The 69976-nt window shown below is 43.1% G+C and overlaps 2 protein-coding genes and 1 pseudogene across 2 annotated transcripts; 2 read left to right on the top strand and 1 right to left on the bottom strand.

Moving 5' to 3' along the window:
• The first annotated feature begins 9302 nt into the window (after positions 1-9302).
• LOC136813469 (uncharacterized) lies at positions 9303-16020 on the top strand. Its single transcript, XM_067069990.1, has 5 exons — positions 9303-10046; positions 11632-12556; positions 12888-14141; positions 14390-14644; positions 14898-16020. The coding sequence occupies exons 2-5, from the start codon at positions 12035-12037 to the stop codon at positions 14958-14960; spliced, it is 2094 nt and encodes a 697-aa protein (XP_066926091.1). The 5' UTR covers positions 9303-10046; positions 11632-12034; the 3' UTR covers positions 14961-16020.
• A 1794-nt stretch (positions 16021-17814) lies between these two features.
• LOC136813458 (ATP-dependent DNA helicase Q1-like) lies at positions 17815-20115 on the bottom strand. Its single transcript, XM_067069981.1, has 2 exons — positions 19873-20115; positions 17815-19251 (listed from the first exon to the last, which is right to left on the bottom strand). The coding sequence occupies exon 2, from the start codon at positions 19161-19163 to the stop codon at positions 18120-18122; it is 1044 nt and encodes a 347-aa protein (XP_066926082.1). The 5' UTR covers positions 19164-19251; positions 19873-20115; the 3' UTR covers positions 17815-18119.
• A 7679-nt stretch (positions 20116-27794) lies between these two features.
• On the top strand, positions 27795-56188 carry LOC136813374 (recQ-like DNA helicase Blm; annotated as a pseudogene).
• Positions 56189-69976: the final 13788 nt, after the last annotated feature.

The following is a 69976-nucleotide window of genomic DNA, read 5'->3' as shown; positions in this document are numbered from 1 at the left end:
TAGAAAGAATGACCTTGAATATAGATGGTAAGAAAGTAGACTATAGGCAACCGGAGCCTTTGAACTCCACAAACGGAAAAAACATCTCTGTGTTGTTCAGTTGCTATGAAAAGTCTGGTGAATATCGTTATAACGAAAAAACTAAGTAGTTGAAAGTACCCTTCTGTGATTTGATTTGTGGCGTTCACTTTACTTTGGAAGAAGATGTACTGATCCTTGATGAATCTTCTCGTGACGCTGTGTTAACGTTTGTGAAAACTTATTTCGAAACAAAAAAGAATTTTTTCAAACCTAGATCAGAGAAATCAGAAACTTCAACTTCAACTTCAACCACCATTACGAAGGAATGTGAATCTATTGATGGCAAAGTTGTTGTTGTCTGTGAACCAGTTGTTACCACTACTGGTAATCGCCGCTCAACTAGAAAACGAAAGGTTATTGTTACGGAGGAGTAGTTCAGCACTCCTTTAGACGATACTTAGTCTTCTGAATAATGATTTGATATCACATAACAAAGCTACTTAGAAAATTTGATTTTTTACCTAACTCTATCTTTCCCCTGCCTCTTAATACAGATTACTTACAGTTACTTCTACCCTTTTTTGCCGTTTGTGACATGATCCCATTTTGGTTAGTTCCAACCGGGTCTTCAACTCAGATACTCGGGTTATTAGAGTCATAATTAGACAATTCGTTTCTTATCATTTTTGGCTAGTCATCTGTCTATTAAATTAAAGACAATTAAATCTAGGCCAAGCGCAAAATTAAGTATACGCCAAAATAAATACTCTTAGGTAGTTGAGGTTACTTACATTTTTTCATATTTTTCAAATATTCGTTTGTATTAAACCCCTTTTTCAATTAGCTTATAGATAGAATATGGTTTATCTTATTTTTCGTTAGAATTTCTTTTCTAATGCACGATTGCAATCAAGTTCTATAAAATAATTATTTTTCGTGAGTGGAATATACTGATAGAAAGCAGTAAATATATCATGAAAAGAAAATGTATCATTTTATAGCGCTATACGCTGTGTACCGTTATCTTTTGTTATGTATATCATCATTATTTCGTATGATTTGTACTTCGGAAACCTTATAAAGTAACGTTTTGCAATGATCTTTTTTGAAATAAATGAGCTGTACGTTGTGTTTTGCGTGTTTTATTACGTAATTTCGATGATTTCGATCAAGAATCCACTATTAAACATGTCTGTCAGGATATATTTTATCAGATAAGGTCTCTGTAAGGGTATGAAATTTATATTACAGTCTCTCAAAGTGGGGGGCGTATGAGGGTTGCCAACACCGAGATACCGACAGATTTTTCTTAAATCACCGTAATACCGACAAAATTTTCCTAAAACACCGACACCGACGTCTATTAGAGCAAGCTTAAGATTTTTATTCTTAGTACGAATGCTCAATATCACGAGCATAGTAGTGCACTAAAGTCTGTCTTGAAATAATTTGCAGCTGGAGAAAAAAATGGCTGTAACTTTTGATAGAATTCGAATCAAGTTGCGATTTTGTGCTCGTTAAAAAGATATTCGTGAGTGGAATATTATGAAGTAAAAAATTTGAGAAAAAAAAAAGAAAATGAAAAATGAAGAAGAAAAAATCAACTTTTTGTAGAAATGTGGTATAATTACCATTTTCACAGGAGTGGCTCTTCAATCTTAGATCATCATCACTGTGAAAATTTTTCAAAAATATTCATTCAATCAAAAGATATCAAACAAAGTTTATTGCTGGTTCCGACAAAAGGCTGTTTTTTGTCGTTTTTTAACGTTTTTTACTTCTTTATAGAGTCAACCAGCAATAAACTTTGTTTGATATCTTTTGATTGAATGAATATTTTTGATGAATTTTTTGACAGTGATGATGATCTAAGATTGAAGAATTACTTTGTGAAAATGGTAATTATACCACATTTCTACAAGAAATTGAATTTTTTCTTCTTCATTTTTCATTTTCATTTTCCTTTTTTTGCTCAATTTTTTTACTTGGTAATATTCCACTTACGAATATCTTTTTAACGAGCACAAAATCGCAACTTGATTCGAATTCTATCAAAAGTTACAGCCATTTTTGTCTCCAGCTGCAAATTATTTTGAGACAGACTTTAGTGCACTACTATGCTCGTGATATTGAGCATTCGTACTAAGAATAAAAATCTTAAGCTTGCTCTAATAGACGTCGGTGTCGGTGTTTTAGGAAAATTTTGTCGGTATTACGGTGATTTAAGAAAAATCGATTTAGCACCAAATGTAAAGCCCCTCAAATAAAATACATGAGTGCTGATACTTGAAATTGAAATTTTGTACCTAAGGCGATTTTGTAAGGCGATTTGTTCTACACAACATTTTTGTTTTCTAAAATTTTCTCAGAAAAATTACCTTTTGCGCCGCTGGTTTTAGTTTTTTCTCCATTAATAAAGATCAATGGCTAAAAAGAGGCAGGAATAAGGGGCACGGAAACAAGAAATGGGTTCTTTGAAATTTTGGCGCCGCAGGCAAAAATCTTTGGTGTGAGAAAGGTCAAACCAGCTTAAAGCCACATTGACGCTTTTTAGCGAGGTCTGAATTGCTGTTTTAAAAAATGTTGACATTTTATACATATAGCACTTTTTTAAACCAATCATCAAAACAAAAGAACGCGCGCAACGTCATTTCATTGTTCAATTAAACAATAGAATGTCCTCTTTCTTAAATTACATTTTAACGACCCGAAAGTTTGCAATGTTTTGACTTTTAAGAGATGAATAAGAATTGAAATAAAGTGTCTGTGTTTTTAATGCAGTAGCGTGAATAATGTTATGCTTTTGCAGAATAAGCAAAGAGCCTCATGTATGTATAGAGTGGCTTTAAAAGAGCTCCTAAAAAGGAGAAAGTTAGACAGCATAAGACCACAAAAACCACAGCGAGCATCAACAAGTTTCGATCTTTTTGGTAATCTCTCATTTGGTGATTTATTCACGGCATGACATTATAACGAAGAACCCCTCCCGATCCCAAGAAATGGGTTTTCTAATCATTCACGGGTCGAAACCCCTGAAGCCTTAGCATGTTTCTCATTACATTGTCTTTAAAACGCTTTAACCAGACAGGGTCGCAAACCGATTGAAACAAAGCCACGCAGGTAAAAGAAGGCACAAGGATGGTTTGCGCCGACAGAAAAAATATTTCAGGAAATCTCATTTGGCTAAAAACGCTCTCTTTTTCACAAAACTAGACATTTTACTACGCCATCCAGATAAATAGTTCGTTTGATTTAGGCTGAAACTAAACTGGTATTGAAAGCCTGCAAAGGGAGCTCTGCAAGGGGAGGACCACAGGAAGTATTTTATATTGAAAGGCAAATGAGATATGATTCGAGGGCCAACCATGGTTTGGCCTGAGGAGGCAAAATTTAAGGTGCCAGAAATGCTGAAAAACGCATCCAAATCATAGGTTAATGGATTATTCCGTAAAATGCACTATTATGATTATTTTCATAAAGTGCACTTTTCCCGTAAAGAAGTGGTTAAGAAACATCATTATGCACACAATTTTAAAAAGAGGATGAGACAGGGACCAAAAATAGCTATATTATAGCTACAATTCTTGTATAGATAAGCACAGCGATCTGCTATCGGATTCAAAATAACGATAAATTTTAACTTTTGTAGAAAAATTTATCAATCAACAAAAACTTTTTGCTTTATCCCTATTGTATTTATGATCTGGTTCTACAATCAAAATTTTAGGTCTGTAGCACCGCTACAGTCGGAATTATGTGAATTCCGATTTGCGGGATCTGAGAGGGGATTTCTAGGGATTTTGAGGGATCTGTGAAAACGAAAGTACTCTGTTTCAAGAAACCTTACTATAGTTTTCGGAAATTTTGGATTTTAGTCTATTTCGTACATCAATTGCACTATATACACAAATTTCCATCTCCATTCGACTACTAAAACTCGAGTTATTCAAAAAAAAGAGTCAAAGTTTCCCCGATTTTTCATACTTCCATCACCAGATCACCGTGAAGATATTCAATAGCTGAAATGCAGATTCAAAAACTTATGAGATCCTTTGAAATATGCAGATTCACCGCCAGTATTTCTCGAATCACCGAAATACCGACCCAAAAAATCAATTTTACCGTCACCGCAAGGCTTGTCCAACACCGAAATACCGACACTTTTTACTTAAAACACCGAAACACCGACGCAAAAAAGGGTCAATACCGACACACCGACAAACCCGTACGGCCCCCCTCAAAGGGTCCCTAAAATCACAAATTTAGTCTCTCTAAGGGTCGAGCCCTTAATTTCCGGCTCTGAATTTTTTCCTGTGAAAGGAAAGGTTGAAAAGTCGGCCTAGAGCCCGGTTCGGCGTCCCGTACCCGAGCGGCCGAAGGAGCAGAAATGACACCAAATATATAAAAAAAAATGATGAAAAAAGTAAATCAATATAAAAGGGGTTGTGCGCGTTTCAGAACTCTTCCGTCCCTCCACTCGGTTTGCATAGCAAAGACCTCCTCCTCGAGTTGCAAGTTGCAAACAAAAAATTGAATGACAAACAAACACCATATACTAAGTAAGATGAAAATACTAAACACTCTCAGGGGATCTTGAACTTAAAAAGAGTTGTCACAATAAACAGAATGTTGGCACGACAAATACAGGAAGGCCTTCTGAAGAATATGGGTCATTCCTGGTCAGCAAATCAGGATATAATAAAATTGAATCTTTGAAAATCAAGGATCAGACCCTGGTAAACTAACTCCAGTAAAACTAGGGTATAACCAGAGTTTTCTACATCAGGTTTACCTAAAAAATCCATCGTTGTTGGATGAGTAATTTACTCGAGTATCTCCGGTCAAATGAGAAAGAAGAAAATTCCTGAATACACCATTCCCAAATTGTTATTTAGGCTTTCTGACTTTAAAATTATATCGAGTTTGACTATCCAATCAAGTGCGAGATGTTTGTTTTTGTGTCATTGCTGCTACTTTCACTTTTGCACACTTGCGAAACAAAGATGGCGATTTTTGTAAAGGCAGGATCCTGCTGATTTTTTAAGCTGGAAGGCATCATTTGCTTGTAAAATAACGTTGCTGCTGCTCACACTTATTGTAAATTTTACTCGAGTATCATTCTTGAGGTTTTTTACCACTTCCTCTGGGAGAGGAGAGCTGTCCTACCATCCACTTGCTAATGTGACAATAATGTGTGTGGCTGTTTTTTTTGTTGTCAACTGAAATTTTCGATAAATGGTCTGACAGATGGTTGTTTACCTTGTGGCATCCATACTATGGCACATTTTTGTGACAATTGATTGGAGTAACCATTCCTATTACATCAATTGATCTCATTGAAAACTATTCTTATGGCTTGAGATCAAACCAAATATCTGCAACAGTCCAAGTCAAATTTAAAGCAATATTTGGATTTCGAAATAATTTAACATTTAGACTTTATAATTTTATTGGAAATGTCATGTCATGGTTAAACTTTACATTCAGCCGAACAATGATTATTTGTCATGTTGTCAATACACGGTTCAACGTATTTGAGTATTAAACGCTTTTACGAAAAATATCATAATACGCTATCGAATATTGGGTGATTGTGGTCAGTAACATTTGTTGAGGAGGTATGCTGCGAAGAACAGACACGTTATTTTTTAATGAACCTTATCAGAGTTTTTTACTTTTCTAAAAAAGGGTTGCATTGTGGGATTGTTTCGAGTGTATTACAAATAATATCTCTTAAAAACTCCTCGAGGGAATTCTTTTGTAATACACATCGCTTTTCATAAGAAAGACTGTGTTGTAGTTTGAGATCAAGCAAGCGCAAACATTACCATTTCAAAACTACAGAATCAAAACAATGACGAGAAAGACTACATTATTACTAAAACTACACATAAATGTGTTATTGTTTTTATTACTTCATGATTGAAATAGGGTCTTTTTTTCACAGGATACGTTTGTTGAAAAATTCTAGGAGGATCTTTTAAAACTCATTAAATTATTTTCAGTTTAAAAGCCCTGTATGAAATACTCTGTGTTACCCTTTTAAATACCACTGTAACCCCTTATGTTATTAGTCCATGCTACGATGTTACTCTTTACAGTTTTATTTTTTTATTTTTGTTATTTTACCTTGTGAAAAGTTGTATTGAGCAGATATCTTTATACTTTTTCCAGGAAGATTTTTTGAAACTACTACAAAAGTGTTACAAAATCGAGTATATACAAATGACTTTTTATCTGTCTTTTAGTTTTTCCAACATCCTCTTCTTTGACATTATTATTGTTATGACTCACTGACAATAAATTCTTGGTGAATTGTAAAGTTCTTATTAGTTTGTTTTTTAAATTCTCTATTAATAATGGAGTCGTTGATTTCTTATACATTCTTAAATTTCTTCGCTTTGCGAAAATAGAACGCTCGTTCCGCAAGCCCTTTTATGCCTACAGGTATATAATAATATAATATATTAAATATTCATATTCATATTGAAGTTAATTTTATTAAATTTAATCTTATATTTTATTTAATTATATTTTATTTAATTTTAAAGAAATAATTTGTAGAGCTTTATTTAATTATATATTTAAAAATATAGGATATATAACATCTTCATATATAGCCCCCAAAACGGAGAACATTTTGAAAAAGAATATTCCGGAAATAAAATAGAGATGTTAAAGTTTTTCATGCAGCAAAATTTTGTAAACCTCTTTTGCTCTAGATTTGAAAGAAATTTTAAATTTGATCGATCGTGTTTTTTAAGTGATCCCTTATCGAGTTGTGGACCATTCGTTTTGTTGTTTTCCCGAAATGGGGCCACATACTGTATGTTAAAAATTATAGAACTTCTAAAACCTCATTGATTATCATTTTCATCACCATCACCATCACCATTTGCCATCTTTCGTGTTTTTTAAGTGATCCCTTATCGAGTCGTGGACCATTCGTTTTGTTGTTTTCCCGAAATGGGGCCACATACTGTATGTTAAAAAATTATAGAACTTCTAAAACCTCATTGATTATCATTTTCACTTTCATCGCCATCACCATCACCATTTGCCATCTTTCGTGTTTTTTAAGTGATCCCTTATCGAGTCGTGGACCATTCGTTTTGTTGTTTTCCCGAAATGGGGCCACATACTGTATGTTAAAAAATTATAGAACTTCTAAAACCTCATTGATTATCATTTTCATTTTCATCACCATCACCATCACCATTTGCCATCTTTCGTGTTTTTTAAGTGATCCCTTATCGAGTCGTGGACCATTCGTTTTGTTGTTTTCCCGAAATGGCGACCAATGTCGAGAAGACAAACCTTGGACCCACGATATGGACCCCGATATGGACCACCAATATGGACCCCTAATGGACCCACTCAAAAACGGCAAGAAATACCAAAAACAGCTCTGAACAACTCTAGTTTGAAATAATTTATGTCTATTTGCACTTCCAATATCACATTGAGTACGATAACTCTTTTTAAGATTTATTCCGAGTTATTCCGAGTTATTCGAACTTAACATTCTGCTGAGTTTGATATTTTACTTGAGCTGCTCTGCTCAGTCCAAATAAATATGAATATACTCAAGAACAATGTTTTTTGGCTTAACAAACCATAGTTTGAGACATGAAGAGCCGAGTTACAACTCAAGTAACTCGAACTTTCATAATATTACCCATATCGTTTGCCTCTGAAAAAAGATTTCGTGGATGATACCTACATAAAAAGTCGCTCCTCTGATAATAGACTTTTATTTTCTAGAGGAAGTTATACTAACAACTCGAACACTCCTAAATGTAACTCTTCAATGTAACTCGGGCCTCGTGTGCCATCAATCTAAAACCACTATCTGAGAGAGCTCATTAGCTTCTGACTGACGTAATTTTATATCCGCTTACACTACCAGCATCACACTGGGTATAGTTCTATTATTTTGTGATTTTGTCTTAACAAATGTCATATTTAAAGAATTCAATATTATTTTGATTAGCAAATGTAATTTTGTCATGAAAATAACAATAAACTATCTGGTCAAGCTCATCACTCTAAAACAACCCTCTCTGAGAAGTCACAAGATTCTGATTGGTGTCTTTTTATATCCATTCACACTATCTACATCACTTTTGGTATAATGAATATTTTGTCTTTAGAGACGTCATATTTTATGATTCTGTCAATATTTTTCTCAAATATCAACATTGTGTCAACATTTCAACAATAGAACAAATCACCCTGAACGAACTGAATATATGTCTAAATAACCGAATGTATCACGTAACTCTAACTGTTGTAATATGTTTATATTATATAGGACGAATAATATAACACAAATAGCTACCTTTTTAATGTTGAAAAATACCCAAAATGCTTTTCTCGCCATTTAAAGGGGGTCCATTAGGAGTCCATATTGAGGGTCCATATCAGGGGTCCACGGTTTGTCTTCTCCCGGGTATTAGGGTTGCGAGCTGACGAGGGGGGGGTGCCGCCCTACTTTCGAACTTTGGACCCTTACCGGGACTAACAAGGAGAAAACAAAAGAAAATTTTGGGAATTTTACGACCCTTAGCCGGACAAATTTGACCAATTTCGACCAAATTTCGATCTTTCAGGGGTAGAAAGATTAAATTTTCTTATTTTTCCGACCCTTAGTTGGACTGAAATTTGATTTTCTGATTTTTCCGACCCTTAGCGAGACTTTGGAAATTCAAAAAAAGTACCCTTAAGGGCTGCACATACCCCCCCCCCCCGGGAGATACTTTATGACTTCGAAAAAACATAATCTTCTTTTTAACGCCCATCTCTTGACATAAACTATATAACTAAACGCCCCCTTTTTTAAACAACTCCTTCGGATAAACACCCCTAACAAAAGAAAGTTTTGTGTAACGAAATTCAAATTAGATTAAAGTCAAAATACGCCTTCTTTTAAAGCAATTTAAATAAATATTTTGTACTTAATAGCAGGTTTTTGGGCTAAAAAACCGAGGAAAGTTTTAGGGTAAATTTCTGAAAACCCTTGGTAGCTCCAGCCCTTGGGTCGAAAATTGGGGTTGCTTATAACCCTGTTGCTGTAAGTAAAACAAAATAGCAAATGAAAATATTATTCTCGTAAGACATGAAATCAGATAAAAACTTGACTTGCTGTTAGTCTAGCAAGCTAGACGACTAATTTATACATAGTAGAAATAAAGCAAAAAGTAATGGAGGGAACAAATTTTAGTCGTCTAGAAACCTTTGTGCAAGCCAAAAGCTTCATATTAATATTGGTTTGCTATTGTTAAAGAAAAAAAAAATCTAGGGGGCTTGTTCGGAAAAAAAACGGTTTGTTTTGATTTCATAAATCGATTTGATTGGTTTAGAAAAAACAATCGAGACGCACACCTATTGGTCGAAACACATAAAAGGAGAAATCAGAACACACAACAATTTTCTCTTTCGAAAAATTTTCTTTCTTGTTCGTTTAACTAACTCCAAACAAAAGAAAAGTGTCCCGCTCAAAAAAATAATTTTTTGAAAAAGAAAATGTGTGTTGATTTGTTGTGTGTTAAAAATTTTTCTTTTGAGTTGATTTGGAGTTTTGATCGAAAACATGAAATATGGAATCGAACGAAGAAGCAGATACTCCAAAGAAATATAGTAGATCGCTATCTCCAAGTGCTTTTAACATTTGTATTTTATGTACAGAAGAGATTCCTTCAAATCGACGCCATCGCCTGTTCGATGATAAAAATGTTAAAACAGACGCTTGCAATAAATTGGAGCAGTGTGTATGTATCCAAATCCAACAATCAACAGACTTCCGAATCATATGTGAAAATTGTCTGAGGTCTGTCTCAAATATCACTAAAAAGCAAAACCTAAAAATCGAAGTGTTCCAGGATGGCAGGAAACATGGTGAACAAAAATTTATAAGAACTAAGATAAAGAGACTGTCAAAAGGAAACAAAGAACCAAACAGCAGAAAGAAATTGTCAAGTCAATTCGATGGTTTGAAACTTGGAGCTAAAAATTCCACTATGAAAGTAAGTTACTTTTGCTTTGTTTTGCATTTGATTCGTTTATTTGTTTATTGTAAATGTGACAGTCTAATTTAAACGTTCTTTATAAGTACGGGGTAAATTTTTGCGAGGATCGTTATACTTAGAAAAATTAATTTTTTGGGCCTCAAATTATGCTTTTTATGTAATGTTTGGATATACTAAGCAATAGTAACTGTAATTTGGACCTAGGTGTATTCAAAAGAGAAAAATTCATGCATTAGCTTTGATTGAAAAAATGGACCCTGTCAGATACAGGTTGCTTAAAATGGACCCTGTCAGAGTCAGAATGCTAAAATTTCCACAATTCCTTGTAAAAGAGTGCTAAAATGACAAAAAGTTATTTAAAGTTAACCCAGTCAGTTTGTTTTCGTTGTTTCACTTAAGTTCCAGGATTTTTGTCCCAGTCAGTCAAAGAATACTTCAAGATTCCAACCATGTCAGAGCCATTTCTTGATTTTGGACCGACACCTGTCAGAGATTCGCGAGGGTTGAAAAAGGGACCCTGCCCAGCGGTACGTCATCGTACCCATTTTACCTAAAGTGGTAACCAATCTCCTTCCCGGGGGATTGGTTATCAAAACGGTCTTAAGATTTTTGTAATTGGTCGGTACCCGACTTATTCAATAAAACATTAAATTAAAAAATAATGAGGAAATAAGAAGGAAAATCCTAAGTAAGACCAATGATTAGAAAGTAATTGTGGAGATAGAGATTTTCAAAAGGAGCCAAAAGTAAATGATGTAGTCTTAATATCTTATTCAAATAACCGATTTAGGGAATCTATTATTTAAATTTTAGGATCTTTCCCCAGCACCAACTCTTGGTCAATTTTTTTCAAACTGGGCTCAATTTTAGGAATTACATTTTACCCTTGTTAAATAAAATACCCTTTTATGTCTGGAATAATTTGCTATGTTTCATTAGCCAATTTATCAATTACTTTGAAATTGTGTTCCAATATTGTTCGCTAAAATGTTAATTAACTTAATGAAAATTATTTTAGGGGTCTGTCTGGGAACACGTAGAATTTCGGTCAATTGGTTTATGTCATGCATGTCATACAAATTCTTATAAAGGGTAAAACGAACCCCTAAACTCAGGCTCAGTATTAAAAATTGGACCAAGACTTAGCGTTGGGGACCGATTATTTCTAAAACGAGAAGAGTTAAGGATTCCCAAAATCTATAGTTTATCCTTACTTAGCTAAGATATGAATTGGCTCCCAGACCAAAGACTTTTGTAAATGCAAATATGGTTACAAAAACTTTCTAATTATTGCTAAGATGAAGTCGAAATTACTTTTTCTATGATTAAGTTTAAAGGCTTGGTCATCGCTGAGTAACTGCGAAAATTTGAAAAATACATAGTGGGAATTTATAACATCTTGGTTGGACAACCATTAAAATAGTGTTCAATACTTCGTAGCGGAATTATATCTTTCGAAAATTCACAATGTTGAAAATACATTACTTAAAGTTTCATGCTTATCGCAATCATCAGATGTGTAAAAACATAGTGGGAATTTAAAAAATATATATTTCCAGAATATTTTTTGTTTTTCTTTAAGATGACGGTTACAGACGAAAAAGGCTCTACTGAAGCAGAAATTCACATTCCAAAGCAGCAACAAAAATTGATCAAACTTGCCATGGCTAACAATAAAAAACACCTGTTGAATTATATCCTGACCAGTATAAAACCCGAAGACTGTGAAATTGAGAATATTGTCATGAAATTCGTCCAGAAAAAATATCAAACGTGAGATTAAACAGATTTGCTCAAATAATAACAAAACAACGACGTTTCGTTGCCATGATGTATCACAACTCACAGAACTGTCGTATGATGCTCAGTATCAAGAACTTCAATCGGTTGCACCTTATACATTTAAATCAATTGTTAGTATCGCAAAGAATCCACGTGAAAACAGAAATAAACACAAGAAACTGGAAACATCTATACCGGCCGTCATGAATGCTGTTAATTCGCTACTGATGTGCAGAAATCGAATGCTAAACCGTTGCGCCGTTATGAATAGCATTATTCTTAAGAAGGGAAAGGCTGACAAACAATGCTTCAATAGATTTAACGCACTGCAGACATGCGTATCATACAAAGAAACACTATCAAAACAAACAGAGTTGGGCAAGGGTCATAGAAATACAATCAAGGAATGGGGAAGGGACATAGTCAAATACAGGCAGGCAACGAAGGAAGCAGCCAAAGCTCAAATGATGGATGAAGAAAAAGAGTTGGTTCTAACAAAAGGCGACTGTCCAGTCAATTTGTTCAATGTGGAAAGTAGTTTCCTAGATAAAGCAGCTATCATGAAACCAAAATTTCGTCTACTTGAGGATACAATCGAGGAAGAAATGGAAGTATTTGATACAGAAGAGTCTGACCGAGCAATAGCAGATTTGCTGGATGAAGAGGTGCCAGTTCTCCCAGTCGATGTTTCAACACCTGATACTTCATTCGACTTCGATTTCCAGGTTAGTAAACCAACGTTTATCTAAATATAACTAGCAGTGGATAGAATTTAGATTAGATCACATCACTGATTAGATTACGATTTTGTTTGCGTTGGGAATATACGTGTGAGTGGAATATTATCAGACAAAAATTTTCTGAGACAATTTCGATGAAATCTGTAAAAGAAAGTAGACAGACTTTACTTTTACTGTTAACTACCTGTTTCATAAATATGAAATTTTGGAGATCAATATCCAAGCACAAATAAGCATTATCTTTGCAAACGTGTGTCAAAATAGACCAGAAGTAAAAAGTAGGTAAAAGATAATTATTTCGTTTTATCATCAATAGCTTCAACGAGTCGTCACATCGACACCACCATCAAAACAATCCAAATCTATCATGAACGTCATCCAATCGTCCACTCAGCAACCTAACTTCAATTACAGTCCTTCTTCGTATGACGTCGTCCAATCGTTCACTCAGGAACCTAACGTCAATCACAGTCCCTCGTCTGACTGCATCCAATCGTTCACTCAGGAACCTAACGTAAATCACAGTCCTTCTTCGTCTGACGTCATCCAATCGTCCACTCAGCAACCTAACGTCAATTACAGTCCTTCTTCGTATGACGTCATCCAATCGTTCACTCAGGAACCTAACGTCAATCACAGTCCTTCGTCTGACGTCATCCAATCGTTCACTCAGCAACCTAACGTCAATCACATTTCTTCGCCTGGCGTCATCCAATCGTCCACTCAGGAACCTAACGTCAATCACAGTCCTTCGTCTGATGTCATCCAATCGTTCACGCATGAACCTAACGTCAATAACAGTCCTTCTTCGTCTGACGTCATCCAATCGTTCACTCAGCAACCTAACGTCAATCACAGTCCTTCGTCTGACGTCATCCAATCGTTCACTCAGCAACCTAGCGTCAATCACATTTCTTCGTCTGACGTCATCCAATCGTCCACTCAGGAACCTAACGTCAATCACAGTCCTTCGTCTGATGTCATCCAATCGTTCACACAGGAACCTAACGTCAATAATAGTCCTTCTTCGTCTGACGTCATCCAATCGTTCACTCAGCAACCTAACGTCAATCACAGTCCTTCGTCTGACGTCATCCAATCGTCCACTCAGCAACCTAACGTCAATCACAGTACTTCGTCTGACGTCATCCAATCGTCCACTCAGGAACCTAACATCAATCACAGTCCTTCGTCTGGTAACATTCCACGCCCTCCGAAATTTGTCCTAGTTGGAGATAATCTAGAGTACAAAGTCGTGAGGAGACACATAACGACGACAAAGCAAAATATTGACCACCATATGTTCAACATTATGGGAGTTAAGAACAGAGTCAATGCTTCAGTTGAATTGGAAGGTATCAAGCAACCACCGATTGAAAGTAAGCTGGACATTGACCTATCCAATTACTTTCCGAACAGAGATGATGAATGTAATCTCATATCTGAATTTTCTACACTCGTGTTTCGAGATTTAACGCAATATAGAGAGGACATGTCTTGCATGAAGAATCATTTGCAAAGCGTGATACCCCATGACCATATGGAAGAAACCAAACAAAAATCGGAAATAGTAAGAAATGTTTCTATTTTGGGAAGCTTTTGGCATTTTGTTTTAGATTCACGCTTTGTAATGGAAGCCAGGTTTATAAAGACAAATTCCCTGTTTAATATCTGTTTTGAGGCCTTTTCCAGGGGAGGGATAGTTAAGTAGGAAAAATAGGTGTTGTGTATGTGCGAGCCATAATGGTCCCTTTTTCACACCCTTTATCAGTATTGGGTAAATTGAAATGATGACTATAACTTTCTCCCTTTTTTAAGACATCACTTGGTATACTGAACAAAAACGAAAATAAAACCGAAGATATAATTGAAATCATGAAAGACCTGCACACGATGGTTCCCTGTCTCGAAGATGGAGAGTTGGTCAAAACGTTTTCAGTTGGAGATTTGCTGACTGTGGAAAGAGAGACTAATGGCCAAGAGAATTTGAGATGTTCGACCACCGTAGCCAAAAGATTGGAGGGTTTAATTCCAGCCTTAGCGGATTTTCATACTTATGGAAATTTTATGGAGGTATTTCTCAATTTATGTTGAAAGATATTATGAAATTCAATAATATAAAGTTGTTTTTTTAATCGAGTATTTCTGTGGAGTGAGTAAGAAAGGGGTCAAATTTATTCGGTGCAATTTTGAAAAGCTGGGCCTTTAGAAATGTGTTCTTTGTAGTAAAGATTTTTTCTTTGTGATATTATTTTTAAAATCTTTAGACGGAATGTTCCAACTTTTTGCAAGATATTCTATTATTCATTTGTAACTTTATTTTAAGGTTGTATGGCACTTCCTGTATGACGCATCATCCTCCAGCGACGTTGAAACGCTCGAAATGTGACGAAAGAGCCCATGCAGTGTGTTAATGCTTGTGAAGAGTTACTTAGCAAGTATACCGAAGCCATGCTGCTAACGGCTTTTCATCAGTTTATTCAAAGCAAAGAAATCGACTTATCGACCTTGAAAGAACCAACTGACCAAAACAAGGAAATACTGGGAACTTCGATCAAGCAGTTCGTTCAAAGTTATGTCATTGCTGAAACGCCAGATATAGCTGCCAGTGCCATAATCTATGATTGTAAATTTTGCAACAAATCATACAAACGAAAGTCCAGTTTGATTGCCCACCTTAAAAAGGAGCACAAAGGTGAAACAAAAGATGAAAGTGCAGATCCCGGAGAAGACCATGTTGTAAATTACAGCAAGAATGCTTTGATGCTGGGCTATTTGGTCAAAAATTTTGCAGATGCTCGAAGATATGGTGATGGTGAGCGAATCCTAAGGTTGTACAAGTTTTTCGTGGTTTTATTCAAAATTGACCACAGGTCCAAATATGGATTTTATTCATTGCAGCTACTTGCTCAAATAAACAACCTTTTACCACCTGATCTTGCTTTTGAGTTGAAGTGGAACAGGACAGTTAACAATACTGGCAGATACGATGGCAATGTCGAGCTCGATCGTGAGCTCGAACATCGTAATAAATACGCAAAAGAGGAGCTCAAACATTTTCAAGGAAAGCTAACCGACCAGTCTAAAGAAAGGGTTAGCAGATCTTATGATAAAATGAGAGAGATTGTTGGAAAATTCGATACGGAAGCCAATGTTTCAAATCCATCTGGGAAACACACATCTCCTGATTGGAAAGCTGATGTTCTGGAGCTTGCAGAACAATTCCAAAGTTAAAACCTTTTTCAATGTGATCCAAATGGAAGAGCTGACAAAAGGTTCCCTGCTTTTCCCAAGAACGTTTTCAATGGCATTGATGCAACATCTTGCAAAGAATGGGCATTAGACACAGTAATGAATGAATTTAACAACCTTAATATTTACAAACATACATTTTTTAAAGTTTAGATTTATTCAAAGTTTTTTTTCTTCTAGTTTCTATTAAGAAAGGGCCCAAATAATGCAGTCTCTCAATTCTCTAAAAAGTTATTCTAGCTTCCTAAAAGCTTTATTGCATGTAATTGATTATTCTAATAATGAAAGCATGGCGTTTCTAGACAACGCCCAGATCACCTTAATGGCGTTGTTTGGGGCTTATCCCTAATTTTTTCTCCTTCCTTGGAAAAAATAATCTTAGGTCATGGTATATGTACTCATAAAAAGTCATGTAAAAGCTGGTCACAGAATTATAGTCAGCCTCGGCGATAGAACCCTCCATTGTAAATTTTTTGCCAAAAAACCACTTCATAAAATACCGACCACACCCCTCTGGACCTGACATTGAATCTTAAAATCGAAAATTCAAATAAATATCAACAATATGATAAGTGCCTTCCTTTTAAGAAATTCAAACAAATATTGAAATAAAATGCAGGGGTTTAATTTAGTAAGTCAAATACCTTAAGAGAAGAAATCTTGCCTAAAAATTCACCAAATTCGCCAAAATATCTTCCCGCCAAATTTAAAATCTTTATCAAATGGTCAAAATAAATTCCGCCAAAATTTCTTCTCTGAAGGTATCATAATATGAACAGCTCAATTTTAGTCTTTCAAAGTTTTATATTTGACATTTTCGATGTTACCTCTCCCCCTCTTGATGTCAGCCACCCCTGATAACTATATTTTATAGAAAACCACACATTTCCATTTATTAATACTCCTCCCGTTTATGTTTTTTTCGAAGAGACAGGCCCTCCCCCTCTCCCCTCCCCCCACAATTAGCTGCCGAAGAGTAAGATTTTGGAAGTTTACAGATTGAATGTAACACCATTTAATTTGTTTTGATGAAACTGATAGATAGCCTTCAGTGTATTGACAGTGTTAAAATTGAATATAGCAGGAGGGGGTCAAGCAGTTAACCCAAAAAAACCATGACACTTGTTAGAGGGGTGGTCCCTTCATCAAATTTGCAAAAATGCAGTTTTGGTTGGTAAAAAAAAATTGAAAATTTTTAAAAGAACAAAATTTAAGAAATGTTCGATTTCGAAAAAAAAATTACCAAAAATCAGTTAATACAAAAAGTGTACCGGAATAACTGCTAGACCCCTTGAAAAAAGGGATGCACACTTTTGTTTGGAGTTCTTTAAGAAACGAAAACATGATTTTAAAGTTGGCAAACAGTTATCATTGCAGATGATCAAAAATAGGTTATAATCTTTTATGTTATACACAATCAAAAAAACTATTAAATTTCAATAAACAATACATACTTTTTTTTATAAGAATACCTTCTATAAGAATATCAGGGTGAAAACTGGACAAATCGTAAGAACACCCTCCATGGTGAATTTCATAGATTTTAATAAGAATATTGTCGTTTTCTATTTGGTAACAAAAATAACTAGGTTTTTTTGTTAGAATTAAGTTAAAATTTTACAGCAGAAATATAATTTTAGCTCCAAATATGCACAAAAAAGTACCAAACTCTCAAAAAGGTCATTTCTCATGGTTGTATGAAGATCAAGTCTGAAAATTTAAGACTACATTAAGAAAATTTCACCCTCAATTTTAGCAATTTATTTGGCAATACTTGACCCTCAGCCGAAGTACACTATTCTTATAAAAAAAGCGTGTACTGTTCACAAAAAAAGCAATGATAGAGGCCTTTCAAATAGTAGGTTCTTCTATATAAATTTTACAATAAGATTTTGTGTTTAGTAACATGTTCTGCTCTTTTCGTAACTATTAATATTATTAAAAGGGTACAGGATGAATTGGTTGGGAAGACAAACCAGAAAGGAAGGTTACAAAAAAAACTATTTGTGTACCACCTTATTTAGGTAATTGAACTTATTACGGATCAAGTTTTTTGTGAAACTTCTATCTACACATGGATAAGTATTAGTGACCAATCAGAAATCAGAAATAAAAAATATTCAAATAAAAAAGAAAATAAAGCAGTATAATGCTATAGTCAATTGGGATAAAAAAGTATTTTAATCACTGTCACTCTCAGTAAGAGAACTATTGCCGAATCGATAGCGTCTATTTTCGTTTTCAGAATCTGATTCATTATCATCACTTGAAAAATAGTATTCATCGTCGTAGTTTTTCATTTCAAAGAGTTCACAGCTCGTGTCAAAATTTCCAAAACTCTAGGAATCATTTCTTGATTCATTAGTGTAGTCTTTGTGTATAGATCCTCCTCAGTGACAGTTTTTGAAGCTATACTCACAATTTCATCAACAGCTTCAAGAGGGAATCCTGAGGAAATACTTGGTGAAATGACATTGCTGACAACTAGTAACGACTTTCTCAATTTAGATAGTTCATTTGTAATCTGAATGCCATCAGAATTCAAAGAACATTCTTTGGGTACCAGGAGAGTCTCTTCATTTACTTCAAAGGTGGTCAATCTGTAAGACTGGCAGTCTTTTTGGCCACATTCACAGTTTTTTTCACATACATCACAACAGAGGTGGAGTGGTGTGATATTGAACGAATCAGTGCTGTATTGTCCCATCAAAATTTGTCTTCTGCATTTTTCTGTATTTTTACAATATTCTTTCATGGCTTTTGATATATTGGGTGATATTAGACAGCGAGGGAATGTCAACAAAATGGCTTGACTTTGGGCTCCATCCCGACCAACTCTTCCTGATTCTTGGAAATAATCATCAATATCACTAGGGGCTCCAAAATGGATTACGGTGTAAAGTCCTTTACAATCAACCCCCATACCAATTGCGATTGATGCCATCAAGAAGCGAACTTTTCCATAAGGCTGTGCCAACGAATCGTTAATCATAGCTTTAACTTCATCGTCGGTATGGGCATGGTAGCGTGCATATGGTCTTACCAGGAGGTCAGGATAATTTGACGAGAACTTGCCATCAAATAAAGCAAATAGTTTCCTTAGAAGGTGGGACGTCCGACAAAAAACAATTACACGTTCAGCCTCAAAGCCATTGTTCTGAATGTCCTTGACATAAGGCAAAAAAATCTGTTCAACATTTCTTGTTGAATTGCAGTGTAGGAAATACTTGACATTTGGCTTAAATGGAACAGCCACAGAAATATAGGGTTGATACAGCTCCAGACTATCGATTATATCTTGACGTACACTTGAGGTTGCTGTGGCTGTCATAGCTATCATGGGTGTTTCTGCTGATAAAAATGATCGAATTTCTGACAATCTTCCGTACCATTTACGAAAAGCATTAGAATCTTTATCACCTTCTCCTCTGAAAAAAATAGAAATTAATAGAATTTAGAAAAAATCTTTGGTATTTATTCATCATTCAATAGTGTTCTTCTGAAAATAAACGTTTTTAAAATTTGTTGTCAATTTTCTGGGTGGTGAAATTTTGCTGATTATCTTTCGTATTGTTTTAAACAAAGGTATTCAAAGCTTTCCAATAGATTTAAGGATATGATGTAAAGATGATTTCTTTTTCTTTGCTTGGTCAATAGACCTTTTTTCAAAGAGGCCACCCTGTTGAATAATTATGTCGTCCAGCAGAAAAACAATGATAAAACCATGCATATAATTATTACAATATGCATGATACATTAATTATGCATGGCTCTATCATTGTTTTTATGGCTGGACTACATAATTATTCAATAGGACGTCCTTTTTGAAAAAAAGTCTATCATGTTAGTCAAAGCTATATACCAAGAAAAATACTATTTTCAATATACACCTATTGTAGTAAAATTAACTACACAAGTTCCTTCCTATCCTTTAAAAAGTTGTGAATAATCACCTTAAAGATAATGCAAATCTTACATTTTTACGACTTTCACAATAGGGTAAAGTCATCAAAATAAAAAACAGTCTGAAATAGTACCAATCATCATACCATTTCTTAACACAGTGACTTTCATCAACAGCAATACCGACAATACGTTTGGTGAATTGATTTTGTTTCAGAATATTCCGATTCTTCTCCAAAATTGTTTCCGGGGATGTAAAAACAATGCTGTACAATTCATAATCGATTGCCTAAAATAAAAAGATAGCTTTCATTATTTTGGGAAAAGAAAGAAGCTGACATAACAATATCAAATTTTCAAATCTGATTAAGAAAGTTAAGTCTCTCATCACAATTTGGTGAATTAAAGATTTGTTCGCCTGTTTTGTTTACATTTAGTAATACACCAACGTTGAGTATAAAAAAAAAACAAGACCCAGACAAATTTTTGAAAATTCTCTTTTTAAGTATTTAAAATTTGATGCATGATTGAACTTTGTTTGGCTTGGCAGGCGTAAACGCGGCGAAAGCATAGCAAAAATAGGTGGTTAGGGGGTGTTCTAAGGCTTCAATAATGGCCAAAAGTAATGGAATTTCTTTAATTTTCTATGACAATTGCCACTCTCCCCCCTTCTCCCCCCTCTACAATGTTGAATTTGAGCATGAGAGACCTCAAACTGACTCAGCAACATTGTAGGGAGGGGGAAGGGGAGGGCAACAGGAAAACACCAGTAGAATGGGTAAAATTCCATTTACTTTTGGCCGATATTGTCTGTTTTTTCAAATCGAAAGAAATTCTTGAGAAAAGGACCAAAATTTCCAAAAAAATGCAAAAAAACGCTCTGAGACTGCAGTAGCATGCTTCCGTACACTATTCTGGCTACCATTTTGTTTGTTTACATTTTGAAAAACGGGAAATGAGGTCGCAGCCTCGTTTTCGTGCAGCGGGAAAAATTCGAATTTTTTTCAAAACAAATCGTGCAAAAGGACTCGAAAATGGGTGTTTCAGCAGGTCCAGGACAAAAAAACATAAGAGACAAAAACAAAAACAACAATACTATGGTAAAATACTACTTAAATGAAAATAAACTCGTAAATATACTATATGTACAAGGCTTTAAAAATCTCAATATAGGTACTAAATAAACTTTCTTATATTTACAGTGCTAATAAAAGTAAAAATGGCTAGCAAAAACAAAAAAGATAAAAGGAGGAGCAGTGAAGGGGAATCGTCCCAGCAGAGGAGGCAGACTTATTTAATCACTTACAGTCAGGCTGACATTGAGGTTGTTCCCACCCGCGAGCATTTTGCAAAGATCTGGGTTGAGGCGTTTGGTGGAGAGAGCGCTGTCAAACATTGGTCTGCGTGCAAGGAATCCCACCGAGATGGCAACCCGCACTATCATTTAGCCATTAAATTGGAAAATAGAACGCGCTTTGTGGACATTAAAAATAAATTTGACTTGAAGTACCCAAAGGTTAAATGCCATTTTAGAGAATTCCACACCAGTTACGAGGACGCTTTTGATTACATCAGGAAGGAGGATGAAGATTATATAGAGTCCGAGAACCACCCGTACCTTTTGAATAGACCGAGAACTGCTGCTGCGACCGCTTCCAAAATGAACAAGTCAAGAATGGATGATGGTAGTGATGATGAGGATAGTGAGCAAGATGAACCAAGAAAGAGAGGAAGGTATGATGGGGGTAGGAGAGGGAAAGAAAAATTAGACGAGATCGCAGTTTATGAACTAATAACAAGACAGAACGTGAGAACCAATGATGAGCTTCTTTTACAGGCAAGATTGCAATATGATGAAGGAAAGGAGGACTTACTGAGATTAGTCATGAGGATGCCTGGAGCTAAGAAGAAAGAAATGATCAAGACAGCTTGGGGTGTTAAGGATTCAAAGAAAAAGGCAGAGAGAAAGAAGATGTCCAGGATGGAAATATTAAGAGAGGCAAGGAACATGGAGTGTGTTTGTAATGACAGATTTAAGTTGTGCGCTGTAGAGGTGTTAGAAAGAAACGACATTAACGTTCAGAATTTTAAAGCGGTAGTTTTGAAGGCTTTGGAATTTGGGCGCGACAAAATGAACAATGTCTGTTTGTACGGCCTGTCGAATTGTGGTAAAACGTTTCTTTTGCAGCCACTCCTAAAAATTTATGATACCTTTTCTTCACCCGCAACGGGTACTTTTGCATGGGTTGGGGCGGAAAAAAAAGAAGTCGTTCTCCTTAACGACTTCCGTTGGTCTGAAAAAGTCATCCCATGGTCAGACTTGCTAAATTTGCTAGAGGGGTGGCCTATCCACATTCCCATGCCCAAAACCTCAAACCCGAAGACGTTGTCTGGGAGGCTAAGACGCCCATATTCGCGACCATGGATGCAATGTTAGTCAAAACGGATGGTAAGACAATCGACAAGAGCAATACCAAGATGATGGATAATCGTTGGAACTATTTTGAATTTTATCGACCCTTGCGAGTGATTCAGAAAATGGAACCCTGTGGTAGATGTTTCGCAAGATTTATGCTTTCCTAGGTTGATTGCTATATATATAATGTTGTTTATATTATAATGCTTTCAGAGTTTGAATTATTTTTCAAATTTTTCATGTGAGAACAGGCACTTTTAACGGTGTCCGGACCGGACACCGTTCAATATAAAAAATAAATTTAAATTTTTATTTTTATTATGAACGGTGTCCGGTCCGGACACCGTTGGAAAACACTTGAAACCAGTGAAACCTTTGCTGAAATTTTTTGGGAGCTCTCTCAAAATGAAAAATTTGGAAAATGAAAACAATTCTGAACTTGATATTTATACATAACAGATCTATCATTCTCACCATTTTCATGCCATCAATACTTGGTTCTTATTCCTTTCTTTTCGATAACCAAATCAATGCGTTTAGGCATAGAGTCAATAGTGCGGTCGATGACTTCTGGGCTGTATTCTAAGATTGTCTTGCGAACTCGTCTACAGAACTGCTCAAAGGTTTCATGTTCAATCTTTCCCTCCAAAGCGTCTTCGTTAAGCTTCCTGCGTATGTTGTGAAACGCGTTCTCTATGGGGTTGAGATCCGGACTGCGTGCCGGTATCTTGAAGAGACGGCATCCTACAGCATCCATGGCCAACTGTGCAGCTGCAGAGTTTTGGCTAGGGTCTCCATCTTGTAAAAATAACTTTCCTTTTGGATTGGCCGACACTTGAAACATTTCTGGAAACCGCTCCCTGATATAGTCCTCACAGAACTGTCCGTTCAGTCTCTCCGTGTAATGATGACATTCCATAAAACCTCTGCCGTACGCTATGGCGCAAAAGAATTTTGCAGTGCGGGAACCGACTCCTTCTTTCTTCCCCTTTGCAGTGTTATACAAATCCAATTCTTCCCCTTTTCTCATGTAGGTTCTCGTTCGACAAGTTTTTGCGTAATCGCAAGGGTTGGTTTTGTGGACAAAGGAAACCCCGTCAAGGTAAAATGCAATCCCCTCTTTCCAAAAGTTTGCTGGGAGCTTTTTACACCTTTTTGCAAATTTGAGTCTTTTCTTGAGGTCTCCCTTTAATAAAATTCCTTTCCTTCGGCATTGTTTATATTTGTAGCCTGCGTCGTTTAAAATTCTGCGCACGGTCCTCGGGGCAAGGTGGTAGAGTTCAGCTCGGCGACGTATGTGTGTAGCATTGAAAGTACCGTACTCCTCCTTCAATTTGCGCATTGCGCCAAGTACACGTCTGCGATCTCTGTCTGAAACTTTGGGGGGCCTTCCGGTGCGCTTCTTTGCCTCTGTCCCAGTATCATTAATCTTCTTTTTCATGTGGCGATAAATAGTCGTGCGCTTGTATTGCGGATAAAGTTCTAATAATCTTCCCAACGTCTCACCCTTCTCTTGATGTAGATAACGGAGGACCATAGATACTTGTAGTGGTATTTTCATTTTGTTTACTTTATAATATTATTGTGCTATTGTTTTTTTCTAGAAATAGAAGGGTATAATATATATTATATGCATAATCATATTATCGTTGCGTTACTTATTAAAAAAATTCAACATGGTAAAGCACGGGCGGGCGCAACACAATTTTCTTTTCTTCCGCTCTTCTTTTCCTTACAAAACTTATAACCTTTCCGGCAAGGAGCTAAGGTATTCCGCCGGGATGCTAACCCCTATTTCAAGCCCTGGGCGGTGATTTCCTTTCAGTTTGTTCTTCTCTTGTAAAAAAATATTAAGTAGATCAACCCTAAAGCTCTGAATATACTACACCCATTAGTTACTTCTTATAAAAAGTAAGGAAAAATACTGTCTGCCAAATTTTAACGTCAAATTACCGTGAAGACCTGGTCCACTGAATATAACGCCCTGCTTTACCAGTTGTTTACAGGCCTTGTTTATTGTTGTTGTATACATGAGCTTCTATAATATACTGATATATGTTGTACTTAGAGACAAAGAGGAAAAAGAAAACAAACACATACGGTCCCTTATGTGGGACATAAATTCTTCAAAAACTCCTAAGTCCAGACCTGCTATCACCCACAGACAATAATGGCCAAAAGTAATGGAATTTCTTTAATTTTCTATGACAATTGCCACTCTCCCCCCTTCTCCCCCCTCTACAATGTTGAATTTGAGCATGAGAGACCTCAAACTGACTCAGCAACATTGTAGGGAGGGGGGAAGGGGAGGGCAACAGGAAACACCAGTAGAATGGGTAAAATTCCATTTACTTTTGGCCGATATTGTCTGTTTTTTCAAATCGAAAGAAATTCTTGAGAAAAGGACCAAAATTTCCAAAAAAATGCAAAAAAACGCTCTGAGACTGCAGTAGCATGCTTCCGTACACTATTCTGGCTACCATTTTGTTTGTTTACATTTTGAAAAACGGGAAATGAGGTCGCAGCCTCGTTTTCGTGCAGCGGGAAAAATTCGAATTTTTTTCAAAACAAATCGTGCAAAAGGACTCGAAAATGGGTGTTTCAGCAGGTCCAGGACAAAAAAACATAAGAGACAAAAACAAAAACAACAATACTATGGTAAAATACTACTTAAATGAAAATAAACTCGTAAATATACTATATGTACAAGGCTTTAAAAATCTCAATATAGGTACTAAATAAACTTTCTTATATTTACAGTGCTAATAAAAGTAAAAATGGCTAGCAAAAACAAAAAAGATAAAAGGAGGAGCAGTGAAGGGGAATCGTCCCAGCAGAGGAGGCAGACTTATTTAATCACTTACAGTCAGGCTGACATTGAGGTTGTTCCCACCCGCGAGCATTTTGCAAAGATCTGGGTTGAGGCGTTTGGTGGAGAGAGCGCTGTCAAACATTGGTCTGCGTGCAAGGAATCCCACCGAGATGGCAACCCGCACTATCATTTAGCCATTAAATTGGAAAATAGAACGCGCTTTGTGGACATTAAAAATAGATTTGACTTGAAGTACCCAAAGGTTAAATGCCATTTTAGAGAATTTCCACACCAGTTACGAGGACGCTTTTGATTACATCAGGAAGGAGGATGAAGATTATATAGAGTCCGAGAACCACCCGTACCTTTTGAATAGACCGAGAACTGCTGCTGCGACCGCTTCCAAAATGAACAAGTCAAGAATGGATGATGGTAGTGATGATGAGGATAGTGAGGAAGATGAACCAAGAAAGAGAGGAAGGTATGATGGGGGTAGGAGAGGGAAAGAAAAATTAGACGAGATCGCAGTTTATGAACTAATAACAAGACAGAACGTGAGAACCAATGATGAGCTTCTTTTACAGGCAAGATTGCAATATGATGAAGGAAAGGAGGACTTACTGAGATTAGTCATGAGGATGCCTGGAGCTAAGAAGAAAGAAATGATCAAGACAGCTTGGGGTGTTAAGGATTCAAAGAAAAAGGCAGAGAGAAAGAAGATGTCCAGGATGGAAATATTAAGAGAGGCAAGGAACATGGAGTGTGTTTGTAATGACAGATTTAAGTTGTGCGCTGTAGAGGTGTTAGAAAGAAACGACATTAACGTTCAGAATTTTAAAGCGGTAGTTTTGAAGGCTTTGGAATTTGGGCGCGACAAAATGAACAATGTCTGTTTGTACGGCCTGTCGAATTGTGGTAAAACGTTTCTTTTGCAGCCACTCCTAAAAATTTATGATACCTTTTCTTCACCCGCAACGGGTACTTTTGCATGGGTTGGGGCGGAAAAAAAAGAAGTCGTTCTCCTTAACGACTTCCGTTGGTCTGAAAAAGTCATCCCATGGTCAGACTTGCTAAATTTGCTAGAGGGGTGGCCTATCCACATTCCCATGCCCAAAACGTCAAACCCCGAAGACGTTGTCTGGGAGGCTAAGACGCCCATATTCGCGACCATGGATGCAATGTTAGTCAAAACGGATGGTAAGACAATCGACAAGAGCAATACCAAGATGATGGATAATCGTTGGAACTATTTTGAATTTTATCGACCCTTGCGAGTGATTCAGAAAATGGAACCCTGTGGTAGATGTTTCGCAAGATTTATGCTTTCCTAGGTTGATTGCTATATATATAATGTTGTTTATATTATAATGCTTTCAGAGTTTGAATTATTTTTCAAATTTTTCATGTGAGAACAGGCACTTTTAACGGTGTCCGGACCGGACACCGTTCAATATAAAAAATAAATTTAAATTTTTATTTTTATTATGAACGGTGTCCGGTCCGGACACCGTTGGAAAACACTTGAAACCAGTGAAACCTTTGCTGAAATTTTTTGGGAGCTCTCTCAAAATGAAAAATTTGGAAAATGAAAACAATTCTGAACTTGATATTTATACATAACAGATCTATCATTCTCACCATTTTCATGCCATCAATACTTGGTTCTTATTCCTTTCTTTTCGATAACCAAATCAATGCGTTTAGGCATAGAGTCAATAGTGCGGTCGATGACTTCTGGGCTGTATTCTAAGATTGTCTTGCGAACTCGTCTACAGAACTGCTCAAAGGTTTCATGTTCAATCTTTCCCTCCAAAGCGTCTTCGTTAAGCTTCCTGCGTATGTTGTGAAACGCGTTCTCTATGGGGTTGAGATCCGGACTGCGTGCCGGTATCTTGAAGAGACGGCATCCTACAGCATCCATTGCCAACTGTGCAGCTGCAGAGTTTTGGCTAGGGTCTCCATCTTGTAAAAATAACTTTCCTTTTGGATTGGCCGACACTTGAAACATTTCTGGAAACCGCTCCCTGATATAGTCCTCACAGAACTGTCCGTTCAGTCTCTCCGTGTAATGATGACATTCCATAAAACCTCTGCCGTACGCTATGGCGCAAAAGAATTTTGCAGTGCGGGAACCGACTCCTTCTTTCTTCCCCTTTGCAGTGTTATACAAATCCAATTCTTCCCCTTTTCTCATGTAGGTTCTCGTTCGACAAGTTTTTGCGTAATCGCAAGGGTTGGTTTTGTGGACAAAGGAAACCCCGTCAAGGTAAAATGCAATCCCCTCTTTCCAAAAGTTTGCTGGGAGCTTTTTACACCTTTTTGCAAATTTGAGTCTTTTCTTGAGGTCTCCCTTTAATAAAATTCCTTTCCTTCGGCATTGTTTATATTTGTAGCCTGCGTCGTTTAAAATTCTGCGCACGGTCCTCGGGGCAAGGTGGTAGAGTTCAGCTCGGCGACGTATGTGTGTAGCATTGAAAGTACCGTACTCCTCCTTCAATTTGCGCATTGCGCCAAGTACACGTCTGCGATCTCTGTCTGAAACTTTGGGGGGCCTTCCGGTGCGCTTCTTTGCCTCTGTCCCAGTATCATTAATCTTCTTTTTCATGTGGCGATAAATAGTCGTGCGCTTGTATTGCGGATAAAGTTCTAATAATCTTCCCAACGTCTCACCCTTCTCTTGATGTAGATAACGGAGGACCATAGATACTTGTAGTGGTATTTTCATTTTGTTTAATTTATAATATTATTGTGCTATTGTTTTTTTCTAGAAATAGAAGGGTATGATATATATTATATGCATAATCATATTATCGTTGCATTACTTATTAAAAAATTTCAACATGGTAAAGCACGGGCGGGCGCAACAAAAATTTCTTTTCTTCCGCTCTTCTTTTCCTTACAAAACTTATAACCTTTCCGGCAAGGAGCTAAGGTATTCCGCCGGGATGCTAACCCCTATTTCAAGCCCTGGGCGGTGATTTCCTTTCAGTTTGTTCTTCTCTTGTAAAAAAATATTAAGTAGATCAACCCTAAAGCTCTGAATATACTACACCCATTAGTTACTTCTTATAAAAAGTAAGGAAAAATACTGTCTGCCAGATTTTAACGTCAAATTACCGTGAAGACCTGGTCCACTGAATATAACGCCCTGCTTTACCAGTTGTTTACAGGCCTTGTTTATTGTTGTTGTATACATGAGCTTCTATAATATACTGATATATGTTGTACTTAGAGACAAAGAGGAAAAAGAAAACAAACACATATGGTCCCTTATGTGGGACATAAATTCTTCAAAAACTCCTAAGTCCAGACCTGCTATCACCCACAGACAATAATGGCCAAAAGTAATGGAATTTCTTTAATTTTCTATGACAATTGCCACTCTCCCCCCTTCTCCCCCCTCTACAATGTTGAATTTGAGCATGAGAGACCTCAAACTGACTCAGCAACATTGTAGGGAGGGGGGAAGGGGAGGGCAACAGGAAACACCAGTAGAATGGGTAAAATTCCATTTACTTTTGGCCGATATTGTTGGCTGGGGTTCAGAAGGCCAGGAAAGAAAGTTTGAGTCACCGCGTTTGGCTTGGCAGGGTAAACGCGGCGAAAGCATAGCAAAAATAGGTGGTTAGGGGGTGTTCTAAGGCTTGGCTGGGGTTCAGAAGGCCAGGAAAGAAAGTTTGAGTCACCGCGTTTGGCTTGGCAGGGTAAACGCGGCGAAAGCATAGCAAAAATAGGTGGTTAGGGGGTTCTAAGGCTTGGCTGGGGTTCAGAAGGCCAGGAAAGAAAGTTTGAGTCACCGCGTTTGGCTTGGCAGGGTAAACGCGGCGAAAGCATAGCAAAAATAGGTGGTTAGGGGGTGTTCTAAGGCTTGGCTGGGGTTCAGAAGGCCAGGAAAGAAAGTTTGAGTCACCGCGTTTGGCTTGGCAGGGTAAACGCGGCGAAAGCATAGCAAAAATAGGTGGTTAGGGGGTGTTCTAAGGCTTGGCTGGGGTTCAGAAGGCCAGGAAAGAAAGTTTGAGTCACCGCGTTTGGCTTGGCAGGGTAAACGCGGCGAAAGCATAGCAAAAATAGGTGGTTAGGGGGTGTTCTAAGGCTTGGCTGGGGTTCAGAAGGCCAGGAAAGAAAGTTTGAGTCACCGCGTTTGGCTTGGCAGGGTAAACGCGGCGAAAGCATAGCACAAATTGGTGGTTAGGGGGTGTTCTAAGGCTTGGCTGGGGTTCAGAAGGCCAGGAAAGAAAGTTTGAGTCACCGCGTTTGGCTTGGCAGGGTAAACGCGGCGAAAGCATAGCAAAAATAGGTGGTTAGGGGGTTTCTAAGGCTTGGCTGGGGTTCAGAAGGCCAGGAAAGAAAGTTTGAGTCACCGCGTTTGGCTTGGCAGGGTAAACGCGGCGAAAGCATAGCAAAAATAGGTGGTTAGGGGGTGTTCTAAGGCTTGGCTGGGGTTCAGAAGGCCAGGAAAGAAAGTTTGAGTCACCGCGTTTGGCTTGGCAGGGTAAACGCGGCGAAAGCATAGCAAAAATAGGTGGTTAGGGGGTGTTCTAAGGCTTGGCTGGGGTTCAGAAGGCCAGGAAAGAAAGTTTGAGTCACCGCGTTTGGCTTGGCAGGGTAAACGCGGCGAAAGCATAGCAAAAATAGGTGGTTAGGGGGTGTTCTAAGGCTTGGCTGGGGTTCAGAAGGCCAGGAAAGAAAGTTTGAGTCACCGCGTTTGGCTTGGCAGGGTAAACGCGGCGAAAGCATAGCAAAAATAGGTGGTTAGGGGGTGTTCTAAGGCTTGGCTGGGGTTCAGAAGGCCAGGAAAGAAAGTTTGAGTCACCGCGTTTGGCTTGGCAGGGTAAACGCGGCGAAAGCATAGCAAAAATAGGTGGTTAGGGGGTGTTCTAAGGCTTGGCTGGGGTTCAGAAGGCCAGGAAAGAAAGTTTGAGTCACCGCGTTTGGCTTGGCAGGGTAAACGCGGCGAAAGCATAGCAAAAATAGGTGGTTAGGGGGTGTTCTAAGGCTTGGCTGGGGTTCAGAAGGCCAGGAAAGAAAGTTTGAGTCACCGCGTTTGGCTTGGCAGGGTAAACGCGGCGAAAGCATAGCAAAAATAGGTGGTTAGGGGGTGTTCTAAGGCTTGGCTGGGGTTCAGAAGGCCAGGAAAGAAAGTTTGAGTCACCGCGTTTGGCTTGGCAGGGTAAACGCGGCGAAAGCATAGCAAAAATAGGTGGTTAGGGGGTGTTCTAAGGCTTGGCTGGGGTTCAGAAGGCCAGGAAAGAAAGTTTGAGTCACCGCGTTTGGCTTGGCAGGGTAAACGCGGCGAAAGCATAGCAAAAATAGGTGGTTAGGGGGTGTTCTAAGGCTTGGCTGGGGTTCAGAAGGCCAGGAAAGAAAGTTTGAGTCACCGCGTTTGGCTTGGCAGGGTAAACGCGGCGAAAGCATAGCAAAAATAGGTGGTTAGGGGGTGTTCTAAGGCTTGGCTGGGGTTCAGAAGGCCAGGAAAGAAAGTTTGAGTCACCGCGTTTGGCTTGGCAGGGTAAACGCGGCGAAAGCATAGCAAAAATAGGTGGTTAGGGGGTGTTCTAAGGCTTGGCTGGGGTTCAGAAGGCCAGGAAAGAAAGTTTGAGTCACCGCGTTTGGCTTGGCAGGGTAAACGCGGCGAAAGCATAGCAAAAATAGGTGGTTAGGGGGTGTTCTAAGGCTTGGCTGGGGTTCAGAAGGCCAGGAAAGAAAGTTTGAGTCACCGCGTTTGGCTTGGCAGGGTAAACGCGGCGAAAGCATAGCAAAAATAGGTGGTTAGGGGGTGTTCTAAGGCTTGGCTGGGGTTCAGAAGGCCAGGAAAGAAAGTTTGAGTGGCTTTTGGCTTGGCGGGAAATTTGGCAAAAGGTTTAGCTAATAGTGTCATAAGGAGGGTTTGGTTAAAGGTTTTTAGCGGCAAAAGTAGGAAAATTTTTTTTGAGTCATCAAACTGTTTCACCAGTTATTGGAACTTTCTTTTCGAAGAATAGGCTATCCCGGTGTCATCCCGTTGAGTTCTAAGGAATCAAAAATTCCGGTTGGAAGTGCTAGAGACTTGAAATTTTTAAGTACTTATTTGGCTCTAAAGGTAAAAGAAAGAAAGCATTTCTTCACGGTTTGGTTAAATTGTGCTAAGGCTTTGGCTGGGGTTCAGAAGGCCAGGAAAGAAAGTTTGAGTCACCGCGTTTGGCTTGGCAGGGTAAACGCGGCGAAAGCATAGCAAAAATAGGTGGTTAGGGGGTGTTCTAAGGCTTGGCTGGGGTTCAGAAGGCCAGGAAAGAAAGTTTGAGTCACCGCGTTTGGCTTGGCAGGGTAAACGCGGCGAAAGCATAGCAAAAATAGGTGGTTAGGGGGTGTTCTAAGGCTTGGCTGGGGTTCAGAAGGCCAGGAAAGAAAGTTTGAGTCACCGCGTTTGGCTTGGCAGGGTAAACGCGGCGAAAGCATAGCAAAAATAGGTGGTTAGGGGGTGTTCTAAGGCTTGGCTGGGGTTCAGAAGGCCAGGAAAGAAAGTTTGAGTCACCGCGTTTGGCTTGGCAGGGTAAACGCGGCGAAAGCATAGCAAAAATAGGTGGTTAGGGGGTGTTCTAAGGCTTGGCTGGGGTTCAGAAGGCCAGGAAAGAAAGTTTGAGTCACCGCGTTTGGCTTGGCAGGGTAAACGCGGCGAAAGCATAGCAAAAATAGGTGGTTAGGGGGTGTTCTAAGGCTTGGCTGGGGTTCAGAAGGCCAGGAAAGAAAGTTTGAGTCACCGCGTTTGGCTTGGCAGGGTAAACGCGGCGAAAGCATAGCAAAAATAGGTGGTTAGGGGGTGTTCTAAGGCTTGGCTGGGGTTCAGAAGGCCAGGAAAGAAAGTTTGAGTCACCGCGTTTGGCTTGGCAGGGTAAACGCGGCGAAAGCATAGCAAAAATAGGTGGTTAGGGGGTGTTCTAAGGCTTGGCTGGGGTTCAGAAGGCCAGGAAAGAAAGTTTGAGTCACCGCGTTTGGCTTGGCAGGGTAAACGCGGCGAAAGCATAGCAAAAATAGGTGGTTAGGGGGTGTTCTAAGGCTTGGCTGGGGTTCAGAAGGCCAGGAAAGAAAGTTTGAGTCACCGCGTTTGGCTTGGCAGGGTAAACGCGGCGAAAGCATAGCAAAAATAGGTGGTTAGGGGGTGTTCTAAGGCTTGGCTGGGGTTCAGAAGGCCAGGAAAGAAAGTTTGAGTCACCGCGTTTGGCTTGGCAGGGTAAACGCGGCGAAAGCATAGCAAAAATAGGTGGTTAGGGGGTGTTCTAAGGCTTGGCTGGGGTTCAGAAGGCCAGGAAAGAAAGTTTGAGTCACCGCGTTTGGCTTGGCAGGGTAAACGCGGCGAAAGCATAGCAAAAATAGGTGGTTAGGGGGTGTTCTAAGGCTTGGCTGGGGTTCAGAAGGCCAGGAAAGAAAGTTTGAGTCACCGCGTTTGGCTTGGCAGGGTAAACGCGGCGAAAGCATAGCAAAAATAGGTGGTTAGGGGGTGTTCTAAGGCTTGGCTGGGGTTCAGAAGGCCAGGAAAGAAAGTTTGAGTCACCGCGTTTGGCTTGGCAGGGTAAACGCGGCGAAAGCATAGCAAAAATAGGTGGTTAGGGGGTGTTCTAAGGCTTGGCTGGGGTTCAGAAGGCCAGGAAAGAAAGTTTGAGTCACCGCGTTTGGCTTGGCAGGGTAAACGCGGCGAAAGCATAGCAAAAATAGGTGGTTAGGGGGTGTTCTAAGGCTTGGCTGGGGTTCAGAAGGCCAGGAAAGAAAGTTTGAGTCACCGCGTTTGGCTTGGCAGGGTAAACGCGGCGAAAGCATAGCAAAAATAGGTGGTTAGGGGGTGTTCTAAGGCTTGGCTGGGGTTCAGAAGGCCAGGAAAGAAAGTTTGAGTCACCGCGTTTGGCTTGGCAGGGTAAACGCGGCGAAAGCATAGCAAAAATAGGTGGTTAGGGGGTGTTCTAAGGCTTGGCTGGGGTTCAGAAGGCCAGGAAAGAAAGTTTGAGTCACCGCGTTTGGCTTGGCAGGGTAAACGCGGCGAAAGCATAGCAAAAATAGGTGGTTAGGGGGTGTTCTAAGGCTTGGCTGGGTTCAGAAGGCCAGGAAAGAAAGTTTGAGTCACCGCGTTTGGCTTGGCAGGGTAAACGCGGCGAAAGCATAGCAAAAATAGGTGGTTAGGGGGTGTTCTAAGGCTTGGCTGGGGTTCAGAAGGCCAGGAAAGAAAGTTTGAGTCACCGCGTTTGGCTTGGCAGGGTAAACGCGGCGAAAGCATAGCAAAAATAGGTGGTTAGGGGGTGTTCTAAGGCTTGGCTGGGGTTCAGAAGGCCAGGAAAGAAAGTTTGAGTCACCGCGTTTGGCTTGGCAGGGTAAACGCGGCGAAAGCATAGCAAAAATAGGTGGTTAGGGGGTGTTCTAAGGCTTGGCTGGGGTTCAGAAGGCCAGGAAAGAAAGTTTGAGTCACCGCGTTTGGCTTGGCAGGGTAAACGCGGCGAAAGCATAGCAAAAATAGGTGGTTAGGGGGTGTTCTAAGGCTTGGCTGGGGTTCAGAAGGCCAGGAAAGAAAGTTTGAGTCACCGCGTTTGGCTTGGCAGGGTAAACGCGGCGAAAGCATAGCAAAAATAGGTGGTTAGGGGGTGTTCTAAGGCTTGGCTGGGGTTCAGAAGGCCAGGAAAGAAAGTTTGAGTCACCGCGTTTGGCTTGGCAGGGTAAACGCGGCGAAAGCATAGCAAAAATAGGTGGTTAGGGGGTGTTCTAAGGCTTGGCTGGGGTTCAGAAGGCCAGGAAAGAAAGTTTGAGTCACCGCGTTTGGCTTGGCAGGGTAAACGCGGCGAAAGCATAGCAAAAATAGGTGGTTAGGGGGTGTTCTAAGGCTTGGCTGGGGTTCAGAAGGCCAGGAAAGAAAGTTTGAGTCACCGCGTTTGGCTTGGCAGGGTAAACGCGGCGAAAGCATAGCAAAAATAGGTGGTTAGGGGGTGTTCTAAGGCTTGGCTGGGGTTCAGAAGGCCAGGAAAGAAAGTTTGAGTCACCGCGTTTGGCTTGGCAGGGTAAACGCGGCGAAAGCATAGCAAAAATAGGTGGTTAGGGGGTGTTCTAAGGCTTGGCTGGGGTTCAGAAGGCCAGGAAAGAAAGTTTGAGTCACCGCGTTTGGCTTGGCAGGGTAAACGCGGCGAAAGCATAGCAAAAATAGGTGGTTAGGGGGTGTTCTAAGGCTTGGCTGGGGTTCAGAAGGCCAGGAAAGAAAGTTTGAGTCACCGCGTTTGGCTTGGCAGGGTAAACGCGGCGAAAGCATAGCAAAAATAGGTGGTTAGGGGGTGTTCTAAGGCTTGGCTGGGGTTCAGAAGGCCAGGAAAGAAAGTTTGAGTCACCGCGTTTGGCTTGGCAGGGTAAACGCGGCGAAAGCATAGCAAAAATAGGTGGTTAGGGGGTGTTCTAAGGCTTGGCTGGGGTTCAGAAGGCCAGGAAAGAAAGTTTGAGTCACCGCGTTTGGCTTGGCAGGGTAAACGCGGCGAAAGCATAGCAAAAATAGGTGGTTAGGGGGTGTTCTAAGGCTTGGCTGGGGTTCAGAAGGCCAGGAAAGAAAGTTTGAGTCACCGCGTTTGGCTTGGCAGGGTAAACGCGGCGAAAGCATAGCAAAAATAGGTGGTTAGGGGGTGTTCTAAGGCTTGGCTGGGGTTCAGAAGGCCAGGAAAGAAAGTTTGAGTCACCGCGTTTGGCTTGGCAGGGTAAACGCGGCGAAAGCATAGCAAAAATAGGTGGTTAGGGGGTGTTCTAAGGCTTGGCTGGGGTTCAGAAGGCCAGGAAAGAAAGTTTGAGTCACCGCGTTTGGCTTGGCAGGGTAAACGCGGCGAAAGCATAGCAAAAATAGGTGGTTAGGGGGTGTTCTAAGGCTTGGCTGGGGTTCAGAAGGCCAGGAAAGAAAGTTTGAGTCACCGCGTTTGGCTTGGCAGGGTAAACGCGGCGAAAGCATAGCAAAAATAGGTGGTTAGGGGGTGTTCTAAGGCTTGGCTGGGGTTCAGAAGGCCAGGAAAGAAAGTTTGAGTCACCGCGTTTGGCTTGGCAGGGTAAACGCGGCGAAAGCATAGCAAAAATAGGTGGTTAGGGGGTGTTCTAAGGCTTGGCTGGGGTTCAGAAGGCCAGGAAAGAAAGTTTGAGTCACCGCGTTTGGCTTGGCAGGGTAAACGCGGCGAAAGCATAGCAAAAATAGGTGGTTAGGGGGTGTTCTAAGGCTTGGCTGGGGTTCAGAAGGCCAGGAAAGAAAGTTTGAGTCACCGCGTTTGGCTTGGCAGGGTAAACGCGGCGAAAGCATAGCAAAAATAGGTGGTTAGGGGGTGTTCTAAGGCTTGGCTGGGGTTCAGAAGGCCAGGAAAGAAAGTTTGAGTCACCGCGTTTGGCTTGGCAGGGTAAACGCGGCGAAAGCATAGCAAAAATAGGTGGTTAGGGGGTGTTCTAAGGCTTGGCTGGGGTTCAGAAGGCCAGGAAAGAAAGTTTGAGTCACCGCGTTTGGCTTGGCAGGGTAAACGCGGCGAAAGCATAGCAAAAATAGGTGGTTAGGGGGTGTTCTAAGGCTTGGCTGGGGTTCAGAAGGCCAGGAAAGAAAGTTTGAGTCACCGCGTTTGGCTTGGCAGGGTAAACGCGGCGAAAGCATAGCAAAAATAGGTGGTTAGGGGGTGTTCTAAGGCTTGGCTGGGGTTCAGAAGGCCAGGAAAGAAAGTTTGAGTCACCGCGTTTGGCTTGGCAGGGTAAACGCGGCGAAAGCATAGCAAAAATAGGTGGTTAGGGGGTGTTCTAAGGCTTGGCTGGGGTTCAGAAGGCCAGGAAAGAAAGTTTGAGTCACCGCGTTTGGCTTGGCAGGGTAAACGCGGCGAAAGCATAGCAAAAATAGGTGGTTAGGGGGTGTTCTAAGGCTTGGCTGGGGTTCAGAAGGCCAGGAAAGAAAGTTTGAGTCACCGCGTTTGGCTTGGCAGGGTAAACGCGGCGAAAGCATAGCAAAAATAGGTGGTTAGGGGGTGTTCTAAGGCTTGGCTGGGGTTCAGAAGGCCAGGAAAGAAAGTTTGAGTCACCGCGTTTGGCTTGGCAGGGTAAACGCGGCGAAAGCATAGCAAAAATAGGTGGTTAGGGGGTGTTCTAAGGCTTGGCTGGGGTTCAGAAGGCCAGGAAAGAAAGTTTGAGTCACCGCGTTTGGCTTGGCAGGGTAAACGCGGCGAAAGCATAGCAAAAATAGGTGGTTAGGGGGTGTTCTAAGGCTTGGCTGGGGTTCAGAAGGCCAGGAAAGAAAGTTTGAGTCACCGCGTTTGGCTTGGCAGGGTAAACGCGGCGAAAGCATAGCAAAAATAGGTGGTTAGGGGGTGTTCTAAGGCTTGGCTGGGGTTCAGAAGGCCAGGAAAGAAAGTTTGAGTCACCGCGTTTGGCTTGGCAGGGTAAACGCGGCGAAAGCATAGCAAAAATAGGTGGTTAGGGGGTGTTCTAAGGCTTGGCTGGGGTTCAGAAGGCCAGGAAAGAAAGTTTGAGTCACCGCGTTTGGCTTGGCAGGGTAAACGCGGCGAAAGCATAGCAAAAATAGGTGGTTAGGGGGTGTTCTAAGGCTTGGCTGGGGTTCAGAAGGCCAGGAAAGAAAGTTTGAGTCACCGCGTTTGGCTTGGCAGGGTAAACGCGGCGAAAGCATAGCAAAAATAGGTGGTTAGGGGGTGTTCTAAGGCTTGGCTGGGGTTCAGAAGGCCAGGAAAGAAAGTTTGAGTCACCGCGTTTGGCTTGGCAGGGTAAACGCGGCGAAAGCATAGCAAAAATAGGTGGTTAGGGGGTGTTCTAAGGCTTGGCTGGGGTTCAGAAGGCCAGGAAAGAAAGTTTGAGTCACCGCGTTTGGCTTGGCAGGGTAAACGCGGCGAAAGCATAGCAAAAATAGGTGGTTAGGGGGTGTTCTAAGGCTTGGCTGGGGTTCAGAAGGCCAGGAAAGAAAGTTTGAGTCACCGCGTTTGGCTTGGCAGGGTAAACGCGGCGAAAGCATAGCAAAAATAGGTGGTTAGGGGGTGTTCTAAGGCTTGGCTGGGGTTCAGAAGGCCAGGAAAGAAAGTTTGAGTCACCGCGTTTGGCTTGGCAGGGTAAACGCGGCGAAAGCATAGCAAAAATAGGTGGTTAGGGGGTGTTCTAAGGCTTGGCTGGGGTTCAGAAGGCCAGGAAAGAAAGTTTGAGTCACCGCGTTTGGCTTGGCAGGGTAAACGCGGCGAAAGCATAGCAAAAATAGGTGGTTAGGGGGTGTTCTAAGGCTTGGCTGGGGTTCAGAAGGCCAGGAAAGAAAGTTTGAGTCACCGCGTTTGGCTTGGCAGGGTAAACGCGGCGAAAGCATAGCAAAAATAGGTGGTTAGGGGGTGTTCTAAGGCTTGGCTGGGGTTCAGAAGGCCAGGAAAGAAAGTTTGAGTCACCGCGTTTGGCTTGGCAGGGTAAACGCGGCGAAAGCATAGCAAAAATAGGTGGTTAGGGGGTGTTCTAAGGCTTGGCTGGGGTTCAGAAGGCCAGGAAAGAAAGTTTGAGTCACCGCGTTTGGCTTGGCAGGGTAAACGCGGCGAAAGCATAGCAAAAATAGGTGGTTAGGGGGTGTTCTAAGGCTTGGCTGGGGTTCAGAAGGCCAGGAAAGAAAGTTTGAGTCACCGCGTTTGGCTTGGCAGGGTAAACGCGGCGAAAGCATAGCAAAAATAGGTGGTTAGGGGGTGTTCTAAGGCTTGGCTGGGGTTCAGAAGGCCAGGAAAGAAAGTTTGAGTCACCGCGTTTGGCTTGGCAGGGTAAACGCGGCGAAAGCATAGCAAAAATAGGTGGTTAGGGGGTGTTCTAAGGCTTGGCTGGGGTTCAGAAGGCCAGGAAAGAAAGTTTGAGTCACCGCGTTTGGCTTGGCAGGGTAAACGCGGCGAAAGCATAGCAAAAATAGGTGGTTAGGGGGTGTTCTAAGGCTTGGCTGGGGTTCAGAAGGCCAGGAAAGAAAGTTTGAGTCACCGCGTTTGGCTTGGCAGGGTAAACGCGGCGAAAGCATAGCAAAAATAGGTGGTTAGGGGGTGTTCTAAGGCTTGGCTGGGGTTCAGAAGGCCAGGAAAGAAAGTTTGAGTCACCGCGTTTGGCTTGGCAGGGTAAACGCGGCGAAAGCATAGCAAAAATAGGTGGTTAGGGGGTGTTCTAAGGCTTGGCTGGGGTTCAGAAGGCCAGGAAAGAAAGTTTGAGTCACCGCGTTTGGCTTGGCAGGGTAAACGCGGCGAAAGCATAGCAAAAATAGGTGGTTAGGGGGTGTTCTAAGGCTTGGCTGGGGTTCAGAAGGCCAGGAAAGAAAGTTTGAGTCACCGCGTTTGGCTTGGCAGGGTAAACGCGGCGAAAGCATAGCAAAAATAGGTGGTTAGGGGGTGTTCTAAGGCTTGGCTGGGGTTCAGAAGGCCAGGAAAGAAAGTTTGAGTCACCGCGTTTGGCTTGGCAGGGTAAACGCGGCGAAAGCATAGCAAAAATAGGTGGTTAGGGGGTGTTCTAAGGCTTGGCTGGGGTTCAGAAGGCCAGGAAAGAAAGTTTGAGTCACCGCGTTTGGCTTGGCAGGGTAAACGCGGCGAAAGCATAGCAAAAATAGGTGGTTAGGGGGTGTTCTAAGGCTTGGCTGGGGTTCAGAAGGCCAGGAAAGAAAGTTTGAGTCACCGCGTTTGGCTTGGCAGGGTAAACGCGGCGAAAGCATAGCAAAAATAGGTGGTTAGGGGGTGTTCTAAGGCTTGGCTGGGGTTCAGAAGGCCAGGAAAGAAAGTTTGAGTCACCGCGTTTGGCTTGGCAGGGTAAACGCGGCGAAAGCATAGCAAAAATAGGTGGTTAGGGGGTGTTCTAAGGCTTGGCTGGGGTTCAGAAGGCCAGGAAAGAAAGTTTGAGTCACCGCGTTTGGCTTGGCAGGGTAAACGCGGCGAAAGCATAGCAAAAATAGGTGGTTAGGGGGTGTTCTAAGGCTTGGCTGGGGTTCAGAAGGCCAGGAAAGAAAGTTTGAGTCACCGCGTTTGGCTTGGCAGGGTAAACGCGGCGAAAGCATAGCAAAAATAGGTGGTTAGGGGGTGTTCTAAGGCTTGGCTGGGGTTCAGAAGGCCAGGAAAGAAAGTTTGAGTCACCGCGTTTGGCTTGGCAGGGTAAACGCGGCGAAAGCATAGCAAAAATAGGTGGTTAGGGGGTGTTCTAAGGCTTGGCTGGGGTTCAGAAGGCCAGGAAAGAAAGTTTGAGTCACCGCGTTTGGCTTGGCAGGGTAAACGCGGCGAAAGCATAGCAAAAATAGGTGGTTAGGGGGTGTTCTAAGGCTTGGCTGGGGTTCAGAAGGCCAGGAAAGAAAGTTTGAGTCACCGCGTTTGGCTTGGCAGGGTAAACGCGGCGAAAGCATAGCAAAAATAGGTGGTTAGGGGGTGTTCTAAGGCTTGGCTGGGGTTCAGAAGGCCAGGAAAGAAAGTTTGAGTCACCGCGTTTGGCTTGGCAGGGTAAACGCGGCGAAAGCATAGCAAAAATAGGTGGTTAGGGGGTGTTCTAAGGCTTGGCTGGGGTTCAGAAGGCCAGGAAAGAAAGTTTGAGTCACCGCGTTTGGCTTGGCAGGGTAAACGCGGCGAAAGCATAGCAAAAATAGGTGGTTAGGGGGTGTTCTAAGGCTTGGCTGGGGTTCAGAAGGCCAGGAAAGAAAGTTTGAGTCACCGCGTTTGGCTTGGCAGGGTAAACGCGGCGAAAGCATAGCAAAAATAGGTGGTTAGGGGGTGTTCTAAGGCTTGGCTGGGGTTCAGAAGGCCAGGAAAGAAAGTTTGAGTCACCGCGTTTGGCTTGGCAGGGTAAACGCGGCGAAAGCATAGCAAAAATAGGTGGTTAGGGGGTGTTCTAAGGCTTGGCTGGGGTTCAGAAGGCCAGGAAAGAAAGTTTGAGTCACCGCGTTTGGCTTGGCAGGGTAAACGCGGCGAAAGCATAGCAAAAATAGGTGGTTAGGGGGTGTTCTAAGGCTTGGCTGGGGTTCAGAAGGCCAGGAAAGAAAGTTTGAGTCACCGCGTTTGGCTTGGCAGGGTAAACGCGGCGAAAGCATAGCAAAAATAGGTGGTTAGGGGGTGTTCTAAGGCTTGGCTGGGGTTCAGAAGGCCAGGAAAGAAAGTTTGAGTCACCGCGTTTGGCTTGGCAGGGTAAACGCGGCGAAAGCATAGCAAAAATAGGTGGTTAGGGGGTGTTCTAAGGCTTGGCTGGGGTTCAGAAGGCCAGGAAAGAAAGTTTGAGTCACCGCGTTTGGCTTGGCAGGGTAAACGCGGCGAAAGCATAGCAAAAATAGGTGGTTAGGGGGTGTTCTAAGGCTTGGCTGGGGTTCAGAAGGCCAGGAAAGAAAGTTTGAGTCACCGCGTTTGGCTTGGCAGGGTAAACGCGGCGAAAGCATAGCAAAAATAGGTGGTTAGGGGGTGTTCTAAGGCTTGGCTGGGGTTCAGAAGGCCAGGAAAGAAAGTTTGAGTCACCGCGTTTGGCTTGGCAGGGTAAACGCGGCGAAAGCATAGCAAAAATAGGTGGTTAGGGGGTGTTCTAAGGCTTGGCTGGGGTTCAGAAGGCCAGGAAAGAAAGTTTGAGTCACCGCGTTTGGCTTGGCAGGGTAAACGCGGCGAAAGCATAGCAAAAATAGGTGGTTAGGGGGTGTTCTAAGGCTTGGCTGGGGTTCAGAAGGCCAGGAAAGAAAGTTTGAGTCACCGCGTTTGGCTTGGCAGGGTAAACGCGGCGAAAGCATAGCAAAAATAGGTGGTTAGGGGGTGTTCTAAGGCTTGGCTGGGGTTCAGAAGGCCAGGAAAGAAAGTTTGAGTCACCGCGTTTGGCTTGGCAGGGTAAACGCGGCGAAAGCATAGCAAAAATAGGTGGTTAGGGGGTGTTCTAAGGCTTGGCTGGGGTTCAGAAGGCCAGGAAAGAAAGTTTGAGTCACCGCGTTTGGCTTGGCAGGGTAAACGCGGCGAAAGCATAGCAAAAATAGGTGGTTAGGGGGTGTTCTAAGGCTTGGCTGGGGTTCAGAAGGCCAGGAAAGAAAGTTTGAGTCACCGCGTTTGGCTTGGCAGGGTAAACGCGGCGAAAGCATAGCAAAAATAGGTGGTTAGGGGGTGTTCTAAGGCTTGGCTGGGGTTCAGAAGGCCAGGAAAGAAAGTTTGAGTCACCGCGTTTGGCTTGGCAGGGTAAACGCGGCGAAAGCATAGCAAAAATAGGTGGTTAGGGGGTGTTCTAAGGCTTGGCTGGGGTTCAGAAGGCCAGGAAAGAAAGTTTGAGTCACCGCGTTTGGCTTGGCAGGGTAAACGCGGCGAAAGCATAGCAAAAATAGGTGGTTAGGGGGTGTTCTAAGGCTTGGCTGGGGTTCAGAAGGCCAGGAAAGAAAGTTTGAGTCACCGCGTTTGGCTTGGCAGGGTAAACGCGGCGAAAGCATAGCAAAAATAGGTGGTTAGGGGGTGTTCTAAGGCTTGGCTGGGGTTCAGAAGGCCAGGAAAGAAAGTTTGAGTCACCGCGTTTGGCTTGGCAGGGTAAACGCGGCGAAAGCATAGCAAAAATAGGTGGTTAGGGGGTGTTCTAAGGCTTGGCTGGGGTTCAGAAGGCCAGGAAAGAAAGTTTGAGTCACCGCGTTTGGCTTGGCAGGGTAAACGCGGCGAAAGCATAGCAAAAATAGGTGGTTAGGGGGTGTTCTAAGGCTTGGCTGGGGTTCAGAAGGCCAGGAAAGAAAGTTTGAGTCACCGCGTTTGGCTTGGCAGGGTAAACGCGGCGAAAGCATAGCAAAAATAGGTGGTTAGGGGGTGTTCTAAGGCTTGGCTGGGGTTCAGAAGGCCAGGAAAGAAAGTTTGAGTCACCGCGTTTGGCTTGGCAGGGTAAACGCGGCGAAAGCATAGCAAAAATAGGTGGTTAGGGGGTGTTCTAAGGCTTGGCTGGGGTTCAGAAGGCCAGGAAAGAAAGTTTGAGTCACCGCGTTTGGCTTGGCAGGGTAAACGCGGCGAAAGCATAGCAAAAATAGGTGGTTAGGGGGTGTTCTAAGGCTTGGCTGGGGTTCAGAAGGCCAGGAAAGAAAGTTTGAGTCACCGCGTTTGGCTTGGCAGGGTAAACGCGGCGAAAGCATAGCAAAAATAGGTGGTTAGGGGGTGTTCTAAGGCTTGGCTGGGGTTCAGAAGGCCAGGAAAGAAAGTTTGAGTCACCGCGTTTGGCTTGGCAGGGTAAACGCGGCGAAAGCATAGCAAAAATAGGTGGTTAGGGGGTGTTCTAAGGCTTGGCTGGGGTTCAGAAGGCCAGGAAAGAAAGTTTGAGTCACCGCGTTTGGCTTGGCAGGGTAAACGCGGCGAAAGCATAGCAAAAATAGGTGGTTAGGGGGTGTTCTAAGGCTTGGCTGGGGTTCAGAAGGCCAGGAAAGAAAGTTTGAGTCACCGCGTTTGGCTTGGCAGGGTAAACGCGGCGAAAGCATAGCAAAAATAGGTGGTTAGGGGGTGTTCTAAGGCTTGGCTGGGGTTCAGAAGGCCAGGAAAGAAAGTTTGAGTCACCGCGTTTGGCTTGGCAGGGTAAACGCGGCGAAAGCATAGCAAAAATAGGTGGTTAGGGGGTGTTCTAAGGCTTGGCTGGGGTTCAGAAGGCCAGGAAAGAAAGTTTGAGTCACCGCGTTTGGCTTGGCAGGGTAAACGCGGCGAAAGCATAGCAAAAATAGGTGGTTAGGGGGTGTTCTAAGGCTTGGCTGGGGTTCAGAAGGCCAGGAAAGAAAGTTTGAGTCACCGCGTTTGGCTTGGCAGGGTAAACGCGGCGAAAGCATAGCAAAAATAGGTGGTTAGGGGGTGTTCTAAGGCTTGGCTGGGGTTCAGAAGGCCAGGAAAGAAAGTTTGAGTCACCGCGTTTGGCTTGGCAGGGTAAACGCGGCGAAAGCATAGCAAAAATAGGTGGTTAGGGGGTGTTCTAAGGCTTGGCTGGGGTTCAGAAGGCCAGGAAAGAAAGTTTGAGTCACCGCGTTTGGCTTGGCAGGGTAAACGCGGCGAAAGCATAGCAAAAATAGGTGGTTAGGGGGTGTTCTAAGGCTTGGCTGGGGTTCAGAAGGCCAGGAAAGAAAGTTTGAGTCACCGCGTTTGGCTTGGCAGGGTAAACGCGGCGAAAGCATAGCAAAAATAGGTGGTTAGGGGGTGTTCTAAGGCTTGGCTGGGGTTCAGAAGGCCAGGAAAGAAAGTTTGAGTCACCGCGTTTGGCTTGGCAGGGTAAACGCGGCGAAAGCATAGCAAAAATAGGTGGTTAGGGGGTGTTCTAAGGCTTGGCTGGGGTTCAGAAGGCCAGGAAAGAAAGTTTGAGTCACCGCGTTTGGCTTGGCAGGGTAAACGCGGCGAAAGCATAGCAAAAATAGGTGGTTAGGGGGTGTTCTAAGGCTTGGCTGGGGTTCAGAAGGCCAGGAAAGAAAGTTTGAGTCACCGCGTTTGGCTTGGCAGGGTAAACGCGGCGAAAGCATAGCAAAAATAGGTGGTTAGGGGGTGTTCTAAGGCTTGGCTGGGGTTCAGAAGGCCAGGAAAGAAAGTTTGAGTCACCGCGTTTGGCTTGGCAGGGTAAACGCGGCGAAAGCATAGCAAAAATAGGTGGTTAGGGGGTGTTCTAAGGCTTGGCTGGGGTTCAGAAGGCCAGGAAAGAAAGTTTGAGTCACCGCGTTTGGCTTGGCAGGGTAAACGCGGCGAAAGCATAGCAAAAATAGGTGGTTAGGGGGTGTTCTAAGGCTTGGCTGGGGTTCAGAAGGCCAGGAAAGAAAGTTTGAGTCACCGCGTTTGGCTTGGCAGGGTAAACGCGGCGAAAGCATAGCAAAAATAGGTGGTTAGGGGGTGTTCTAAGGCTTGGCTGGGGTTCAGAAGGCCAGGAAAGAAAGTTTGAGTCACCGCGTTTGGCTTGGCAGGGTAAACGCGGCGAAAGCATAGCAAAAATAGGTGGTTAGGGGGTGTTCTAAGGCTTGGCTGGGGTTCAGAAGGCCAGGAAAGAAAGTTTGAGTCACCGCGTTTGGCTTGGCAGGGTAAACGCGGCGAAAGCATAGCAAAAATAGGTGGTTAGGGGGTGTTCTAAGGCTTGGCTGGGGTTCAGAAGGCCAGGAAAGAAAGTTTGAGTCACCGCGTTTGGCTTGGCAGGGTAAACGCGGCGAAAGCATAGCAAAAATAGGTGGTTAGGGGGTGTTCTAAGGCTTGGCTGGGGTTCAGAAGGCCAGGAAAGAAAGTTTGAGTCACCGCGTTTGGCTTGGCAGGGTAAACGCGGCGAAAGCATAGCAAAAATAGGTGGTTAGGGGGTGTTCTAAGGCTTGGCTGGGGTTCAGAAGGCCAGGAAAGAAAGTTTGAGTCACCGCGTTTGGCTTGGCAGGGTAAACGCGGCGAAAGCATAGCAAAAATAGGTGGTTAGGGGGTGTTCTAAGGCTTGGCTGGGGTTCAGAAGGCCAGGAAAGAAAGTTTGAGTCACCGCGTTTGGCTTGGCAGGGTAAACGCGGCGAAAGCATAGCAAAAATAGGTGGTTAGGGGGTGTTCTAAGGCTTGGCTGGGGTTCAGAAGGCCAGGAAAGAAAGTTTGAGTCACCGCGTTTGGCTTGGCAGGGTAAACGCGGCGAAAGCATAGCAAAAATAGGTGGTTAGGGGGTGTTCTAAGGCTTGGCTGGGGTTCAGAAGGCCAGGAAAGAAAGTTTGAGTCACCGCGTTTGGCTTGGCAGGGTAAACGCGGCGAAAGCATAGCAAAAATAGGTGGTTAGGGGGTGTTCTAAGGCTTGGCTGGGGTTCAGAAGGCCAGGAAAGAAAGTTTGAGTCACCGCGTTTGGCTTGGCAGGGTAAACGCGGCGAAAGCATAGCAAAAATAGGTGGTTAGGGGGTGTTCTAAGGCTTGGCTGGGGTTCAGAAGGCCAGGAAAGAAAGTTTGAGTCACCGCGTTTGGCTTGGCAGGGTAAACGCGGCGAAAGCATAGCAAAAATAGGTGGTTAGGGGGTGTTCTAAGGCTTGGCTGGGGTTCAGAAGGCCAGGAAAGAAAGTTTGAGTCACCGCGTTTGGCTTGGCAGGGTAAACGCGGCGAAAGCATAGCAAAAATAGGTGGTTAGGGGGTGTTCTAAGGCTTGGCTGGGGTTCAGAAGGCCAGGAAAGAAAGTTTGAGTCACCGCGTTTGGCTTGGCAGGGTAAACGCGGCGAAAGCATAGCAAAAATAGGTGGTTAGGGGGTGTTCTAAGGCTTGGCTGGGGTTCAGAAGGCCAGGAAAGAAAGTTTGAGTCACCGCGTTTGGCTTGGCAGGGTAAACGCGGCGAAAGCATAGCAAAAATAGGTGGTTAGGGGGTGTTCTAAGGCTTGGCTGGGGTTCAGAAGGCCAGGAAAGAAAGTTTGAGTCACCGCGTTTGGCTTGGCAGGGTAAACGCGGCGAAAGCATAGCAAAAATAGGTGGTTAGGGGGTGTTCTAAGGCTTGGCTGGGGTTCAGAAGGCCAGGAAAGAAAGTTTGAGTCACCGCGTTTGGCTTGGCAGGGTAAACGCGGCGAAAGCATAGCAAAAATAGGTGGTTAGGGGGTGTTCTAAGGCTTGGCTGGGGTTCAGAAGGCCAGGAAAGAAAGTTTGAGTCACCGCGTTTGGCTTGGCAGGGTAAACGCGGCGAAAGCATAGCAAAAATAGGTGGTTAGGGGGTGTTCTAAGGCTTGGCTGGGGTTCAGAAGGCCAGGAAAGAAAGTTTGAGTCACCGCGTTTGGCTTGGCAGGGTAAACGCGGCGAAAGCATAGCAAAAATAGGTGGTTAGGGGGTGTTCTAAGGCTTGGCTGGGGTTCAGAAGGCCAGGAAAGAAAGTTTGAGTCACCGCGTTTGGCTTGGCAGGGTAAACGCGGCGAAAGCATAGCAAAAATAGGTGGTTAGGGGGTGTTCTAAGGCTTGGCTGGGGTTCAGAAGGCCAGGAAAGAAAGTTTGAGTCACCGCGTTTGGCTTGGCAGGGTAAACGCGGCGAAAGCATAGCAAAAATAGGTGGTTAGGGGGTGTTCTAAGGCTTGGCTGGGGTTCAGAAGGCCAGGAAAGAAAGTTTGAGTCACCGCGTTTGGCTTGGCAGGGTAAACGCGGCGAAAGCATAGCAAAAATAGGTGGTTAGGGGGTGTTCTAAGGCTTGGCTGGGGTTCAGAAGGCCAGGAAAGAAAGTTTGAGTCACCGCGTTTGGCTTGGCAGGGTAAACGCGGCGAAAGCATAGCAAAAATAGGTGGTTAGGGGGTGTTCTAAGGCTTGGCTGGGGTTCAGAAGGCCAGGAAAGAAAGTTTGAGTCACCGCGTTTGGCTTGGCAGGGTAAACGCGGCGAAAGCATAGCAAAAATAGGTGGTTAGGGGGTGTTCTAAGGCTTGGCTGGGGTTCAGAAGGCCAGGAAAGAAAGTTTGAGTCACCGCGTTTGGCTTGGCAGGGTAAACGCGGCGAAAGCATAGCAAAAATAGGTGGTTAGGGGGTGTTCTAAGGCTTGGCTGGGGTTCAGAAGGCCAGGAAAGAAAGTTTGAGTCACCGCGTTTGGCTTGGCAGGGTAAACGCGGCGAAAGCATAGCAAAAATAGGTGGTTAGGGGGTGTTCTAAGGCTTGGCTGGGGTTCAGAAGGCCAGGAAAGAAAGTTTGAGTCACCGCGTTTGGCTTGGCAGGGTAAACGCGGCGAAAGCATAGCAAAAATAGGTGGTTAGGGGGTGTTCTAAGGCTTGGCTGGGGTTCAGAAGGCCAGGAAAGAAAGTTTGAGTCACCGCGTTTGGCTTGGCAGGGTAAACGCGGCGAAAGCATAGCAAAAATAGGTGGTTAGGGGGTGTTCTAAGGCTTGGCTGGGGTTCAGAAGGCCAGGAAAGAAAGTTTGAGTCACCGCGTTTGGCTTGGCAGGGTAAACGCGGCGAAAGCATAGCAAAAATAGGTGGTTAGGGGGTGTTCTAAGGCTTGGCTGGGGTTCAGAAGGCCAGGAAAGAAAGTTTGAGTCACCGCGTTTGGCTTGGCAGGGTAAACGCGGCGAAAGCATAGCAAAAATAGGTGGTTAGGGGGTGTTCTAAGGCTTGGCTGGGGTTCAGAAGGCCAGGAAAGAAAGTTTGAGTCACCGCGTTTGGCTTGGCAGGGTAAACGCGGCGAAAGCATAGCAAAAATAGGTGGTTAGGGGGTGTTCTAAGGCTTGGCTGGGGTTCAGAAGGCCAGGAAAGAAAGTTTGAGTCACCGCGTTTGGCTTGGCAGGGTAAACGCGGCGAAAGCATAGCAAAAATAGGTGGTTAGGGGGTGTTCTAAGGCTTGGCTGGGGTTCAGAAGGCCAGGAAAGAAAGTTTGAGTCACCGCGTTTGGCTTGGCAGGGTAAACGCGGCGAAAGCATAGCAAAAATAGGTGGTTAGGGGGTGTTCTAAGGCTTGGCTGGGGTTCAGAAGGCCAGGAAAGAAAGTTTGAGTCACCGCGTTTGGCTTGGCAGGGTAAACGCGGCGAAAGCATAGCAAAAATAGGTGGTTAGGGGGTGTTCTAAGGCTTGGCTGGGGTTCAGAAGGCCAGGAAAGAAAGTTTGAGTCACCGCGTTTGGCTTGGCAGGGTAAACGCGGCGAAAGCATAGCAAAAATAGGTGGTTAGGGGGTGTTCTAAGGCTTGGCTGGGGTTCAGAAGGCCAGGAAAGAAAGTTTGAGTCACCGCGTTTGGCTTGGCAGGGTAAACGCGGCGAAAGCATAGCAAAAATAGGTGGTTAGGGGGTGTTCTAAGGCTTGGCTGGGGTTCAGAAGGCCAGGAAAGAAAGTTTGAGTCACCGCGTTTGGCTTGGCAGGGTAAACGCGGCGAAAGCATAGCAAAAATAGGTGGTTAGGGGGTGTTCTAAGGCTTGGCTGGGGTTCAGAAGGCCAGGAAAGAAAGTTTGAGTCACCGCGTTTGGCTTGGCAGGGTAAACGCGGCGAAAGCATAGCAAAAATAGGTGGTTAGGGGGTGTTCTAAGGCTTGGCTGGGGTTCAGAAGGCCAGGAAAGAAAGTTTGAGTCACCGCGTTTGGCTTGGCAGGGTAAACGCGGCGAAAGCATAGCAAAAATAGGTGGTTAGGGGGTGTTCTAAGGCTTGGCTGGGGTTCAGAAGGCCAGGAAAGAAAGTTTGAGTCACCGCGTTTGGCTTGGCAGGGTAAACGCGGCGAAAGCATAGCAAAAATAGGTGGTTAGGGGGTGTTCTAAGGCTTGGCTGGGGTTCAGAAGGCCAGGAAAGAAAGTTTGAGTCACCGCGTTTGGCTTGGCAGGGTAAACGCGGCGAAAGCATAGCAAAAATAGGTGGTTAGGGGGTGTTCTAAGGCTTGGCTGGGGTTCAGAAGGCCAGGAAAGAAAGTTTGAGTCACCGCGTTTGGCTTGGCAGGGTAAACGCGGCGAAAGCATAGCAAAAATAGGTGGTTAGGGGGTGTTCTAAGGCTTGGCTGGGGTTCAGAAGGCCAGGAAAGAAAGTTTGAGTCACCGCGTTTGGCTTGGCAGGGTAAACGCGGCGAAAGCATAGCAAAAATAGGTGGTTAGGGGGTGTTCTAAGGCTTGGCTGGGGTTCAGAAGGCCAGGAAAGAAAGTTTGAGTCACCGCGTTTGGCTTGGCAGGGTAAACGCGGCGAAAGCATAGCAAAAATAGGTGGTTAGGGGGTGTTCTAAGGCTTGGCTGGGGTTCAGAAGGCCAGGAAAGAAAGTTTGAGTCACCGCGTTTGGCTTGGCAGGGTAAACGCGGCGAAAGCATAGCAAAAATAGGTGGTTAGGGGGTGTTCTAAGGCTTGGCTGGGGTTCAGAAGGCCAGGAAAGAAAGTTTGAGTCACCGCGTTTGGCTTGGCAGGGTAAACGCGGCGAAAGCATAGCAAAAATAGGTGGTTAGGGGGTGTTCTAAGGCTTGGCTGGGGTTCAGAAGGCCAGGAAAGAAAGTTTGAGTCACCGCGTTTGGCTTGGCAGGGTAAACGCGGCGAAAGCATAGCAAAAATAGGTGGTTAGGGGGTGTTCTAAGGCTTGGCTGGGGTTCAGAAGGCCAGGAAAGAAAGTTTGAGTCACCGCGTTTGGCTTGGCAGGGTAAACGCGGCGAAAGCATAGCAAAAATAGGTGGTTAGGGGGTGTTCTAAGGCTTGGCTGGGGTTCAGAAGGCCAGGAAAGAAAGTTTGAGTCACCGCGTTTGGCTTGGCAGGGTAAACGCGGCGAAAGCATAGCAAAAATAGGTGGTTAGGGGGTGTTCTAAGGCTTGGCTGGGGTTCAGAAGGCCAGGAAAGAAAGTTTGAGTCACCGCGTTTGGCTTGGCAGGGTAAACGCGGCGAAAGCATAGCAAAAATAGGTGGTTAGGGGGTGTTCTAAGGCTTGGCTGGGGTTCAGAAGGCCAGGAAAGAAAGTTTGAGTCACCGCGTTTGGCTTGGCAGGGTAAACGCGGCGAAAGCATAGCAAAAATAGGTGGTTAGGGGGTGTTCTAAGGCTTGGCTGGGGTTCAGAAGGCCAGGAAAGAAAGTTTGAGTCACCGCGTTTGGCTTGGCAGGGTAAACGCGGCGAAAGCATAGCAAAAATAGGTGGTTAGGGGGTGTTCTAAGGCTTGGCTGGGGTTCAGAAGGCCAGGAAAGAAAGTTTGAGTCACCGCGTTTGGCTTGGCAGGGTAAACGCGGCGAAAGCATAGCAAAAATAGGTGGTTAGGGGGTGTTCTAAGGCTTGGCTGGGGTTCAGAAGGCCAGGAAAGAAAGTTTGAGTCACCGCGTTTGGCTTGGCAGGGTAAACGCGGCGAAAGCATAGCAAAAATAGGTGGTTAGGGGGTGTTCTAAGGCTTGGCTGGGGTTCAGAAGGCCAGGAAAGAAAGTTTGAGTCACCGCGTTTGGCTTGGCAGGGTAAACGCGGCGAAAGCATAGCAAAAATAGGTGGTTAGGGGGTGTTCTAAGGCTTGGCTGGGGTTCAGAAGGCCAGGAAAGAAAGTTTGAGTCACCGCGTTTGGCTTGGCAGGGTAAACGCGGCGAAAGCATAGCAAAAATAGGTGGTTAGGGGGTGTTCTAAGGCTTGGCTGGGGTTCAGAAGGCCAGGAAAGAAAGTTTGAGTCACCGCGTTTGGCTTGGCAGGGTAAACGCGGCGAAAGCATAGCAAAAATAGGTGGTTAGGGGGTGTTCTAAGGCTTGGCTGGGGTTCAGAAGGCCAGGAAAGAAAGTTTGAGTCACCGCGTTTGGCTTGGCAGGGTAAACGCGGCGAAAGCATAGCAAAAATAGGTGGTTAGGGGGTGTTCTAAGGCTTGGCTGGGGTTCAGAAGGCCAGGAAAGAAAGTTTGAGTCACCGCGTTTGGCTTGGCAGGGTAAACGCGGCGAAAGCATAGCAAAAATAGGTGGTTAGGGGGTGTTCTAAGGCTTGGCTGGGGTTCAGAAGGCCAGGAAAGAAAGTTTGAGTCACCGCGTTTGGCTTGGCAGGGTAAACGCGGCGAAAGCATAGCAAAAATAGGTGGTTAGGGGGTGTTCTAAGGCTTGGCTGGGGTTCAGAAGGCCAGGAAAGAAAGTTTGAGTCACCGCGTTTGGCTTGGCAGGGTAAACGCGGCGAAAGCATAGCAAAAATAGGTGGTTAGGGGGTGTTCTAAGGCTTGGCTGGGGTTCAGAAGGCCAGGAAAGAAAGTTTGAGTCACCGCGTTTGGCTTGGCAGGGTAAACGCGGCGAAAGCATAGCAAAAATAGGTGGTTAGGGGGTGTTCTAAGGCTTGGCTGGGGTTCAGAAGGCCAGGAAAGAAAGTTTGAGTCACCGCGTTTGGCTTGGCAGGGTAAACGCGGCGAAAGCATAGCAAAAATAGGTGGTTAGGGGGTGTTCTAAGGCTTGGCTGGGGTTCAGAAGGCCAGGAAAGAAAGTTTGAGTCACCGCGTTTGGCTTGGCAGGGTAAACGCGGCGAAAGCATAGCAAAAATAGGTGGTTAGGGGGTGTTCTAAGGCTTGGCTGGGGTTCAGAAGGCCAGGAAAGAAAGTTTGAGTCACCGCGTTTGGCTTGGCAGGGTAAACGCGGCGAAAGCATAGCAAAAATAGGTGGTTAGGGGGTGTTCTAAGGCTTGGCTGGGGTTCAGAAGGCCAGGAAAGAAAGTTTGAGTCACCGCGTTTGGCTTGGCAGGGTAAACGCGGCGAAAGCATAGCAAAAATAGGTGGTTAGGGGGTGTTCTAAGGCTTGGCTGGGGTTCAGAAGGCCAGGAAAGAAAGTTTGAGTCACCGCGTTTGGCTTGGCAGGGTAAACGCGGCGAAAGCATAGCAAAAATAGGTGGTTAGGGGGTGTTCTAAGGCTTGGCTGGGGTTCAGAAGGCCAGGAAAGAAAGTTTGAGTCACCGCGTTTGGCTTGGCAGGGTAAACGCGGCGAAAGCATAGCAAAAATAGGTGGTTAGGGGGTGTTCTAAGGCTTGGCTGGGGTTCAGAAGGCCAGGAAAGAAAGTTTGAGTCACCGCGTTTGGCTTGGCAGGGTAAACGCGGCGAAAGCATAGCAAAAATAGGTGGTTAGGGGGTGTTCTAAGGCTTGGCTGGGGTTCAGAAGGCCAGGAAAGAAAGTTTGAGTCACCGCGTTTGGCTTGGCAGGGTAAACGCGGCGAAAGCATAGCAAAAATAGGTGGTTAGGGGGTGTTCTAAGGCTTGGCTGGGGTTCAGAAGGCCAGGAAAGAAAGTTTGAGTCACCGCGTTTGGCTTGGCAGGGTAAACGCGGCGAAAGCATAGCAAAAATAGGTGGTTAGGGGGTGTTCTAAGGCTTGGCTGGGGTTCAGAAGGCCAGGAAAGAAAGTTTGAGTCACCGCGTTTGGCTTGGCAGGGTAAACGCGGCGAAAGCATAGCAAAAATAGGTGGTTAGGGGGTGTTCTAAGGCTTGGCTGGGGTTCAGAAGGCCAGGAAAGAAAGTTTGAGTCACCGCGTTTGGCTTGGCAGGGTAAACGCGGCGAAAGCATAGCAAAAATAGGTGGTTAGGGGGTGTTCTAAGGCTTGGCTGGGGTTCAGAAGGCCAGGAAAGAAAGTTTGAGTCACCGCGTTTGGCTTGGCAGGGTAAACGCGGCGAAAGCATAGCAAAAATAGGTGGTTAGGGGGTGTTCTAAGGCTTGGCTGGGGTTCAGAAGGCCAGGAAAGAAAGTTTGAGTCACCGCGTTTGGCTTGGCAGGGTAAACGCGGCGAAAGCATAGCAAAAATAGGTGGTTAGGGGGTGTTCTAAGGCTTGGCTGGGGTTCAGAAGGCCAGGAAAGAAAGTTTGAGTCACCGCGTTTGGCTTGGCAGGGTAAACGCGGCGAAAGCATAGCAAAAATAGGTGGTTAGGGGGTGTTCTAAGGCTTGGCTGGGGTTCAGAAGGCCAGGAAAGAAAGTTTGAGTCACCGCGTTTGGCTTGGCAGGGTAAACGCGGCGAAAGCATAGCAAAAATAGGTGGTTAGGGGGTGTTCTAAGGCTTGGCTGGGGTTCAGAAGGCCAGGAAAGAAAGTTTGAGTCACCGCGTTTGGCTTGGCAGGGTAAACGCGGCGAAAGCATAGCAAAAAATAGGTGGTTAAGGGGTGTTCTAAGGCTTGGCTGGGGTTCAGAAGGCCAGGAAAGAAAGTTTGAGTCACCGCGTTTGGCTTGGCAGGGTAAACGCGGCGAAAGCATAGCAAAAATAGGTGGTTAGGGGGTGTTCTAAGGCTTGGCTAGGCTTCAGAAGGCCAGGAAAGAAAGTTTGAGTCACCGCGTTTGGCTTGGCAGGGTAAACGCGGCGAAAGCATAGCAAAAATAGGTGGTTAGGGGGTGTTCTAAGGCTTGGCTGGGGTTCAGAAGGCCAGGAAAGAAAGTTTGAGTCACCGCGTTTGGCTTGGCAGGGTAAACGCGGCGAAAGCATAGCAAAAATAGGTGGTTAGGGGGTGTTCTAAGGCTTGGCTGGGGTTCAGAAGGCCAGGAAAGAAAGTTTGAGTCACCGCGTTTGGCTTGGCAGGGTAAACGCGGCGAAAGCATAGCAAAAATAGGTGGTTAGGGGGTGTTCTAAGGCTTGGCTGGGGTTCAGAAGGCCAGGAAAGAAAGTTTGAGTCACCGCGTTTGGCTTGGCAGGGTAAACGCGGCGAAAGCATAGCAAAAATAGGTGGTTAGGGGGTGTTCTAAGGCTTGGCTAGGGTTCAGAAGGCCAGGAAAGAAAGTTTGAGTCACCGCGTTTGGCTTGGCAGGGTAAACGCGGCGAAAGCATAGCAAAAATAGGTGGTTAGGGGGTGTTCTAAGGCTTGGCTGGGGTTCAGAAGGCCAGGAAAGAAAGTTTGAGTCACCGCGTTTGGCTTGGCAGGGTAAACGCGGCGAAAGCATAGCAAAAATAGGTGGTTAGGGGGTGTTCTAAGGCTTGGCTGGGGTTCAGAAGGCCAGGAAAGAAAGTTTGAGTCACCGCGTTTGGCTTGGCAGGGTAAACGCGGCGAAAGCATAGCAAAAATAGGTGGTTAGGGGGTGTTCTAAGGCTTGGCTGGGGTTCAGAAGGCCAGGAAAGAAAGTTTGAGTCACCGCGTTTGGCTTGGCAGGGTAAACGCGGCGAAAGCATAGCAAAAATAGGTGGTTAGGGGGTGTTCTAAGGCTTGGCTGGGGTTCAGAAGGCCAGGAAAGAAAGTTTGAGTCACCGCGTTTGGCTTGGCAGGGTAAACGCGGCGAAAGCATAGCAAAATAGGTGGTTAGGGGGTGTTCTAAGGCTTGGCTGGGGTTCAGAAGGCCAGGAAAGAAAGTTTGAGTCACCGCGTTTGGCTTGGCAGGGTAAACGCGGCGAAAGCATAGCAAAAATAGGTGGTTAGGGGGTGTTCTAAGGCTTGGCTAGGCTTCAGAAGGCCAGGAAAGAAAGTTTGAGTCACCGCGTTTGGCTTGGCAGGGTAAACGCGGCGAAAGCATAGCAAAAATAGGTGGTTAGGGGGTGTTCTAAGGCTTGGCTAGGCTTCAGAAGGCCAGGAAAGAAAGTTTGAGTCACCGCGTTTGGCTTGGCAGGGTAAACGCGGCGAAAGCATAGCAAAAAAGTGGGTTAGGGGGTTGTTCTCAAGGCTTGGCTGGTTCAGAAGGCCAGGAAAGAAAGTTTGAGTCACCGCGTTTGGCTTGGCAGGGTAAACGCGGCGAAAGCATAGCAAAAATAGGTGGTTAGGGGGTGTTCTAAGGCTTGGCTAGGCTTCAGAAGGCCAGGAAAGAAAGTTTGAGTCACCGCGTTTGGCTTGGCAGGGTAACGCGGCGAAAGCATAGCAAAAATAGGTGGTTAGGGGGTGTTCTAAGGCTTGGCTAGGGTTCAGAAGGCCAGGAAAGAAAGTTTGAGTCACCGCGTTTGGGCTTGGCGGGTAAAGCGGGAAAGCTAGCAAAAATAGGTGGTTAGGGGGTTGATTCTAGCTGGCTGGGACAAAGGCCAGGAATATGAAAGTTGAGTCATATATCATATTAATCTATAAGAAACAATTATGAATAGCAAAGCTGATCATATTGCAATTTTAAACATATTGGTAGGGCACTGGAAGATTTTCCTTTATTTCATAATGTATGCTTTAAACCAAAACAAGTGCAGTGTTTGGAGTCACATTTGAATGGTTTCAATGTATTTGCTGTTTTGCCAACAGGTATGGCAAATCCCTGATATTCCAAATGTTGCCATTTGTGCTATCTGAAAAGACTCCTGGAAAAAAAAATTGTGTTGGTTATCCCCCTTGGCGGGTCAATTGTCAAAGATCAATTAGCTTTCCTAAATGAGAAAGGAGTCAAAGCTGCTGCTTTGCCAAACAATCTTCATACAAACTTCGGTGTTGACAATGCCCCTAAGCTGTTTCCAGTTGAAGGTGAAAATCAAGTCATCAAACTATCCATTGAATTTACTGAACCCTCATTCTCAATCCTTTTTGCTCATCCTGAGCCTTTGTTAAGTCAAAAAGGTAGAGAACTTCTCAAGTCAAAGTCATACCAAGAAAGAATAGTTGCCTGTTGTATAGATGAGGCACACATTGTGGAAATGTGGTAAGTCTATACCGTAACTTGGTCTAATGTCGACATCCCTCCTCTAAATTTGACACCCTTTTACTAGAGCTGAAAAATTAAGAAAAGGTCAAAGCTATTTTATTTGCTTAGTGGTAAGGGAGGATAAATCTTTTTCAATCACCAATTCCGACTTTTAAATTATTCCTATCTCTAAAGAAGGGTGTTCGAGATTAGAAGACGGGTCGAGATTAGACCAAATTACGGTAGGTGGGAATCATTTTATATATATAAGGCAATAAATAGAATAGGACTACAACTTGAATAGGTTTTACAAAGTATAGTTTTTACTTACTCTTAGGTGCCAAATAAACGGGGGGGGGGGGTTGAATAAATAGGGGGGTTGGAAAAAATTTTCAAATTAATAAACAGGGGGAACCTAATTACCGAGGGGGGGTTGGAAAATGGACCTCTAAAAACCCTAAAAAGGTCCAAATAGACTAAATTTAGGCTTTTAGAGTAAAACAAGGGATTTTCCTTTTGTAGCTGGGAATTTTTTTCAAGAATTAATAAACGGGGGGGTCCTAATAAGGTCCGGGGGTTAGAAAAAAAATCGAAAAATTAACAAGCGGGTGGGGGGGGGGCGTTTATTTGGCACCTAAAAATAGAGCTTTGAAAAGGGTTTTTTTGTGAAGTGTTGAAGCGTGTTTGTATGTCTTATTTACATAATAATAGTAATGAAATTATTGTTTTAAAAAAAAACATGATAACACTTAGTCTCTGTATTACATTCCATCAACTTCTTACACAAATCAGGGGGCAGAGATTTCAGAACAGAATTTTTAGAATTAGCTGTCATAAAGACATTGATTCCTGACATACCATTGTGGCTGTGACAGCAACTTGCACAAAATCCAATGTCAAAAAGCTCAGCAATGATCTTGCATGAGTCCTAACTTAAAAACGGTCTATGAAAATCCAAACAGAAGCAACATTTACCTTTCATTGAAAACAAGGAGACCAACAAAGGAGGGATTTCAAGGACTTTGTGGCAATCTTAGACCCAATTGCTAAGAGCTCTTGAAAAAACACAGAACAATACCCCAATCACCGTTATACATGCAACTTCAATTTTGTGGAAAAGCATATTCCCATTTTGAAAAAGTAATGGTGAGAAACAATAGGTGAGTCATATCACCTGAAAGCCGTTTGTTCAATCAGTTCCATTCTCCATCTACAGGGCTTATGAAGGAGGGGATTTTGGAAGAGATAAAGTCTAATTCTTCACGAATCAGGGTCTTGTTTGCCACGACTGCGTTAGGGATGGGTGTAGATGCTCGTGACATTGTCCATGTCATCCCATATCGGTCCACCTTCATCAAATGAGTCATATGTTCAAGAATTTGGTAGGGCAGGACGTTCGAAGGGCAACTCATGGGCAACCCTTTCTTTAACAAGTCTGACATCGCTGCCAATACTCATTTAATGATGACATGATGGCCTATTGTACTGAAAGGGTTGTCTTCGTACTAGACTTATGAACTATTTTTCAGAAAATATTTCAAAACAAAGCAGGTGCTGTTGCTTTGTCATCCTGAAAATGACTCAAATTTTGAACAACTAACTTGGTAAAAACGTAAATCGATCGACTCTGCACAGGTAGAGGAGCTCAAGCAAAAAGTAAATAGTTTGATTAAGGAATGGCTAGATAAATTGATCGTACTGACTTTGGGAGACGAACGAAATCACAGTTGATGCAGACAAAGTTATTGCACACATTGATAAACGTCAGTGAACCTAACGACTTTTGGATTTGCACATTTCTGATAAACAATGCGATTTAAAATATACAATCTAGTGGAAAATATGCACCTAAACTTTGATCTCTTGATTAAAAACAGTTTTTTAATCCTGAAAATGGATTGTTCTAGTATATAATATTGGTGTAAAAAAGACTTTGCGATCATATGATTTTTTTTTTTAGTCGAAATCGAACTTTCTTACTTTGTAACTTTTAAAGTATTTCAGGAATGTTATAAAACTCATTTTATTGATCAGTTTTTTGAGCTTTAGGCTAAAAATGACTAAAAATGACATAAAAATTCGGTCTATCAGAATTGAGAGACTATTTTTGTTCAATTTCAGAAACAGCAGCAAAATGTTTTGATATTAAAATCACAAGTCAGAAAACCTTTATAGTCAACAGCATAGTTTGCAGAGGGGTATGAACCCCCCTAGGTTTATTTCATCCCCCCCTATATACCCATCCCCCCCTTTTGTAATGAAATCTTATCCCCCCCTTTTTTTTTACAGAAAATCCGTTTCGAAGGAAACTCGCTTTCCCACCTACCAGCAAAATTATCAACAAGAAAGAGTATGAAGTATTATAGTCACGAGCCAACAATGACAGAATATAACTAGCGTTTTCATTTAATCTTGATCATTTTAAAATCTAATCTAAAATGTGTGTGTTCTGTTGAAAGTTCTTCAGGTTCCCCCTTTTTTATTTGATCCCCCCCTACATTCCCTTCCCCCCTAGTTTTTTCGGCAGATCTCGGTACCCCCCCTAAAAAGGCCCTCCAGAAAGTTGGCATCCCCCCCTATTAAAAAGGGGGGGGTGCAAACTATGCAACAGGTCTAGACAAAATTTTTTTAACAGTTTGGATTATGCAGTAGAAGCTTTAATTCTTCTTGCAAAAGTTGCGAGATTTTTCTTCATTTGAAAACTTGCTAGTAAAAACTTTAATTTAGAAATTTGGATCTTGAATTTGTTTCAGTATGACGTAACTGCTGAATTTAATTTTTTCCTACTATACGTATTATTGTGTTTTATGTACTAAATGCTTTTGTTTTTTCTTTGTTACTTTCATAGATGAGAGGCAACTGTTTTCACCTCCAGAATTGGCCCTTTAATATAATTTAAGTTAAAAGTCATGACGTTTGATTACATAATTCTAGTGGAATTTTTTGATTTGCAGACTGCTTTTTTGTGGTTATAGAAATATTTCTTATTCACGGTGAAACATTTCGCTTATTTTTAACTAAAGGTACCAGAGAGCTTTTTGGAAGACATGCTTGGGTCAGCCTTGCGTGGATGGTTTCACACCCATATCTCTCTTCAGTTAATTTTATAGTAAATGTTTCATCATTTTTTAAATGCAAACTTCGGTCTGGGTCTGGTTGAACATGTTCCTACTTGGAGAATTTGAGAAAGTTCAATTCTTTTATTAATCAATCCCTTTACTTCCTCAGCAATGGAAATCAAGAAGTTAGATCCAACCAATTCTACTCTACATTTTACAATCCTACCATCCCTAGTTGCAGTGGAGGGGAGGGGAGGGGAGGTTTTAGCCTTTTCTTTTAGAAATTATGTAATATAATATTTTATAAGTTACCATAATCTTAGCTCTGTAGTCTCAGGGTATTTTTCAAGCACTTTTTTACCACCGTTATTTGGTGGCAAAAACTCAATTTCAAATTGAGTATTGTTGCATTAAACAGACTGTACCTTTATAATCATAAAGGTTGGCGAGTCCAGTCAAAACACAGATTTGATCTGCAGCGTCACGCTTCACCTTGCCTCAATAGTTAACTCAAATTGAAACAAACCATTGCCAAACAAACTCTGGTAGTTTTTTATTATTTCAGAGAAGTAAATGCTATATTATGGCACACAAATTGTTGTGTGTTTTTTCCCAAACGAATTCCAATTCGAAAAAAAAAAAAAAAGAGAAAAGCTTTATTTCGATTGGGATAAAAAATGTGATCTAAAATATATTAAAAAACTGGCTGACACTATGTAGCTAGTTTATTACCATCTTCAATTCCAAAGAGTTTTTATTTCTATTGACCAATTCATATACAAATTTGTTAAAAATTCATACATGAAGAGATAATAGATTTGCAAACTAAAAGAAATTGAAGTGAATAAAATGAAATGGAAAATTGATAAAGAGCAATGATTGAATATCGAACTTCAGACTAATTTCACTATATGGAAAACAATAAAATCTGTACTGTTTTTATATCATTTTGACGAGTAATAATGGACTATACAATACATTATATACTATATTGTACAACTTAGCAGATAAAGCACAATGTATACAATAAAATATACTACTACCACTGTTTGATAAAGCACATAAAGCAGATAGCAGATAAAGCACAATGTATACAATAAAATATACTACTACCACTGTTTGAACCCTCAATGAAGGACACAAATTGAACTTAATTAAATTGAACTAAATTAAATTGAAGAGATTTGAATCAAGAAAGAATTAAAGTTTCTATGCAGTTAAAACTGTAGTCCAAAAATAATTTGACAAATAACTTTTGACATTGAAAAAAAGGACACACAGTGAAGTGATAATATCAAAAAAACCTCAATAAGATTTTCAAAAAACCAATTCTTAGGTACAAACATCAGAGAAACAAAAATATCAGTACAAACACTTACTCCTCAAAATCTACTGAATCATATGCATGCGACCAATTCAGTTTATTTCTTTCTAACCATGAATGAAACTGTAAAACGTTCAAATACTTATGAGGCATCCTTTTCATGTCAGGAAAACTGTTGAAGTGTCGTTTACGATAGGTAAAAGGTGTTAATTTGATTAAATCTGATAAGATTTCTTTTTCATCGTCAAGTGAATCTCTGACTGTGTGTGATGAGGAACCGTGTTTCAGGCCAATAGAAATATCATAATGCTCTTTCATTTCCCTGATACCATTGGTAGCTTTTGAAATTTTCTGAATCGTGTGTATTGACTTATTTGCTCCCATGCGTTTGACGATCTTTTTACTCAAACCATTGCAGATCTCTTGGGCGAGATCATCTTCAATGTTATTTCCTTTTCCACCACGCCAATTAACTGTGAATCCCCATTTGAATTCTTCAGACAAACGTGGTGTTAGAGTACACTCTATTTGTGCGATTGATGTGAACATCTCCATTGCATATTTTGATTTTGAATTGAACGCCTGGAATACAACAAGAAGCATTTTTTGGTTTATTAAATTCATATCACCATTGCCTTCTTTGACAGAGTCTTTCATCTGAAGGATAAGTATGGTGAGAAAAATCGTCATCAGCCCATAGTTTTGAACAAAATCATCTGCATGGTCGTTGTCATAATTTCTCTGTAAGACAAAGGTTTTTACAAACTCATCCAATTTGGGGAGTAGATATGCTCGTTTGTCTTCATCTGTTGCCTTGTCAAGGTTTTCAGGAAAATCAGCAGGAGTGTCATTGGTGTCTGTCATGCCAAAGAATTCCATAGCTGCAACAACCAAGTAACACTTTCCCACACTTATGAACAATTCTTCAGATCCTTCGTAGCTATCTACAACCTTTGCTGCTGTTACGTTTTTTCGGTTGAGCTTTTCCCTGAAATATTTCAAGGTACCAGGTTCGTTTACTGATGCTGCGTCATAAAGGTGGTTGTATGAATATTGCAAGAGGGACGCTTTGGTATGCCACATGACAGGTTTAAATGGTGAGCAATGTTCCAGCCTGTCGGTTGGGGTATGACTACCTTTCAGCAGATCTTTTGCCCCAGAAAAACGCACTCTTGTAAGTTGGTCTCCAGAGAAAACAATCTTGTGGTCTTTCATTGGGTCGTCCTTTGAGAAGACCACTTGCGCATGTGGTTGACCAGGGCCAGCTTTGTTGGAATGTAGCTGCTCTTGAGTGTCAATATCTGGTATTTCATCGACGAGACCAGCTTTTTGGTTTAGCTCCCAAATCCACTTCTCATAAGTACGTAAGATTTTAACACAATCTTGGTACTTCCTTTCATCACCATCAATTATGGGAAGTGAAGCAATCATGGACTTTTTGCTCATTTCTTCTGAATACTTGTGTGAGATGTGTTCATCGCATATACTTTTGAAGACTGAAAACTTGGGGAGAAATTCAATGAGAATGCGAAGAACCAGGATCTGACTGGTTTCATTGTATCTGTCATATTCGTCCTTGTTAACCAATAACTTCTTGATATCCAAATCCTCAATTTTACCAATAGGCTTGTCATTGGGTAGATGCTTAAAGGAGACACGACTTTCGATCAAATTTGATGCAAACAAGTGTAAATCTTTATTTTGAGCATTTTTCCTCATGTGAGATAAGAGAATCTTCATGTCCCAGTTGTCACCAGTACCACGTAGAGTGGCCTCTTTGAGAAGTGCTGCCACACAACGGTCCATGAAGTGGTCCCCCAAAAGCTTAAAGATTTTGTCGCGGCTTGAGTAAGATAAGCATATACCAAGCTTCTCAAGGCGGCCTTGAAACTAAGATAAATAAGTATGATTTGAGATTTTTCTAAGTCACACTTTTCATAAAGACTGAAAAACTAGACATAAAAAAGGAAATAGAAAATGGTAAACAAAAAAGCCTCAACAATTAGGTTGACAGCGCGTTTCAATCAAAAGCAAAAATTGAGGTTGAGTAAATTACAATATTCTGCAATATTATATACAAAACTTGCTAATTTTGATAATTTTCTTAAATCATTGAATAAAATATCAAATTACATCCCTGTACAAGTAAGTGAAGCTAATTAGCGAGGATTTATTTTTTACCATTTTCTATTTCCTTTATATATGTAGAAAGTAGAGTAGATAGCTTTCCCCAACAAAAAAATATGACAGTTTAATTTAGAGGTGATGAATCTAGATCAAAATCTACTGCTTCAGATCTCAAGGTCAAGAAAAGTTTTTGTTTGAAAGTTTTAATTCTTCTCAAACTGTGAAAATTTCCATGTTGAGATGGTCATCATTAACTCCATAGAAGACCTTCAATTTCAGGCCAATAATTGTGACTCCTAAGTTATTTTAGATGTAACGAGAAATGCTAATTTTACTGACTTGTTATTCAAGCATCAACAAACTGTTATTTGTCAATGGAGCAGTAGAGGGCACTGGTTTTTATTAATATGAAACGTAAAACAGGTAAAATAAAAATGAAATTACCTTCTTACTACATCCACCTTCTATGACAAGAACAGTCATGATGCGTTTCAGGTATGTCAATTGATTCCAACGTGAGCTCAATACTATGCTGTAAATCAAGGACAGTTTTGGTTTCAATGTTTTCAAATCCACAGATTTACTGGAAGCCATCACTTGCAATATGGTGGTTAAAAATGGAAAATGTGTCTTCATTTCATTGTAAATGGCTCCAAAGTCCAATTGAGTGAGATCTTCATACGATTTCTTGAATAAAACAGACTCACTGTTTTTTTTTGCAAAGTGTTCCCACTTTCTGATTTATCGAAGATACAATCTTCTCCTTGATGCGTTGCAAGATGCTCGGACAATAGTTGAATATAATTCGGATGTTTGATCAGATGAGGAATTATCGTGTTTTTGAAGAGCAGCAAGTAAAAAGCCCAATGGTACCAAATTTTCGTCAACATTTTTGATTCGTTAGCAGCAGGAGGATCGTCAAATTTTAATTTTTTCTTTGTTTGCTTTGAAGATGATGGAGAGTCTCTGAAGCATCGTTTTGACTTTGTAAACTTTCCTGTGTTTGTTGGCATTTTCCCTTAAATGTCTGAACTTTTTCTAAGAAAGACTCACAGGTTCGACATATTGTAGTAACAACATCAGTTTCTTGAATCCTTATTCCAGAAATAGCCAAAATCTTGGAAGATAGTTGCTTTGATTTTCCACTTTTTGATAAAACTTGTTGCAATTGCCGCTTTCCATCTCCACATAGTCTGCATCCATTAATCTTTTCACCAATATCATACAACTTCTTGGTGTAGCACTTTCATTTCCATCACACACTGGCTTTTACAAAACTGACTGAATATTCTCATTTCTAACAACAGCTTTTATATTAACTATTCCTGTCTCCTTCCTAACAGGTGTCTACATTTTCTTCAGATAAACTGTCTCTCCAAAAATATCTGTGACCTGGGGACCTGCTGGCTGTGACTATATATAATACCCTCCTTTTTGTTTCATCAATAAAAAATAAACAAAAGTATGATGAGAAAAAATGTTTTACATTCAAATTTTGATTTAAAATAAAATTTCTGTATACCTGTAGTGTAGGCGCTAGTGAAGGTGCCATGTCTTCCAGAATAAAATAATCAAAATCTCATAGCGAAAGTTCAGAAATATGCATATTTGATGCCATAACCTCCAGACTGTCGGCATACCGGATAAGTGGGATGGGGGAACCTGGGAACCTAAAGTGGGAACCTAAATGAACACCTGAAAAGTGGGATGGGGGAACCTAAGTGGGAACCTAAACGAACACCTGAAAAGTGGGATGGGGGAACCTAAGTGGGAACCTAAATGAACACCAGAAAAGTGGGATGGGGGAACGTAAGTGGGAACCTAATAAATGAACACCGGAAAAGTGGGATGGGGGAACCTAAGTGGGAACCTAAATGAACACCGGAAAAGTGGGATGGGGGAACCTAAGTGGGAACCTAGTTTTTTATTTTTTTTATTTTTTTTTTTTATAGCAATATATTTCGCACGACTATTGACCTCCTATGAAACAGAACTTTTGATTTTACATTTTATAAAGTTTTTTCTCCCTTTCTTTTATCAAACGCTCTTTGAAGACTTGTAAGGATGGTGCTTCAACAATATCTTCTTCTAGATCATTCCAAGGTTTCACACTTCTGTAAAAAAGAGAGTTGCTTTGGTAGCCTCTCATACCGTCATTAGCAAAGTTCCTTTGGAGCTCGTAATCATGCTGACGTCGTGGTCGTGTTCGAGGAGTAAATTTCTCTGATCTTATAGACTCGTCATAAATGTGGAGGTTCTTGAAAACTTCCACCATATCACCAACTTGCCGCCTGGTCTTTAGGCTAGGTAGATTGATGAGTCGTAGCCGATCTTCGTATGAGTAGTTTCTATAGCAACTAACTAGCCTTGTAGCTCTTCGTTGGACGCCCTCGATTGCATTGATATGTTTGATTAGCCTTGGAGACCATACTACATGTTCATATTCCAAATGGGGTCTGACAAATGCAATGAAAAGCGTTAGAAACATATCTGGTGAGAGAAATTCGAAGCTCCTGCTAATCAAGCCAACGATAGAGTTAGCTTTCTTGATTTTACTGAATATATGTGCTTCAAAGGTCAGGTCACTATCGATTATCACTCCTAGATCTTTTTCTTGGTCAACATGTTCTAGAACAGATCCTGATAGGGATGGACATATTTGATGTTCCAAAATTTACCCAGTGTTAAAACATGACACTTGTTCGGATGAAATTCTAAAAGCCGGACTGGCTTTGACCAAATTTTAAACCCTTAGAGTGCACTTATTCTCATTTTTGCTCATTTACACTCTTACAGTGTACTTTGGGAAGCTTGGAAAAAGGGCCGCACGTACGGTAGGTCGTTTACCTTGAGTGCCCCCCCCCCCGTGGATCTATGCTTATGTGTATTGAAACGTGGCAAGCCGTGCAATATGTTCTATTTTACTATCAAACATTTTGAATTAATGAAGTGTATTCACACCCTGTACTGTTTGGTTGGTACAGAAAGAAAAACGAGCTAGAATCCGTTAAATGCTAAGCGACCCCAGCCCTGACCCGAAAATTGGAGCTGCTAATAAAAAACAATGTGTATTGCATCAAGAGTGAACAAAAACTAGATCGTAAATAATGTTTTACTAGATTCTGTATTCAAGCAAATTAGATCCGTGCAAAAGAAAGAAGAGGCTCTAAGTTATCCATCGAGCTATGAACGAACTTCTAATTCCTTCTAGATTTGAAGATATGACGGTTTAAAGTTTAAAGTCAATTAAGTCAATTTACTAAAAAGAACCTTTCAAAAAGATGCACTATAAAACTGCTGATAAATAAACATGCTTTTTTGAGCTAATTGAATAAATAAATTCCCTTTGTTTTATTTTCAACATTATTGTTTGCGAACCGTAATGTAAAAAGTAAATAACTGGTGTTCCTATTATGATAAAAGGTTTTTTCTTTCCTTGCATATAATATCTTTCTTATCTTTATGTATTTGTTTTTAAAGAAAAATATTCCAATTCTATTAATAATTAAACAACTTAGGTTCCCACTTAGGTTCCCCCATCCCACTTTTCCGGTGTTCATTTAGGTTCCCACTTAGGTTCCCCATCCCACTTTCCGGTGTTCATTTAGGTTCCCACTTAGGTTCCCCCATCCCACTTTTCCGGTGTTCATTTAGGTTCCCACTTAGGTTCCCCCATCCCACTTTTCCGGTGTTCATTTAGGTTCCCACTTAGGCTCCCCCATCCCACTTTTCAGGTGTTCATTTAGGTTCCCACTTTAGGTTCCCAGGTTCCCCCATCCCACTTATCCGGTATGCCAGACTGTCTCCTTGACCTTGCAGACCTTGTTATGTTGTTTTGTTGACTGGGGTGCTTGAATGAGTACCTATTTCATAATTATCTTTCATAATGCACGGTAAAGTTTCTTTTGCTTGCAATGGGTTGCCCAAGCTATTCAAGCGCGCAGCGTGTCAAGTAGAATTATGGGATCTAAATACAGGCTAGCGATGATTGAAACAATCCCTCTTTCGTACACTAAATTTCCGTGACGTCACAGATTTTAAACAATAGCCGAGCCGTCGAGTAGACCAGGGTCTCATGTCCCACGTCAATGCGCCCATCAGCATAATAGCATCAGTGGGCTATGTGACCCTGGTTTTCGAGGGTGGGCCAGGAAAGAAAGTTTGAGTCACCGCGTTTGGCTTGGCAGGGTAAACGCGGCGAAAGCATAGCAAAAATAGGTGGTTAGGGGGTGTTCTAAGGCTTGGCTGGGGTTCAGAAGGCCAGGAAAGAAAGTTTGAGTCACCGCGTTTGGCTTGGCAGGGTAAACGCGGCGAAAGCATAGCAAAAATAGGTGGTTAGGGGGTGTTCTAAGGCTTGGCTGGGGTTCAGAAGGCCAGGAAAGAAAGTTTGAGTCACCGCGTTTGGCTTGGCAGGGTAAACGCGGCGAAAGCATAGCAAAAATAGGTGGTTAGGGGGTGTTCTAAGGCTTGGCTGGGGTTCAGAAGGCCAGGAAAGAAAGTTTGAGTCACCGCGTTTGGCTTGGCAGGGTAAACGCGGCGAAAGCATAGCAAAAATAGGTGGTTAGGGGGTGTTCTAAGGCTTGGCTGGGGTTCAGAAGGCCAGGAAAGAAAGTTTGAGTCACCGCGTTTGGCTTGGCAGGGTAAACGCGGCGAAAGCATAGCAAAAATAGGTGGTTAGGGGGTGTTCTAAGGCTTGGCTGGGGTTCAGAAGGCCAGGAAAGAAAGTTTGAGTCACCGCGTTTGGCTTGGCAGGGTAAACGCGGCGAAAGCATAGCAAAAATAGGTGGTTAGGGGGTGTTCTAAGGCTTGGCTGGGGTTCAGAAGGCCAGGAAAGAAAGTTTGAGTCACCGCGTTTGGCTTGGCAGGGTAAACGCGGCGAAAGCATAGCAAAAATAGGTGGTTAGGGGGTGTTCTAAGGCTTGGCTGGGGTTCAGAAGGCCAGGAAAGAAAGTTTGAGTCACCGCGTTTGGCTTGGCAGGGTAAACGCGGCGAAAGCATAGCAAAAATAGGTGGTTAGGGGGTGTTCTAAGGCTTGGCTGGGGTTCAGAAGGCCAGGAAAGAAAGTTTGAGTCACCGCGTTTGGCTTGGCAGGGTAAACGCGGCGAAAGCATAGCAAAAATAGGTGGTTAGGGGGTGTTCTAAGGCTTGGCTGGGGTTCAGAAGGCCAGGAAAGAAAGTTTGAGTCACCGCGTTTGGCTTGGCAGGGTAAACGCGGCGAAAGCATAGCAAAAATAGGTGGTTAGGGGGTGTTCTAAGGCTTGGCTGGGGTTCAGAAGGCCAGGAAAGAAAGTTTGAGTCACCGCGTTTGGCTTGGCAGGGTAAACGCGGCGAAAGCATAGCAAAAATAGGTGGTTAGGGGGTGTTCTAAGGCTTGGCTGGGGTTCAGAAGGCCAGGAAAGAAAGTTTGAGTCACCGCGTTTGGCTTGGCAGGGTAAACGCGGCGAAAGCATAGCAAAAATAGGTGGTTAGGGGGTGTTCTAAGGCTTGGCTGGGGTTCAGAAGGCCAGGAAAGAAAGTTTGAGTCACCGCGTTTGGCTTGGCAGGGTAAACGCGGCGAAAGCATAGCAAAAATAGGTGGTTAGGGGGTGTTCTAAGGCTTGGCTGGGGTTCAGAAGGCCAGGAAAGAAAGTTTGAGTCACCGCGTTTGGCTTGGCAGGGTAAACGCGGCGAAAGCATAGCAAAAATAGGTGGTTAGGGGGTGTTCTAAGGCTTGGCTGGGGTTCAGAAGGCCAGGAAAGAAAGTTTGAGTCACCGCGTTTGGCTTGGCAGGGTAAACGCGGCGAAAGCATAGCAAAAATAGGTGGTTAGGGGGTGTTCTAAGGCTTGGCTGGGGTTCAGAAGGCCAGGAAAGAAAGTTTGAGTCACCGCGTTTGGCTTGGCAGGGTAAACGCGGCGAAAGCATAGCAAAAATAGGTGGTTAGGGGGTGTTCTAAGGCTTGGCTGGGGTTCAGAAGGCCAGGAAAGAAAGTTTGAGTCACCGCGTTTGGCTTGGCAGGGTAAACGCGGCGAAAGCATAGCAAAAATAGGTGGTTAGGGGGTGTTCTAAGGCTTGGCTGGGGTTCAGAAGGCCAGGAAAGAAAGTTTGAGTCACCGCGTTTGGCTTGGCAGGGTAAACGCGGCGAAAGCATAGCAAAAATAGGTGGTTAGGGGGGTGTTCTAAGGCTTGGCTGGGGTTCAGAAGGCCAGGAAAGAAAGTTTGAGTCACCGCGTTTGGCTTGGCAGGGTAAACGCGGCGAAAGCATAGCAAAAATAGGTGGTTAGGGGGTGTTCTAAGGCTTGGCTGGGGTTCAGAAGGCCAGGAAAGAAAGTTTGAGTCACCGCGTTTGGCTTGGCAGGGTAAACGCGGCGAAAGCATAGCAAAAATAGGTGGTTAGGGGGTGTTCTAAGGCTTGGCTGGGGTTCAGAAGGCCAGGAAAGAAAGTTTGAGTCACCGCGTTTGGCTTGGCAGGGTAAACGCGGCGAAAGCATAGCAAAAATAGGTGGTTAGGGGGTGTTCTAAGGCTTGGCTGGGGTTCAGAAGGCCAGGAAAGAAAGTTTGAGTCACCGCGTTTGGCTTGGCAGGGTAAACGCGGCGAAAGCATAGCAAAAATAGGTGGTTAGGGGGTGTTCTAAGGCTTGGCTGGGGTTCAGAAGGCCAGGAAAGAAAGTTTGAGTCACCGCGTTTGGCTTGGCAGGGTAAACGCGGCGAAAGCATAGCAAAAATAGGTGGTTAGGGGGTGTTCTAAGGCTTGGCTGGGGTTCAGAAGGCCAGGAAAGAAAGTTTGAGTCACCGCGTTTGGCTTGGCAGGGTAAACGCGGCGAAAGCATAGCAAAAATAGGTGGTTAGGGGGTGTTCTAAGGCTTGGCTGGGGTTCAGAAGGCCAGGAAAGAAAGTTTGAGTCACCGCGTTTGGCTTGGCAGGGTAAACGCGGCGAAAGCATAGCAAAAATAGGTGGTTAGGGGGTGTTCTAAGGCTTGGCTGGGGTTCAGAAGGCCAGGAAAGAAAGTTTGAGTCACCGCGTTTGGCTTGGCAGGGTAAACGCGGCGAAAGCATAGCAAAAATAGGTGGTTAGGGGGTGTTCTAAGGCTTGGCTGGGGTTCAGAAGGCCAGGAAAGAAAGTTTGAGTCACCGCGTTTGGCTTGGCAGGGTAAACGCGGCGAAAGCATAGCAAAAATAGGTGGTTAGGGGGTGTTCTAAGGCTTGGCTGGGTTCAGAAGGCCAGGAAAGAAAGTTTGAGTCACCGCGTTTGGCTTGGCAGGGTAAACGCGGCGAAAGCATAGCAAAAATAGGTGGTTAGGGGGTGTTCTAAGGCTTGGCTGGGGTTCAGAAGGCCAGGAAAGAAAGTTTGAGTCACCGCGTTTGGCTTGGCAGGGTAAACGCGGCGAAAGCATAGCAAAAATAGGTGGTTAGGGGGTGTTCTAAGGCTTGGCTGGGGTTCAGAAGGCCAGGAAAGAAAGTTTGAGTCACCGCGTTTGGCTTGGCAGGGTAAACGCGGCGAAAGCATAGCAAAAATAGGTGGTTAGGGGGTGTTCTAAGGCTTGGCTGGGGTTCAGAAGGCCAGGAAAGAAAGTTTGAGTCACCGCGTTTGGCTTGGCAGGGTAAACGCGGCGAAAGCATAGCAAAAATAGGTGGTTAGGGGGTGTTCTAAGGCTTGGCTGGGTTCAGAAGGCCAGGAAAGAAAGTTTGAGTCACCGCGTTTGGCTTGGCAGGGTAAACGCGGCGAAAGCATAGCAAAAATAGGTGGTTAGGGGGTGTTCTAAGGCTTGGCTGGGGTTCAGAAGGCCAGGAAAGAAAGTTTGAGTCACCGCGTTTGGCTTGGCAGGGTAAACGCGGCGAAAGCATAGCAAAAATAGGTGGTTAGGGGGTGTTCTAAGGCTTGGCTGGGGTTCAGAAGGCCAGGAAAGAAAGTTTGAGTCACCGCGTTTGGCTTGGCAGGGTAAACGCGGCGAAAGCATAGCAAAAATAGGTGGTTAGGGGGTGTTCTAAGGCTTGGCTGGGGTTCAGAAGGCCAGGAAAGAAAGTTTGAGTCACCGCGTTTGGCTTGGCAGGGTAAACGCGGCGAAAGCATAGCAAAAATAGGTGGTTAGGGGGTGTTCTAAGGCTTGGCTGGGGTTCAGAAGGCCAGGAAAGAAAGTTTGAGTCACCGCGTTTGGCTTGGCAGGGTAAACGCGGCGAAAGCATAGCAAAAATAGGTGGTTAGGGGGTGTTCTAAGGCTTGGCTGGGGTTCAGAAGGCCAGGAAAGAAAGTTTGAGTCACCGCGTTTGGCTTGGCAGGGTAAACGCGGCGAAAGCATAGCAAAAATAGGTGGTTAGGGGGTGTTCTAAGGCTTGGCTGGGGTTCAGAAGGCCAGGAAAGAAAGTTTGAGTCACCGCGTTTGGCTTGGCAGGGTAAACGCGGCGAAAGCATAGCAAAAATAGGTGGTTAGGGGGTGTTCTAAGGCTTGGCTGGGGTTCAGAAGGCCAGGAAAGAAAGTTTGAGTCACCGCGTTTGGCTTGGCAGGGTAAACGCGGCGAAAGCATAGCAAAAATAGGTGGTTAGGGGGTGTTCTAAGGCTTGGCTGGGGTTCAGAAGGCCAGGAAAGAAAGTTTGAGTCACCGCGTTTGGCTTGGCAGGGTAAACGCGGCGAAAGCATAGCAAAAATAGGTGGTTAGGGGGTGTTCTAAGGCTTGGCTGGGGTTCAGAAGGCCAGGAAAGAAAGTTTGAGTCACCGCGTTTGGCTTGGCAGGGTAAACGCGGCGAAAGCATAGCAAAAATAGGTG

This window comes from Clytia hemisphaerica, unplaced genomic scaffold (genome assembly GCF_902728285.1).
Source record: "Clytia hemisphaerica strain Z4C2 unplaced genomic scaffold, Clytia hemisphaerica genome assembly, whole genome shotgun sequence".
NCBI classification, from domain to species: domain Eukaryota; kingdom Metazoa; phylum Cnidaria; class Hydrozoa; order Leptothecata; family Clytiidae; genus Clytia; species Clytia hemisphaerica.
The sequence above is the reverse complement of the archived record's forward strand: the minus strand, read 5'-3'. Positions and strand labels throughout refer to the sequence as shown.

Bases quoted from the DNA above. Each gene is read 5' to 3' on its own strand.
- LOC136813469 (XM_067069990.1), top strand. From the start codon at position 12,035: ATGAATGCTGTTAATTCGCTACTGATGTGCAGAAATCGAATGCTAAAC. The intron at 12,557-12,887 runs GTTAGTAAACCA...TATCATCAATAG, and splicing joins CATTCGACTTCGATTTCCAG to CTTCAACGAGTCGTCACATC. The intron at 14,645-14,897 runs GTATTTCTCAAT...CTTTATTTTAAG, and splicing joins CTTATGGAAATTTTATGGAG to GTTGTATGGCACTTCCTGTA.
- LOC136813458 (XM_067069981.1), bottom strand. From the start codon at position 19,163: ATGATAGCTATGACAGCCACAGCAACCTCAAGTGTACGTCAAGATATA.